The following is a 65,691-nucleotide window of genomic DNA, read 5'->3' on the forward strand; positions in this document are numbered from 1 at the left end:
AGTAATTTAATTCATACAGACACACTTAGAAGTTCCCTGTGCAGTTTTTCCTTGCAGCTGTTTAAATGAAGGTAATTGAAAATCAGAAAGGCAAGCAGGATTAAACAGCTCCTCAGCCATCTAGGTTTGTTCTGTCTCCTTTCCAGATAGTGAATGTCACTGTGTCATCTAAATCCCATTCTTTTGCAAGGATATTTGGCATAGATTTCACTACTTACTCTGACATATAAAGGCAAAATATTTTTTAGTAATGATTCCTTCATCAAACATATTTTTAAAAACACAGCAAACATCTTCAACCAGAGTGAATAAATGTAATTTATCCTTGTTAAGAGATCTCTCAGCTATTCATAATGGGGTTGCATTCTTAAACAGCTTGCTAGCAGGTACTTCTTTCCAGCTGGCAATGAAAAGAGTAACTGGAATTTGATGGAAGGTTCTTTCCATCTGAGTTCTGCCTCTGTTGCCTATTTAGAGTGAATCATATTAATAACTGGTTTCTGGTTATCCTCTTAATTTCCAGAATAAGCAACACCAATTGCTGAAGCAGAAATAACAGAAAAATTGGCTGACCCTCTTTAGCTTCTAATGAAAATGCTTCAGTAAATATGGTGCAGAAGAAAGCATTCCCTTGTAGTGAATTTTGCTGCAAAGGAAATGCTACTGCTTGAGTTGTTTGCAGCATTTCTGTACTCTCAGGTGTCTCAACTCCTGACAAATGAAGTCAAATGAAAAAAAGAAATGGGATTTCTGCAAAAGAATTGAACTAAGAAATACCTGAATTTGAACCTTAAATATTGAATGCTTCTCCCTCAAGAATAGGCTTTGGATGAAACAGACACCAGAGCATGCCATGTACATCTCATAGCAAGAGCATGGTAGGTGATAAAGCCTGCTGACAGTTGCTGCTAATCAGAAGAGCGATTCTACAAAGCAAAGGGGCTGCTATCTGTGGGTTTTAGCATAGGAGTAGGAGCCCAAACTGAGCTTTGCCAGAAACTCACTGTAATCTTTGATAAGATAACCACTTTGTGTTTCTCTATGCTTATTCCTCCCACTTAATTGTAAAACTGGGGTAATATTCCTACATAGGTGTTCAGGCTTAATACCATAAAAGCCTTATTTTTTAATACCATAAAGGCCTGAGATGATGCAATGTAAACTTCTCTGATAGAAGCTTTGATGTCACTACAATCTGCCTCAATTTTAAATCACAAAGACTTAGCATCAGAGAGCTTATGGGGCAGTATCCTAATATTGCTGTATCTTGGAATATCATGCAAGAAAGCTGCTGACTAGTCATTGCTTCTGATTGTTCCATGCTGTTATATACAAGCTGTGCCATTATTTTGAGGGCTATGCTAACTGAAGGCAATAGTTAAGAGAGGCAGAGTAATATCATTCCTTTCATAGATCGTAAAAAAAAAAAAAACCACAAAACCACAAACAAACAACAACAACAACAAAAAAAAACCACAACCAAACTCAAAAAAGCCCACAACCTAGTGCTGTGATTTTATTAACTCCAGATAAATGAGAAGCCATCTTTTTCTTTCTGATCCTACCAGTACCTGCTAAAATCAGAAGAGAAAGAACTGGGCAATAAGATTAATTCTGCTTTCTCTGCCAGATTCCTCAAGCTTGTCCACAGGGGTGCTGGCCTTACTCTTGCAGCAGCACAAAACTTAATAACAACATAGAGATAAGGTGACAATTAATGATAATTTCTTTGATAGGTACAGAAAGAAAACCAAATCCCACTGACTCTATTATCCTTCTCTCGCCATTAGCTGTGCTATATTTTGGGGCAAGTTCAGTGTAGATGTGCTATAATGCTTAGATGAGACACAGAGCAACTTTTAAAGTATATTATCTATGAAAATAAAAAATTCCATACACACATCATGTAAGAAGGGAAACCCAAATACTGACTAGAGACTCTAAACCAAACAGTTCTCAAGCTGTCCAGGCAGCTGGACATCCTTTACCCACAGTTTCTTTCCCAGCAGACCAAAACTGTATTTTGCCATCTGTCAATCTCATATCTGCATCAACACTTTGAAATGGGAAAGAAGATGGGAAAAATCTAATAACCAAACCATTTCCTAGTAAATACCTTGACTTTCCCTCCCTGGGTTGTTCTGCAAGCAATCCAGCTTTCATGCGCTGTTTATCCAGTTTTAAAGAAACTGTTGTTACCTCAATTAGAAAGTACCACAAGTTACTGTGGTTTTAGACTCCGGGAGCACAAGGCCAGCAGGACGAGTTGGGTTTCAAATTCATAACATGATGCATTCATTTTTGGCATACAAAGAGTGAGAGCTTTTGTCTGGTATCTCAAAATTCAGTTAGGTATGTATTATTTATACAGTTACTGAAAATCAGAAGAGAAAGAGACCCTGGGTGATGACATCCTATGTTATCATAAATTGTAGTAAAGACATAAGACTGACATTTCTAGGGAAATAAAAGGTCATCTAGTCCTTTTTTAAATGTATCAATTGCAAAGCTGACAGCCTTATTTATCTTCAGTTTACAATATTCCCACAAGGCTCTCCAAGACGATCAGTAATACTGCTATTCAGAAATAGATTGTCAGTAGGAGACCACTTAATCCAGTAACTGAAGGTTAAATCCTGTCTAGTACTGAACATTTGTTATTGCACCATAAAAATACAATGGCTCCATGTTTCATTGCAGGTCATCACAAGATTAAAATATTGTGCATATTAACTGTGCTTTTCTAAGCCGCCTCTGAAGAACAGATTTGTCCAGAAACATGTAATTTTTTCTGCTAGATTAAATGAGACAGTTAAGTGACCAAGATACCCCAGCAAGAGAAGATGTTGTTGGTAACATCTTATGGTTGTGTCTGACCCTTCAGAAGCAGTTTTTTCCTTGTCTATTTTCCTGCTGATGGGTAGCAATATGAGTGTGAAAATATTTCTTAAGGGCCTCTATTAAAGTCTAATGCATCAAAATAAAAACTAAGTGACAACTGTGATCTTCCCATGATATAAATTTGGGAGAATCTAAGGTCCACAGAATAAACAGCTTGTATAACAGCAGAAGATACATAGTAATAAATACGTTACTCAAAGAAAAACAGTTTTATGCAAGCAGCAGCCATCGTCCTGCACCGACTGCTGAATAAAGGGCTTTATAAAGAGTTCCAGGAAGTTCTTTGGGGATTTTGCAAGCACAGATAGCATGCCCTGAAAGTGAAATTAGTCCATGCCATCTTGTGACAGGCAGGTTGTAACCAACATTGCCAACCCAGAGTAGGAAGAGGGAAAAAGACATTTATGCCACCAACAGATCTTAGCATCAAGAAGCACAGTGTTGTGTATCCCTGTGGTTGAATTAACATTGAAAGATCTTATCCTGAGATATGCTTAAGCTTGAGAACTCAAAGAGCAGAGTGTATTGTCATTTACTGTTGAAGCAGAAGGCACTCAGCAACTGGGATACGTCTCCTTCCAAAATCTTCAACTAGTTCATCATCTGGTAGACCAGTGAAGGCTCTGAGAAAGGATGAGCTTGTTGAAACACATACAGGGAAAGAGTGAACCCTTTACGCTTCCTGCAAGATAATTAAACCCTCAGCAAGACAGAATTTGAAGTTATTCAGTCACACTGAGAACATACAAAGGGAAAATAACCATGTAACGAAAGGTAACACAACCAAACTCCATTGTAAAGGAAGGTGTAGAAACAACTTTCAGGTAATAGATGTGGATAGAAGAGAGTATTTAGGTAGCAAACCTTTTTCAGAAACTTCAGTGCTCTTAGAGAAACTGCTTTCACAGCTTTGTAAAATGAGGAACCTGAATTACACAATTCACAAGGTATTTCCAAATCTGTTGAGATGAGCCAAATCTGCATATACAGAAATGACATTTTGCTGAACGCGCTCTATTGCTACTGTTAGATCTCATACTGCTTTGGGGCAATTTGGCTTTGGGAGACAATTGAAAATAAGAAAGAAGGGAAGGCAAGAATGGTTTAGAAATGCTGAAAAATCAACGTTGCTATTTCTTTGGTAAGAACTAAACCTGACAATTTCATTTTTGTCACGTCTTAACTGAAAGGTTTTATTGAGAAAAGGACCCCCAGTCCTCCATCCAAGCACGCATCCACGCTGCAGTGACTAAAATAATTCATGGAGCTGCAGAGAGTTCCTCCCAGATAATCAACAGAAGTCACTGAATTGAGCAGAAGGCTTATCCTACTTTCCTTACCTTTTGAAATAACTTTATGTCTTGTTTTTTATTTTTACAGGCAGTGATACTTATTCACCAAACAATGTTTGCAAATACATGCTCTAGGGGTGTACTAGATACCACCATAGCAGAGTAGAAATAGAGCCTGCCTCCAACCACAGAGCCTGCAGCATTATACAATATCCCTCAGTCCTCTAAAGTTTCCAAGCATAGAATAATGTGGCTTTTCACACCAAGATGGGCTCTGGAGGGGAAGAAGACCCACAGAGAGCCCTCAGTAAAAGCTATTATAAACCCTTCATCACAAAAGGACATCACATGGACACAGAAGAGAACCAGTTAAACCATAGCTAGAAATATGTTACACAGGACATTTAATGCAGGTGCCACAGAAGGTATGCCGTTGCTTTTCAACCAAATAATTTGTAACGCTTGGATTAAAAGCTAAGATTCTCTCGGGTGGACAGTGACTAGCTGTACTTGAAGCAGACTGGAAATAAAAAACAGGGCCTAAAAGTGTTACCCAGATAAACTGATTTAGTCTAAACAGCAAATACTAAGGACTGAGACTAAAGTATTATTCTCTAATAAAGTAAAGTAAATTAAACTAAAGTAAACTTGAGACTAAAGTAGTATTCTCCTTATAAGAGCTCTTTTGGGGTCAAGCAACTCATGTTGCTACCTTACAGTATTCTAAAGAGGTTTGTCCTCATAGTCAATGGACAGTTTCTGTTGTGTTTTTTTTTGCAGCATCTGAGCTGAGTTTCTGGTCAACAGCAAAGGCACTGATCTGGAAAGTCTCTGAGAGGGTTCACTTCAAGGTCTCTTCTCCTCTGCCTCTATTTCCCATGCTTCCCCTCACCTATGTATTCTACCACACGATTTCCACTTTCACATCTTTTGTTTCATATCCTTGTACTCACCTGCTACACTCTGAAGAACTCAAGCCCAAATATCCGAGAGCACTTAAGAAAATGCAAGAAGGTTTTATTTTATTTTTAAAAAATAAGTATCTTGTGTCCAGCTCTGTAAACTGGTGAGCCCCAGGGCTGTAGAGTAATCTTTTGGCACCGATAAAAAACACATGAGATTTTATCTGATGGCTAATCCACCACTTACTGACCTTTCTGTTTCAGGTTGCAAGTAAGAGAACAAATTCTGGTACCAGAAAAATGATACTCATGCTTTTACAAGTGATTTTTCATTTTCCAAGATGGACACTTATACTAACTATTTAGGGAAAAATAATTATTCCTGATTATATTACAGGGGTACATCAGGCAAGAATTTGAGAATGGGTCTACTTTTTAGTTGAGGAGGACAAGAAGTAGGAATTCCACTCTCCTACCACACTTCCTCTGGAAAATCAAGAGCTGCACTTGGGGACTGTGTACCTAACATTTGGAGAATATGCATTTTGCTGAAAGCTTCAATCCAGTCTAAACTGAATTCGATTTTTCTCCCTACAAAAGCATCTGCATTCAGTGATTGGTAGCAGCATAGTTTTCACTAGGTTTGCTCACTGCTCTAGTCCTAGCCTTGAGACATATACGAGACTTCAGATGCTTCAAGATCTGTTGGGCTTGTACTTTGTGATAAACAAATTCTTGACAGACTGACTGAGATTTTTAGCTCAGAAGGAGGCACTGTGCTCCCCACATACCTCTATCTATCACTTTAGACTACTGCCAGCTTACCATGAATCCTGAATTTTGGGTGCAAGAATAAAATGGTCTAAATTAGTGTTGTGTAACACAGAGAAGGACAAGCAGAAGAATATGAAAGAAAATCGATCAGCAAGAAAATTGGGAAGCAGAATGCTGACAGCAAACCATCTTTTTCAGCCACTATTTAAGGTTTTTAAAGTCTGTGCAAATGATATAAACTTGAATCCTAAGGCTAGAAAGGAGTATGGTGTAGTAATATAAACAAAGAATTCTAACTGATGAGGCCCTAAGGCTTAAAGTCTCAAAGAATGAAGCAATCTTCAAGTGCCGTATTGGTTCACGGCTGTAAGATAGATTTACATCCTTCTGAAAATTAGAACTTCTTCCCTGCTCAGGAGAAAGTGTAGATGCTGCTGAACTTCAGCAGTCACTGAAGATGTGCATTAGTCCTCTTAAAATACTTTTGATCTCAGGTAAAGGCCACTTTGCATTGGGTCTTCCCATCAGAAATGAGCATGAGATAGAATACAGGTTTTCCAGAAGATGTCTCAGCAAAACCAGAACCATCAGTCTTTGGTCAGAGAATGAGGTGATGTTCTGATGGAAGAATCAGCGTGGCTAACAGCCTTTGTTATGGGCTGCTGCAGTTCTAGGGTGAACCTTTGCAGAAAGTGGGTAACATATTCAAAAAGAATTGGAAAGTGCTTAAATTTAAATAAGTACATAGGTGGTGGCTTCCCACTCATAAACAATGTGCGGTTTCCAAGAACTGAAAAACTGCTTACAGCAACAAAATTTAGTTGATATGCTGGTAACCTGTTAAGGTTAAATCTTTCTTCATCTCTGTAAGCATTTAATTTCTTTGGGACTGCTCCAGGCACAACACGTTATTACTATCCAAAGTTAAAAATAGGTGGGTTATGCTTGGACTCATGCATATTGTGGTATGAAACATAAAACTGCAATGGTAAAAAAAAGCTGAAACAGCTGTAATTCACTTCTTGTATAGTCAGTAGACAACATTCATTTTTAATGATGTAAATATAAAACTTATAGGGGAAAATAGTATGTATTAGACTTAAGACACCAATAGATATAGAATTGTAGAATAGTTAGGGCTGGAAAGGACCTTAAGATAATCGAGTTCCAACCACCCTGCCATGGGCAGGGACACCTCACTCTAAACCGTATCACCCAAGGCTCTGTCCAGCCTGGCCTTGAATACCGCCAAGGATGGAGCATTCACAACTTCCCTGGGTAACCCATTCCAGTGTCTCACCACCATAACAGGAAAGAATTTCCTCCTTACATCCAATCTAAACTTCCCCTGTTTAAGTTTTAACCCATTACCCCATGTCCTATCACTACAGTCCCTAATGAAGAGTCCCTGATCCCTGAGGGACACCACTCATTACTGGTCTCCAGCTGGACATTCAGCCACTGACCACAACTCTTTGCGTGCGGCCATCCTGCCAGTTCTTTATCCACTGAGTGGTCCACCTATCAAATTGATGTCTCTCCAATTTAGAGACAAGGATGTTGTGTGGGGCAGTGTCGAACGCTTTACACAAATCCAGGTAGATGACATCAGCGGCTCTACCCCTGTTCACCAGTTCTGTAGACCCATCATAGAAGGCCACCAAATTGTTCAGGCAGGATTTCCCCTTAGTGAAGCCATGCTGGCTGTCATCAAGCACCTCACTGTTTTTCATGTGCCTTAGCATGCCTTCTAGGAGAATCTGCTCCAAGATTTTGCCAGGCACAGAGGTGAGACTGACTGGTCTGTAATTCCCTGGGTCATCCATTTTCCCCTTCTTGAAAATGGGGGTTATATTTCCCTTTTTCCAGTCGTCGGGAACTTCACCTGACTGCCATGATTTTTCAAATATGATGGCCAGTGGCTTAGCAACTTCATTCGCCAGCTCCTTCAGGACCTGCGGATGGATTTCATCAGGACCCATGGACTTGTGCACGTTCACATTATTAAGATGGTCTCGAACCAATTCCTCTCCTACAGTGGGCCCAAGGTCTTCATTCTCACAGTCCCTGCGTCTGCCTTCCAAGACTTGAGTGGGGCGCTCAGAGTCTTTGCCAGAGAAGACCAAGGCAAAAAAGTCATTCAGAACCTCAGCCTTCTCCAAATCCTGCGTAGCTAGTTCACCTGAGAGCTTCCTGAGGGGGCCTACGTTCTACCTAGTCTGTTTTTTATTTAGTATGTACCTGTAGAATCCCTTTCTGTTATCCTTGATATCCCTAGCCAAGTTTAATTCTAACTGGGCCTTAGCTTTGGTTTCCTAACCTGGTCCCTAGCTTCCCGGACAACATCCCTGTATTCTTCCCAGGCCGCCTGTCATTGCTTCCACTCTCTGTAAGACTCTTTTTTCATTTTAATTTTCCTCAGCAGCTCCTTATCTACCCAAGGAGGTCTCCTGGCCCTCCTGCTGCACTTCCTTCTGGTTGGGATGCAATACTCCTGAGCTTGTAGCAGGTGATCCTTGAACACCAACCAACAGTCTTGGGCCCCCCTGCCCTCTAGGGCTATATCCCATGGAACCTTACTAAGGAGGTGCCTGAAGAGGCCAAAGTTTGCTCTCTTGAAGTCCAGGGCACGCTCTTCTCACTGTCCTGAGGATCTCAAATTTGACCATCTCGTGATTGCTGCATCCAGGGGTGCCCTGGAGCACCGCATTTCCAAGCAGCCCTTCCCTATTGGTGAGCATGAGGTCTACATCTGAAACTACTGAAGGCACATAAATTTGATCCAATTTTGTGTGTCATCACTCCCCCTCACTGCAATAAACCCTAAACATAAATATTTCTGAAATTCTCCATTCTTTCTTGAAATAATTCACAATCCCTAACTGTTCAGATTTGCTTTGGAAAGAGCAGGCAAACCATCTTGCATATAGCAAACAAATCTTCAGAAGACAGAAGATAAAGTTAATACAAAGAAAAGGTACTTCTGCTGTAAACAACAACATACAGGACAAAAGGTAAAAGGAAAACAATTCCTTTTGTAAGAAGTTGACCTCTCATTTGAAAAATAGTGGTATGACCGAACAGTATACAATGAGAAGAAGTAGGTCCATACCCCTTATAAGAAAAAAACTCATCACTTTCCTACTGATGTGAATCAGAGGATGGCAAGATACTTGATTACACAAACCACACTGGCAGTATTATCAGAGAGGTGAATAGTCTTGTCAGCATGCAGACAAGTTTGCCATCTGTAATCGTAAAGTGTCACATGCAGGCAAATCATCTCAGGTATGTGGAATATCTTGGGCATAAAATCAGTGCACAAAAAATAAGTGCAGCTGACAGGACCAGCAGACAAAGCAAGCAAGTCAAATCACAAACCAGAGTTTCAGAAATTCTTCTGATGTTCAAAAGCCTTTGAAAAAATTCAAAGAACCAGAAGTTCTAACATTATGCAACAAATCACAGGTCATTTGAAAAGGCACTAAGGTGGTCCTAGGTTGTTAAAAAGGCTATTGTACACTTTGAACTGAGGGTGAATTTGCAAAAAAAAACCAAAACAGAGCTAGAGGTAACCTGAAGCCGATTTGTGGATTTAATACATACATAGGCAGAGAACTCTGCCCTCAACCATTCCAGTAACTGTAGTCAGGATATAACCACTAGTGGCTTAGAGTACAAGTTCCAGATTACACTATGATTCACAAATAATTTAAACAGAAATTGAGAATTTATATTAAAGAAATTATGAACCTACCTTCAACAACTTAAGGCCACTGTACAGAGAAAATGGAGCCAGAATCTTCTTGTTACACAACAAGTTTGCACAGCTACAGGACAAATGGCAACAGTCATAGGATGCAGTATGTTTAAAGCCTATTTGCATATTAGATAAAAAATGAGGCAGTCAAATGAGGGCAGTCCAGCACTGGAACAGTGAGGAGAATAAGGAATTTGTAAAATCTCGATTCTTGGAAATACCGAAAACTTAACTGTACAATTCCCTGAGCAACTGCCCAAAGTTGGCCCTAATCCAACTTTGAGTCAGTATTAAGGCCTCCAGAGGATCCTTTCCACCTACATCACTAAAAATATGTAGAATAATCCCATTCTTTCCCATATCTTGCTTTTCTTTTTTTTTTTCCCCCCCCCACAGGTATCACTGTTCATATATGCTTCAGAGGACCAAGAAATAAGATGCAACTGTGTTTTAACAGCCAGGTACTGAAGAGCCAAACACAAAGTCTAAGAATTACTCCTTTTGTCCTGATCCTTCACTAACAATTCATTAGGATAAACAAGGGGTTATGGGTTTGCTTTAAATTTATTTAAGGCAGACTACTGATTGAGATAAACTAGCCTTAACTAGTGCCTTCTTTCTGCAAACCAAACACTAAGATGCACTGCTAGTTTTGAAGCTTGTCTGCACTTCCTGTAAAAGCAAATCTCCCTAAGAAGCAGCATCTTCAAAATATATACAAGTCTAAAATCAAGTTGACAGAAATAGCTCAACTACAGAAGTACAACAAAGGAGAATGAAAACAACACACAAAATAAATATGCAACAAAACCAAAAATCCTTTATTGTTTTTTAATTTTAACACACTCAGAGTTATCTTACACTAAAAAAACATAAATGTCTTCTAATTTAAACTACAGGTGTATACATTTCAAACAGCAAAGAGTCCAGAGCTGATATTAGCTATATTCTAACACTAAATTAAAAGATAAATTAATCTTTTCTCTTTTTGAGAGAAAGTCAGAGACCCTCACCCCTTTATACTTGATTAAACTTTCCCATCTTCTGCTGTCAATTAATTAAAATGCATGATTCACATGTTTGCATACACGTATTGTCAGTATCCCTGTACCACTCCTGATATTGCACATCAGTATTAGATCTCAAACTTAAGGTTCCATTTTTCCTGCTTTAGAGTTACATTCATATCTAATACAATCCCTCTCCACTGTAGCTGTAATTCTTGAGAAAAGTGACAAAATATATTTTATGGATCATGGTGAGGTATTACCAAAGCAATTTATGTGCAATAAACAAGGAATGTTCCCAGTCCAGCAAGATTCTCTATCTGCTATCAGTGTGACTGCTAACAAGGTAAAACATAGACATGAATTAGAATTAAGCATCCTGATGAAAATGAGGCTATGTAAACGAGCAAGCCTTCTTACAAATGCACTTGGCCGAAATCATAAATGTGTAATTTTGTACCATGCTCTGGCACCCCAGAAATTCTTTTTTCTTCTTTTCTTTTCTTTTTTTTTTAATTGATTTCAAACTTCACAAAACTGAATTAGCTATTTCTGAAACAGGAAAATAGAATGACTACTTTAAATTCCAATAGTAACATTCTGCGTTATTCCTAAGCCAATTTGACTTGTCAGTAAATAGTATATTCTGAATACTTCTTTATTTGTGTTGTACAGCACTTATTATCACTGCATACGTATTTAGTCAGCCTTTTATCTACTGTCAAATAGGACAATTTGTTGCAGTTTGACACCATCTTTACTATGATAGGCTGCTGCAATTGACTTATGTGTATTAAAAGAAGGCAAGCTAGTTTTTCTGAAAATCATGCTGATTTTGAGAAATAGTACAGAGAAAATTTGAAAAAGCTTACTGCAGAATACTTAAGGTCATGTGAGAAACATGCTTTTTCTCTGAGAAAGTTACAAAGTCATATACTTCATACAAATTTACGAAAAAACCCAAAAGTGGCTAAACATTTCAGCAGTAGTTAGAGGTAAATGTGATGCTTGAGAGGAATACCTCTCGAAAAGGTAGTTAACACAAGAAAGAAAATTTTTAATAATGAAATTAATTTTTTTGAAATAAAAGTCACAAAAGTTTATATGTACTTTAAACACCAAAGCTAACTCTATCTTGGCATATTCTCCAAAGAGAAATATGCACTCACTATCAAATATTTCTTCCTCCTTACAAGGGACAGCTTTTTATCACTTAAAGATTAATACTGGGAGAAAAATGCAGCAGCTCAGATGTGTCTTAAAATGCTAGATGAAGTCCAGAAACTGGGGTGAAATTTGCTATGTAGTCTTTCTATACAGGCTTTTTTTAGTGCATTTTTTTCAGCCAAGTACTGGCATCAACTAACTGCAACCAGGTAAATTTGAAGAATCCCCACACAATTACACAAGAAGTTAAACTCATTCTCACTTAAACTCATTAAAATCATTCCCACTTCTATCCAATCTCTATACCAAAGCACAAAAGACTGGAATTCAGATTACTCTGTGGGAACAAAAGTATCAAGGAAGACATTTCTAAGAAGACCACAAAGAGAAAGGCCACAATATATTTTTCAAGACACTTCAGAGAAAACTCTAAGCTATTGAATCATAAGCATATAGTAAGGCACATAATAAGAAATTAAGTAAATACATAGGAATTTAAGTATTAGACATTATAGTGATACAAAAAACTCTTGAGGTTCAATTTTTCTGCTGCAAAGATGACCCTAACAAAAATAACTTCTTAAAAAGTTATCAAACCATCAAAGACCTGAATATTTGCAGTAAGATTGTAAACATTTTATTCTTAAAAGAAATGTAAAAAAGTTCACTGATATCAGGACTATTTTCCCATTTTCTCTAAAGCACTATCATACATCACTTCATAGGAAAAAAGAAATTAATGCCAGGGCTAAGTCAAGCTAGGTGTCTGATAGAACATCTTGAATAAACTTGTCAATTATCTTTTACGCTGCAGTGAGAAGGCACTGCCTGTTCTCTAATAATTTAACCCATATGAACAGCACAGTTTGCTTTTAGAAGAAGTTATCTGTAAATATTTGCCAAACTATGAACACATACCCTGGCGACATATATACTATTTAGAGGACACTCACAGCCAGTGCTTGCTTTTTTCAAGAAACCCGAGCATTATTTCACATTCAAATTAGTGTTTAGTCTGTGTAGTGTAGATTGACTATTATTTTTGTTAGAAGTACTTTTTGTTTGGTATATTGTGAAATTCTCTGAAGTGTTTTGTAAGGCTGATTTTAAACAAAAGCTAAAGGGATGTTCTCAAAATATAACTTTATGTAGGAAACTTGGGGATAAATATTGTTGCTAAAGCACTTTCATAGAGGAATTTTTTCCATGGATGAATATTAAACTTTGATCACATACTGGCAGCTAAATCAGAAAAGATAATCACCTGAAACTTCATGTATGAATGAGCTTTTTCTTTTAAGAGACAGAGCTGGTTAGAGCTGTTTCAGTCTCTACTTGAAGATTTTATTTAATATGTGATGCAGTCTTAAAAGGAAAGTCCACAGAAAAGTCAGATTGTATATTTTGAGAAGGAAATTCGGAGGTGATTCTCTTCTCCAAGGTCATGATTGTGAAGCGCAATGAGAGCATGAAATGCTTCTTCTACAGAGCCTAGCTGGATAAGAGCCATTCTGCATTTTTTCCTGAAGTACAATAAAAACAATTATTAATCCTGAACAAATTTTCACTGCAGTAGCCAACACAGAAAAGTGGCACAAGTATTTTTTCAGCCACATCACATGCACTGAACACACTTGTACAGGGAATCAGAGCTAGTTATGCACATGCTAAAATGAGGAGATGTAGAAATACTGCAGATCAATGGTCTACAGCCATGCCTTTCTTCTGTTACACCATGCTTTGAAAAACAGGGTCAAAATAAGGCTTGAAGACCTCTAAGAAACGCTTGTAATGTCCTTGTATGTGGGATTATTTAGCTGGTATGATCATGCTAAAATAATGCTGCCAAGCAACTTTAATGAATGCTAGAGCAGGTTCATTGTCTTTTTTTTTTATATGACATTTTACATATTCACAGCCTGTATTTCTTTTTAAAGAAAAGAGTATTTACTTTACTTGAACTTACTGTACTTTGAACACATGTGGAATTCATCAAAAGCCTGAATATTTTTCATTTAATTATGCTAACTAACATAGTTTACCATTAAAAATTTTAAGATTTGGATTATCAAAAATCTCCATAGTTGTGCAGCTTTTGGCTATAGATTTAAACACATGGAATTTTGCCTATACTTTATTTATTATTTTATTTGTATATATTTATTTCTCAAAAAGACAGTTATCCCTCTTCCAGGCTGAAAATTTGCTCAGCATTTTTACAAGAGAACTTACTGGATGAATCTGAAGGCTTTCACAGTAGATCCTGTATTTTCAAAAAGGTTTTCCATGTCCTCAACAGTAACAAAAGGCCTATTTAAAATAAAGAAGAAAACAAAACTGAAACAATGCCCCCACAACTTGTAAAAGAATACAGGGTTCTGTAATAGTATCAAAATCTCAGTTCTGGCTTCTAAATTAGATTTGAACAACAAAAACTATCTCCACCAACTCAAGCCATGTTGACTTTAGCTCAAACATCTTGGCTTTGACACTAAGATTTAGCACCACAGTGTGCCACAAACACATTTCAGATACACTCTCCCGCTTCTCATCCTACCACGTCCCTCTCTTAGTTAAATTAAGATTGCATAAAGATCACTTAAGATCTTCACCAATATCTTCAGAAATACGTTTCATCTTGTAACTGCTGCTAATATGCTTCACATATTTTCAATTTTGAAAGCTTTCTATTTTACTCAGAAAGCCATTTCTAAGTGGGTTTGTTTTTTGTTTGGGTTTTTTTTTTTTTGTTATGCGTTGGTTTTTTCTTTTTTCTTTTTTTTTTTTTTAATTTTGACAAAATTCCATAGTTTTCCCTTTTTCCTCCCTGCACAGCTGTTGAACAAAAGATGCTTGTAAAAACTTGTTTGATTCTCACTCCTTACATTGTTGACAACATTCGAGATAGGAGAAAAGGTTGGTCCAGTTTTAAAGAACATACTTCTTAATATTTTTTCTTTATAAAAACTTCCCTTCTGTGTAAGATGTCTGAATTCTGTAGAAACAATTCTTTAAAAAGTGTTAGAATGATTAAAAACTGCATCTACATTAAACAATGATGCCAGTCACAAATCTGATGTAATGTAACTCCAGTACGTTATCTCAAAAAACATGAATTTAATATTCACAAATATTTAACATTTATTTAAATATTTAACTTTATTAAATACTTAACATTTATTAATGTTTATTAAACACAGGACTTAATATTTGTAAAGCAAAAGCATATTCTCAAGCAAATGTATACTGTACTGAAATGCAAAGAAGAGCACTCGGTCAGTTCTATTCTTTGCTAAGAATAAAAAGTGACAGTTAAAGGATTCACTTATTGCTAATTACAGAGCAGAGTGATCCAAATTCTTAGGAAACTGTAAAAGGCCAAGGCAATGTAAAGCTTGTATCAGATTATGTAACTTAAGAACATAACCTAAAAACCATCATTACAAGAGGATCACACATATAGATACTCACGGGATGTTGGAGAGATGCAGGGTGTCAGATGGAGGAGAGATGTTTTGGAAGTTCTTAGAGCCAGACTTCCTAAAGCGATGTAGAGGGCTATCGCTATAGTCCTTTGTCAGACCGTTGCCCTTCTTTCCATCAGGAGGAAGTTGAATTATTTGATGTTTTGAAAGAGTAGCATGGATGACCCTTCCATAAAGCTTCTGTCCATTCAAGTGACCCATAGCTGACCAGTGGAAATACAATTAGAACAAGAATGAAGAGAAAGGAAGAAAAAAGGATTCTTTGCCTTCTATTTAGTGTCACATTTCACATTCTAAATTTAAACTGCAACTTCCATGTTTACCAGGTGGGCTATGTCATAACATTATATTTAAAACAAGTATAAGAATGTAAGATATCCTCCACTTTAAAAGCAACAAAAATGCAAACCAGTATTTCAATAAAGAGCAGTTGATTATCCTTAAATAGCTAGACATAGGGTAAACTACAGTAAAATTGTATGATGCATTAGTAAGATAAGCTACAAGAACCTAGTATAACGTTTTAATTCTATCATTGACTAAATTGTGATCCACAGGATTTATTTATCTTTTTATCCACTATGAGAAAATATTTTTTTTACATGAAGCAAACATTATAACATTAAAAAGGACAAGCTTGTATGTAGTAAATCATCACGATGATGGATTTCATTTGTTCATGCTTTTGTCACTCACAGATGGCAAATTCCTCATCTTTATTGCACTCACTCTAATTCAAAGCATAACTGTGCCTTAAAAGTCAGTACCTAACTGAGCCTGGGTTCCATCTGCCATTTGAACCAATGCGTTGCTTTTCTTCTTAAACATGATCTTCACACGATGTACATCACCATACATACCTGTGAAAATACAGAAAGAAGATTTGTCCACACCATTACTACAAACAGCACAAGGGCAAATCTGGGGTTTTTGACCGACATTATGGTTACAAAGAATAATCACCTCATTAAATGGGTTGGTTAGAATATTAGTATGAAGGAGATATTTAAACTTTGTGTATTATTTTGTGAGGCTCAGAAATGGGGGAAATCCCACAGGATTTTAGTCTCGTGTGTGGAGACCTCAAAGCAGCCTTCCAGTATCTGAAGGGGGGCTATAGGGATGCTGGGGAGGGACCCTTCATTAGGGACTGTAGGGATAGGACAAGGGGAAATGGATTCAAACTTAAACAGGGGAAGTATAGATTTCGTATAAGCAAGAAATTCTTCACTGAAAGGGTGGTGAGGCACTGGAATGGGTTGCCCAGGGAAGCTGTGAATGCCCCATCCCTGGCAGTGTTCAAGACCAGGCTGGATAGAGCCTTGGGTGACATGGTTTAGTGTGAGGTGTCCCTGCCCATGGCAGGCAGGTTGGAATAAGATGATCTTAAGGTCCTTTCCAACCCTAACTATCCTATGGTTCTATGATTCTATAATACAGCATATTTGTATTCAGCTGTTAAATAGTGCAACAGTGTTAAAGTCCTCTTAATAGAGACATATTAAATATTATTATGCCAACAAACATTGTCCTCTCAACTAACGTGTGTGCCAATTCTTTACTCCATTTACTCTGATTCAGTCTTTTTTTAATTTCACTTTGCTTTCCTATTCTTTGTGGTAAACAAATTGGACCACACACTGAAATTCTTCTGATACTGTAAACATTGTGCCATTTTGGTACCTGTTGCGTACAACTACTGCAATTTTAAAACTAGCACATTCTCTTGTGCATTGTCTGAACAAAGATAGAGGAATGGCTCTTGCATTAACAAGCATATATCAGATAAATAAAAAGAATGTTAGCCCTCAAGGTATATTTGACATATCTTACCAAATAGGATGAAGAGTCCATGTGGTGTGATGGCCTGTTTAAATGATAAAATGAGTATATTATTTTTAAACCCATGCAAATAAAGAAATCTATTCCATAAATGCATGTAAACAAAAAGAACGGAAGAGATACTGTACACTAATGCATGAATCTGTCTCTTCAAAAGCCATTCCCTAACTACAGTAAATACAGTGTATAGCATTCTTGTTAATATATATTTGATATGCACATATAAAATATTTAAACATGTTGATAGTACAGCTCATGCATTTTCATCAATAGAGACTCATTTTGTCATGCTGAAGAAGTTAGCAATATTTCAAGTAGCTTTATTATTTGAGCTCATTCTTTCCAAGCTAGCAGTTCACTCCCTGAAAAACAAAAGACACTTGCTAAGCTAGAAACAGAAAAGAGCATTCAAGAACCCTTTTGTATTTTCTAAACAGCAGAAAATACCTTAACAATAAAAGCAGTTGCTTCAAATGTTCAAATGGATACACATACCATGTTTATATATGAACCAGACAGAAACCAGTATTTAAATTGCATTCAACTAGAAGTTGAGAACAGAAAGATAAATATTGAATGAAATAGCTTTCCTTCAGTGACTTTTAATTACATCCTTGTGTTCCAAGTTTTCCAAGCACCAAAGAGAAATTTGCACCCTAATGCAGCCAAATTTGATTCAGCTGAGGCAAAGTTTTGCCAGTACTGAGTACTAAAAATACCTGGGTATCAGAAGCATTACTCACACTCTTTAGTCTTATTCATTCTCAACTCACAACATTTGAAATGTGTACCAAACATATCTAAATTATTTTAAAACATCAGATAGTGCAGTTTAAGTGTAACTCCATACCCTTTTATCATCAGCATTATTACTAAATAAGGAACAATTACTATCAATATAAAATTTAAATGCTTCTAACAGTTTGGGCTTTCTGGCCCAAATATTTTAATTCAGCACAGAGTTTATTCAAAGAAATTGTGTAACCAAAGGAGACTGCAATACTTATACTAAAAAAACTTTCTGGGAGACAAAACCAGTTAATTTCAAAGTCATGAAGGAACGCTGAAATGCACATCGAAACCCTGCAATATGGGAGAAATATAAGTTGAAATGAGGTCAACCAGATTTTCTAAACACAGAAAAAGAAGTGAAGGGCTCAGACAACCACTACTGAAGAGCAAATGTTACACAGTTGCCAAGAAATATATTTACAACAATTTGTATTTCCAACAATATGCACTGTGGTATATTCTTATTTCTTATCTTTTAAGAAGTTGAGCATTATTTAATGCATTTATGTTGTATCATGCATTACAGCACAAGGTTCCATATGACAGCTTCTTGTATATGGTTAGCATTAAGTAAAACAGTCCAAAAAATAGCTCTGACCTTGCTTCACACATCCTTAGTCTTAAAAAACACACTATTTAAAGACTCAGATTGCTTGTGGATTGTGTATCCACAGCAATCATCAGAAACTTACTGATCAGATATATTGACAAAGTTGACTTGTCTTACAGTCCTAATCTGCAGCTGTTCCTTTTGATGTTTACTGTTAAGTTCAGCTCTCAGAACAAAACCAGAAATACAACAATTACTTAAAGATTAAATAAACTGTCAACAGATTTTTGAACTTCAGTAATACAAAAATAACTTCCATTTTGCCAATAACTCCTAATTTTATCCGTTGTTTGGTTAAGCAAGTCTAATGTGTGTGTAAAACAAACAATTGCTGTAGTAGAAGTGCTTATCCATAGTCAAGCAGAATTGTGGTTTTAGTCACGGGTTCTGTGAAGCTTGATTTATTTATTTTTTTTTAAGAGATGTACATTGTTTTTAATAAAGCATAGCGCAATGTGTAGCATTTGAGTAACAGGAGTTACTATATAATTTTCACTATAAAAATAACTATGCAAGCTGTCCTTGGCAATTTTACTGCCAACATATATATATATAAAAATATATATAAAAAATAATAAAATCTGTGTGTATTATGACATGTCAACCTGTGTATTTATTAACTTTTTAAAACGGATTCACAGTGATGTTAATAGCAAAGTGCACCTGTGATCTTCCTCTCCAACCTGGGATAAGCTGCAAAAACTAAAGATCGTGCTTTGGAATACTTTTATCTTCTTTTCTCTTCCCTCCTGTTTCTCTCACTCCTCATGCTTTGTAACAAACAAAAGTCTTTGGACTCTCTAATGACAAAGTAGCTCAAAGAGGAGTCATATTAACAGAGGCACCATTAAGTATGTTGTTTACCCCCTCAAGCATTTCTCACATCTGACCATGGACTTTTCTGTAATTACCAGCTACCCTGCTAACAAAGGTTTTCTAAAGTAAATTGTGTTGGAAAGCTTTTCACTGCTGACTGGATTTTTCAAACATCATCAATTTTGCAAATTATCCCAAACAAGAATAGAGCTGTCCTTTATTTTTTGCATTATCAGCATTGAGATACTCTCTTACTTCTTTAGCTAATGTCAATTTGCAAGGAGAATTCTGGCAGTTGGTACAAGTTGATACTTGCATCAGTTTCACCAAGCAAACTTACTTCAGGGTTGAGGTTGCTGACTAGTAAAACAGAGTTGGCTGGAACAGTAGAAACTGCAGGAAGAGCCACTGGTGCAGGCACTACTGGTGCAGGAACAACCGGAAAGGAATAACCTGAAAGGGTATTACTAGCATGACTTCACATCTCAAAGAAGAAAAGACATTTTAGAAGACAAAAGCAGGTTACATTTGGCAAAAAAAAAAAAAAAAAAAAATCAATACTCAATTAAAAATTCTTCTAAGAAATTTAGTTATTACTAGTATTTGACCAATAAAGCAGAAAGCACCTCCCCTCCAGAAATGAAGAAATATTCAGCTATACCAACAGACACAAAAAAAAAGGGACAAGCCCAAGAAAGAAGAAAAATAATTTAGCACAGAAAAGATCACTGAGCATAGAAGACTATTTATTTCTTCTTCTATAGCCAGAAAAAGGGAGATTTCCTTCTTTAGCTTTGAATGTCACTGAAGTCTTACAATTCTTACTAAAACATATGCTTAGTTTCTTCAACTGCAGGTAATCTTTACCATGGCATTTAATTTCTTTATCATATTTATTAAATGATAAAATACTTCAGTATCCAGTATTTTTATTCAGAGATTAGTTTTGCTGAATAACACGAGAAAGAGAACCAGAGTGACTCAAATGAGCACTGTGTTCCAACTGCAATGTTTGAAAACAATGTTGTGAACCAGTGTATTCAGATAGACCACTAGCCACATCCACATACACTGCATTTTTAGAAAATGGAAGCTTACTTGCAACTGGCGTAAAGGCCATGGCTGGGGCAAACCCAGGAGCCCCAGTATATGACGGGATGATGAAATTTTGGGTGCCTAGAGAGAGCAGACATCGAATTTTAAAATTTTAAAGATTTTAAAATTTTGAGAAAATGGAAGAGACTTCAGCAGTTAAGAATCAGCTTCTAGTGTTCTGATCTCAGTCTGCGATTATGTCTTTTATAAAATGTTTGTGTTAAAAACTCTCATTAAAATCCAAGATTCAATGTTTTACAAAGACAAATTTCAGCCACATTTGAAGGCAAATATTCCACTTAGCCTCAATTTTCCTTTTTAAAATGAGGCCATAGCAAGATGTAATATAGACGAGTTTGAATAGTAAAGCACAGCATAGAATACGATCCATTAAAGTTAAGATACGTTAAGATACCTGTGATGCAATGTTCCATAGTTTCTATTCACACAACGGAAATGTATTCTAAACATTTCCATGAAGTAAGTATACTCAAAAACATTTTGCAATAATGAGATACAGCTGTTCCCTAGATATTTCTAAAACCAGTAGGGGCTAAATAATACAAACGATTACAATGAAACTGAAGGTCTGAATTTTACTAGCTACTGAGATGCATAAAGGTATATTTTGCTTTTTAAGGAGATCTACTTTATCAGGTTATATTATTTCATAAATAACCAGGGGCTTTTAATGATTCTTCTGGCAATCAAAAGCATTGAACAGATTTGGAATATTGACATATGGAGAATGACAGCCTCAAAGATAGCTCAGTGACTTTCACATTAGCATGTGGAGGTGTTACCCAGGCAGCACACTAACTATTATTATAAGACGTAGTTATATACAAACTCAAGTTGTGCTTTCTTTCATATGTTGGCGCACTAGACTTCTTTAAATGGGGTATATATATTTAAGAAATACATCCTATCCTGGCAATATGTCTGTTTTACTACTCAAACCTCCACCATTGACTAAAATAGCTACATTCCCTAGCAGATGGTCATTGACAGGGATGATACAATAGTATAAGAAGTATCTGTTCTGTATTACCAAACCAGCAAATGAAACAGACATCACAGATCAGGTATTCATGAATGCTGCATCACATTACACCTCCTCTTATCTGTAGCAACAAAGTGTCTTTCATACAAACAACTGAATTCATTTATCACACCAAAGGAAGTCATTGTGTTCTTGAGATATACACACTGGTGCATTATATCAACAAGTCCTGGCAATATAGATATTAATCACTTATTCACAATCCAGGAATGGTAATGGAAACATTAATGAAGAAATCGAGAAAGCACTTTTGTTCTGCTAAATAAGACCTGTATGTTGCATGCTGATACCACAAATCAGGCATACAAAAATTGTCAAACAAAGGTAATGCAGAAAGATATGGTATTCTCTGTTGCACTTTTTATGCGTAAAATAATTTCTTTCATGGCTAGCTTCCAAAGCAAGCTAATTCATGTATCTCTGCTTATGCTCACTGGGTTAGGGAACTCTTTAAAAGCAGAACATTCACAAAATCTGCTTATTTATAGTGCAGCATCTTTTCACTACAAGCAAAAGAAAAAAAAAAGAGAAAAAAAATGAAGGAAAAAAATAAGTTTCAAGAGCAGTTTAGTTTTCGGAGTAGGATAACTTCAAGTCTACAGAAAAAAAATGCAAGTATTATTCTGATAGTTACCTGCTTTATCTTCTAGTTCTCCGTCAAAAATGTACCCACTAGTAGCAACACTGGAAGTGTTAAGTGCTAACATGACTCCCAATATCTTTTCCTCATGTCATGCAACTGAGGACTATCAGTTTTGCCTACTGCAAAGTATGTGTGTTGTCACCACTGACTGAAAGGCTAGAAGCATGCTTCTTCCAGTCTAAAGCTGGTTTTTTTAAAAAAGAAAAATATCTATGCAGCTGCTTCACTGACTGCACTACAAACAAATTTTGATGAAGATATCAGAACCTTTTTTATATCAGCACCTCTGCCGTTCTTACTGTTACAGTAAATGTTCAGACTGAAAACAGGACTACTAGCAATGACAAGGCTGGAAGAGTGAGGGGGAAGAAAATGGAGATGTTCATGTGTTACTCCCCAAAAGCATGCATACAGTGTTATCTCTGCTCTATAAACAAGTTGGTCCTTAATCTACTCTAAGTTTACTTTCCCCTTTTATTGATATTTCAAATTGTGCAAGTCTAATTAATGAAAACATCAGATCTATAACAGCATTTTTCCGTGATAATCTATGGCAAATCCTCAAAAACATTATAAAGATGGTTGCACATTACGTCAAGATCCAAGGCCTGCCTTCAAGGGAACCAGCAAAAACAATCCAGAAAGTAGTGGGTGCGACTCACTTTCTTACTCTAATCTACCAAAGCCAGCTATCCGAAAAACCCAAGCCAAACCCAGTATCTGCCCTAGCTATCACAGAAAACTAAAGGAAAAATGGGAATTCTTCCCTAGCCCTTCCCCAACCTATTAAACATGCTGAGACAGTTAGCTGTGTCTTAGTGCTAATGGTTGTCATTAGAGAGAAAGAAAAATAGCTAAAATCACTCAAATTGCATTGTGAGTACTTCTGACAGATCATCATATTAATCTGTTTGGTGATCTGCATTATTACGGAAACTGATTAAATGAGGATACCTGAGCTATTTATGCCAAAAAGACTTCTCCAGTGTAGCTTCAAGCAGACATTGTATCCTCTACATCATGGAAATGACTTCTAAAATTCACAAAAATTTCTAAAAATTTATCTTTTAGAAAGTGACAACAAAACATACATATGTATATATATATAGGTGTAGTATTTCAAAGTTTCTTGTAGTTTTGTTACAGGAGGCAGTTATCCTAAAATAACAACAAAGAGATAACACTCTTCAAACACTCATTTTCAAGCAGTTTTAGGCAAATAGTGTCAACTTTGAATGACTGCCACTGGCCATTCTGATATGCAACATTTATTATACTACCTGTACCAATGATATAGTCTCACAGCATTTTACAAATGCAGCTTTTCCACACCACTTTGAATTTTCCCAAGTGCATTCCTCATGTTATAGCTTCAGATATTCACGTATCTTGAGTTGTACTTTCTGCTTTCCATACAAACTATTTGACCCAACAAACCAAAGTAAACAAAATGTACCTTTCTATGAACTTGATGTGAATCTAGAGCATAAGTACAACATGAAAAGCATAGCAACCTTATTGTGCATCACTAAAAATTAAGGTTTCTTACCATAGGCAGGAGCCATGGATAGCTCCAGAGGATGCTGGCCTTCATCAAAAGGAAGATCAAGGCGAGTGAAATCTCTACTTTTCTCAGTGTTGTACTTCACCTCAAGGCTACCTAACCTGGAGAACTCAATATGCAGGGTGCAGCACGTAGGGTAGATATTATGGCCATCCAGATTCTGAAGAAAAATAGCACTGTAAGTTTGTTTTCACTCCACACTTCTACCCATACAGAAAGGCATCTTGTTTCTGAGGTGCTGCTTTTACACACCAAGTATACAGCTATGCTGCCACCATCCTTACCTGAACATCCTGTGTAGAGTACTAGTGCAGTCCACTAATTTGTATTACGTCGCCTTGCGCCGATGGACAAAACAGCTTTAAACATGACTTGTCTTTCTTGCTGTGCTTCTAATCTTACTTGTCTCCCACTCAACACATGGTATCAGATGCTAGTAGCAATACTAATTTGGAGCTTTTATTGCATGGAATTGTCCCTTACATAAGCTGGTAAAGGACCAAGAGCGCAAGTCTTAGGAGGAGTGCCTGTGGAAACTGAAGTTACTTAACCTGAAGAAGGCTCAGGGTGGGATCTTATCACTCTCTATAACTACCTGAAAGGAGAATGGAGCAAGGTGGTGGTTGGTCTCTGCTCCCAAGTGATATGACAAGAGGAATAAGCCTCAAGTTGCACTAGGGAAGGTTTAGATTGGATATAAGGAAAAATTTCTTCACCAAAAGGGTTGTCAAGCACTGGAGAAGGCTGCCCAGGGAAGTGGTTGAGTCATCATCCCTGGAGGTATTTAAAAGACCTGGAGACATGGCTTAGTGGTGAACTTGGCAGTGTTTAGTTTACCGTGGGACTCAGTGACTTCAAGGGTCTTTTCCAACCTAAATGGTTCTATAAAATCTGTCTCTTTAAGAGTAGCTGCTGCTCAGAAAGATCACTAAAGTAGTGTTTTCTGCTTAAACCAGTCACAAAAGAATCATGATGGATGGTGGGGGGTAAAACACAGTCAAAAGATACTGGCTTGCTATAATTATTTAACGTAATCTAGACTGGAATTATAATTTCTGTGAAATCTTTAATAAAATATATATTATTATTAATACTGTTCTTTAAGAAAGGATGGTATTGTTAACAAACTGGCTGTAATCCCACTTACCTTTAGTAATTTCCAATATACACTTATTCACTAAAACACATAGTGAATTTACTTACTGGACTAACTTGCAAACAGCAATAGATAAATATTCTGTGCCTTTGATTTTGAAGCTGAGAATAAAAAGTCAACTTCAGTAACAGAAGTAGGGTAAAAGTTCCATTCAGTCTAGCCTAACTCACTCTAAAAAACACCTACTGCTAAATACCACTTAACACTTAGCAGAATCTGTTCCTCTACATACCTTATATGGCAACTTTCAAATTGATTTTATTTATTTACTAATATTGAAGTGGCCACACAGATTAAAGAGAAATACAAAGTGTCTCATGCCCAGCTATCCCTAATGTTCCCCATTTCCCTGGGAGGGTAGGAAGGTGACCAGCAAAATAATCAAGTTGAACACACTATACTTACCATTTTGGCATAATATGCATTCATTGGATCAGCATACTGGAGCAAAGCTTGGAACTGATTGTTCCTAGTGAAGATAACAATCCTCAAGACAGATCCAAACCTGGAAAAAATCTTGAGAAAGAAAAAATGAGCTTTCAGAAACAATGAATAACTCATACACACTAAAATCTAGCATTTGATATATCACAGAGATTGCTGATAGTCATTTCTTTTGTGAGAGTTGAGGAGAAACTGAATGAACTTAGAGTTTTTTCATATAAAAAAAAAATTAAAGAGGCTATAAAAGACAATGAAAAAGAATGAAATTTCCTTAAAGATATAGCAATGGCTGTTCAACAGTGAAAGAGTGGGGAAGGCCAGCCCAAACAGGCATTTGTCCAATGCCTGCAGAGAAACTGTGGATAATCAAAGTTGAGGTTTGAGAAATGGACTTTCGATGGGAACTTCAATCTGCTTTTCAAGGCATCCACCTTTACATTCTGTATTTCAAACAAGTTCTGCAAATTTGGTGACCAAAAATATATTTGAAATAGTTGATGTGTCTACAAATTAATTACGCACAACCAAACCAGAAGACAAAGAAGGAAAGAAGCAAGACAAAGACCAGGTTTGGGTCCAATCCCTCTGATTTACAATAGAATGGCATTTAATTTATTGCAAATGCAAGCACTGCAGAAAAAAAAAAAAAGCAGAAGTCTGAAATTAATATACATACACTCAAAATGAGAGTGTGAACTACATAAGGGTGTCTGTACAGAAGCAGAGCCACAAAGGACGAGGACAAAAGTATACCTAGGGCACAATATGTAAGTGCAGAAAAACTATGTCTAAATCAACAGTGGAAGAGGAAAGGTAAGTTTGGAAAGTACTAACAATTTTAGAGCAAATTGTCAGAATCAATACAAGTCAGGAAAGCAGAACTCTTCCACCCCCTCCCCCATCCCCAGAAAATACTAAGCCTGGAACAGGAAGAAAAGGGCAGGAAGGATGACCCTAGGAATTTTAGCCCTACCAGCCTGACCTCAGTGCTGGGGAAGGTCATGGAGCAGATGATCCTAGTGAGATCAAAAAATGCATACAGGAAAATGGAGGGATGAGGCCCAGCCAGCATGGGTTCATGAAGGGCAACTCCTGCTTGACCAACCTGATCTTCTACGATAAGGTGACCCACCTGGCTGATGAGGGAAGGGTGTAGACATTGTCTATTTGGACTTAAGCATTTGACACTGTCTCCCATAGCATTCTCTTGGAGAAACTGCCTGCTCATGGCCTGGATAGGCAGATTCTTTGCTGGGTTGGAAACTGGTTGGATGGCTGAGTCCAAAAAGTGGAGGTAAATGGCATCACATCTAGTTGGCAGCTGGTCCCTAATGGTGTCCCTCAGGGCTCAGTGTTAGGGCCAGTGTTGTTTAATGTCTTCACTGATGATCTGGATGAGGGATTGAGTGCATGCTCAGTAAATCTGCAGATGACACCAAGTTAGTTGGCTGGGAGTGCTGATCTGCTGGATGATAGAAAGGCTCTGCAGAGGCATCAGGACAGGCTGGATTGATGGGCTGTGGCCAGTAGTATGTGGCTGAACAAGGCAAAGTGCTGGGTCCTGCATTTGGGCCAAAACAACCCATGCTACACTCCAGGCTTGGGAAGAGTGGCTGGAAAGCTGCTAATGGAAAAGGACCTGGGGGTGCTGACTGATGTTCACTGAATCAGCTTATGCCCAGGCAGCCAAGAAGGCCAGAAGCATCCTGGCCCACATCAGCAATAATGTGGCCAGCAGGACCAGGGCAGTGATCATTCCTCTGTACTGGGCACTGGTGAGGCCGCACCTCGAATCCTGTGTTCAGTGTATTTAGGTTCATGATTTCACAGCTACAGACCACCTCTGTGCCAGGCTTTCAGAGGTAAAGTAAATGGCGTTCTAACAGCTGCTGAACAATTGAAAGTATTTGTCCAAGCAACTATACTTGTATGTTACATTACTTGCCTCAAATTATAAAATTGAATATAAAAGTTTAAAATATAATGAAAACTACAAAAGCTACTCAACAGATAGAATGCGGGTCCACAAGTTCATAACAATCATTATTTTACTAGCTCATCATGTGTGCATAAATTAGAAGTTACACCTCAAGTTTGTGGCTGCTTCCACAGAAACCAAGCAGCTAAACGAAATGAAAGAAAACATGTAAAGCTGTAAACAGAAGCCCTGTTTACTATGATCCTTTTTTTGTGCAAAACTGATTCAAGCCTAGATCCCCATACTGTAATAAATAATTTTAAAATTACAGTCCTCAGTCAAACAATTAAGGATGCACAGCTACTTAAAGAAAGAAAAAAAGTTAATTAATTTACAATAGCAACAATGGAACAGATTTTAATTTTTTTTTTTTTTGTTTTTAGCGATCTCATTACCTGATACAACACTTCTATAGTGACAGGGTAGTGAAGATTTTCAACAATGATTCGAAGAACCGAACCTTGATAAGGGCCATGCCCACCTTCAACAGCATAAGTAGTTGGACCAGCCTGGATTCCATGCTCCATAGCATTCTCAGCTTCCAGTGCAGCTTGGGCTGTCTGAAATCATGTCACAGCAGACACCACAGTTACACACATACAAATTATCAGTTTCTAAACAAAGTTCTCATACAAAGACAAGTATGTATAATGCATTTAAAATGCAGCTTTGAAAAAAAATAATTCCTTTTATCTATTACCAGTTCAAATTCCCTAATAATAGGAAAATCTTCTTCCTTCCCTTCCCTTGCCCTAAAAGAAGTCAGATCATAGTTTCACATAATTATGACTCTTTTTTAGTTAAACTGTTCCTACTTTGTAATGCCATATAGACACAATTTTGCTTTGATTCAGTAAGCTTTTGTTACTCTAGAGATTTTCCAGCAAATCAGTATAATGACAATACTGTAACAGATTAACAGCGTACCAAAAACTATTATCTCGGCTTTACTAGGATTGCATTCTCTTCAGGAACTAAGTTTTGCTGGGGATAAGCTTAAAGGTGCACAGCCTGCTCTTCCTTCAGAGCCAAACTATCAACACAAAAATCACCCTGAAACCTCACTCATCGAACTGCCTCACTGGAACTTTCAAAGCCTCTAGGCTGGTTTTTGATGGGCTTTCCTCGGAAAGGTCTTCAGATTACCTCTGAGAGAACTATGGATAGGTGTTCCTTCCCAAATGTAGTGCTGTGACTTTATGGCATGTCTCAGTAACACTATTTCCTTGGAAGATGGACTAAACATGGCACACAATACATATGTTAGCTAGTTTCAGAAACCCCTGCAAAATAATCTGTACTTTAGGCCTGAGCCTAGACACTAAGTCAGTAATGTAGTGTTCAGCCACTCTGCTAGTGCCTCCAAAATTTAAATAAAACTCAAAAGGGGGGGGATTTAAACCACCACCCCCAATGTTCAATTCATATTCTTACAAAATCGATTTTTAGTACTTCAAAAATGCAAGAAAGAAATTAATCGTATTGTTTGGAATGAAGTTACACATAAAACTGATATTTTATCAGTGAAAACACCCATTTTATATTGGATCTAGAGTTTTACTTAGAATAAACAATCAACATTAAGTTTAGTCATGTGATCTTTTTTAAATTTGAACAATTTAAAGACTATGATTTTCCTGAGTTTGGCAAGGTCTTGGAACAGTGACAACACCATGAATCTTTCAAAAACAAGTTACATGACCCGTCACAATAACACTGTATCTGACAAAGTGAAAAGCTTCAAAAGAGCAGGTTTTGGAGCAGAAAGTGATTCATCGTGTATCAGCTGGGTTTGTTCTTCCTTGTGTTCTTCAGATAGCATCTACAGACCACATAATTAGCAATTAACGTTAGGAAAACACAAATATAGGTTTTTGTGGTATTCCTGCTACTATAGTGTGGACATGGAGAAAAAAAATCAAGACTAATTATTCAGAGAAAAGATTTACTGGAGAAGACACAATATTTTCTTCATGTTCTGAAGCTACTGAAAGCTGTTACCTGTTAAAAGTCAGGAATGGTAAAAGTTCTTTCAAACATAAAGTAATCAAGTATTTCTAAGTAGTGTAGAATACAATAGCAGGTTCACCTACAGAAGGCTGCTTAGAACTGTTTCCCACCAGGTTTTAAACGTATTTGAGGATGGAGAGTACACAATGTCTCAGAGCAACCCATTCCAATGTTTGACCACTATGAGAGTAAGAAAGTTTCTTAAGTGGATTTTTCTGTATTTGAAATAATGAACATTGCCTCTTGTCCTGTCACTAGGTACCACTGGAAAGTGCCTCCATTTGCAGACATTGGTAAGATATGCCAAAGCCTTCTCCAGGCTGAACAGTCTTCACCTTCATGGCCTTTTGCTGGATTAGCTTCACTATGTCCAAGTTTCCCCTGTACTGAGGAGCCCAGGACTGGACACAGAATTTGAGATGTGTCTCATCAGCGTTGAATAGAGGGAAGGTTACCACCTTCAACCTGGCAGCAACACTCCACCTTCTGCAGCTTTGGATGCTGCTGCTGGCCACCTTTTCTTCAACAGCATGTGTGTTGTCCACCAGGAACCTCAGGTCCTTCTCTGCCATGTTGCTTTCCAGCTGGCTGACCACAGTGTACAGCAGTACCTGAGGTTACTCCTCAGGTGCAGAAGTTGGCATTTCCCTTTGTTGAACTTAGTGAGGTTTCTCCTGTCATTTGACTTCTCCAGCTTTTCAAGGTTCTTTCTGAATGAGAGCACAGCCATCTGGGATGTCAGCTAGCCCTCTCAGTTCCGTGTTGTCAGCAAACTTGCTAAGGATATTCCCCATGTCATCATCCAGGATATTAACAAAGATATTAAACAGTACTGAACACAGGATCAACCCCTAGGGTACTCCATTAGTGACCAGTCGCCTGCTGGACTTCATGCCACTGGCCACCACCATTTTAGCCTTTCAGAACACTTCACAGTCTACTTACCTAAACTGTATTTAATCTGTCTGTCTACTGGGATGTTATCGGAAATAATGCGTAGAGTCTTGCCATAGTCCATTAAACAACATCCACTCCTCTCCTCTCATCCTCCAAACCAGTCATCTCACTGTAGAAGCCTATCACATTGTTGAGGCATTACTTCCTTCTCAAAAACCCTTGCTGACTTTTCCCAACCACCTTCTTGTTCTTAGACTGTATGAAAAAGGTTTCCAGGATTAGTTCCTCCATTCCCCTTCCAGGCACCTAGGTAAGGCTGATCAGCCAATGTTTCCCTGGATCCTCCTTGTCCTTCTTTAAGATAGGAAAGAGATTTGTTTTCTTCCAGGCCTCAGGAGCCTTCTACAATTGCCATGACCTTTCCAAGACTGTAAGAGTGGCTTTGCAATGACAGCAGCCAGCTCCCTCAGTACTCATAAGTGCATCTCACCAGGGCCACAGACTTTTGTTTAGTCAGTTTGCTTAAATGTTCCCTAGCAAGATTCTTTTCTACTTCCTTCATGAAGACCTTCAGAATGTCGTCAGTGGCTTGTTATTCTGAAGGGCAAGTTTTAACCACTAAAGTCTTAGAAGAAAGCATTCAGTACTTCAGCCTTTTTCATTTACTTTGTAAGCAGGGCTCCTTCCCCCATTCAGCAGCAGGCTCCCCATTCCCTAAATCTTCCACCTGCTGCTGATTCACTTTGAGGGGCCATTCTTGCTGCATTCACAGTCCTCCTGGAGCCAACTCCATGTATCTTAGAATTTTCTAACCACATTCCTGCATATTCAGATAATGCTCTCTATATTACTCCTCCAGAGGACAATATAATGTCCTCTGTATTGTATGGACAGATACAATCACCTGTCCATGATTCTATCTGCCTCTTTTTTACGTCTGAGTTCAGTCAGGAGCTACTTGTTCATACAAGCAGTCTTCCTGCCACCTTCACTTGATTTTCTCCACATCAGGATGAATGATGCTTGAGCTTAAGCTCCTTCACAGTAATTTCACAGACAGAGAACTCCCTATCGGAAAAAAGTTACTACTTGGATAACAAGAGACGGAAATACTATCTATTAGAATTTGACTGTTGGTGTAGTGGAAAGTGTTCCATTTATTTACTAAAGTTGCGGTTTAACACTGATAGGCAGCTAAGTACCACACAGCTGCCTGGTTACTTCACCCCAGCAGTGTGGGGGAGAGAATAAAAAGGGTAGAACTGAGAAAATTAATGGACTGACATAAGGACAATTCAATAGGTAAAGCAAAAGCTGCATGTGCAAGCAAGGCAAAATAAGGGATTCTTTTACTAACCACCGGCAGGCAGGTGTTTAGACATTTCCTGCAAAGTAGGATATCACGTGTAACATTTACTTGGTAAGAAAAACATTGTAACTCCAAAATTCCCAACTTCCTCCTCCTTTCCCCAGCTTTCATTGCTGAGCACAATGTCATATGGTACAGAATATTCCTTGGGTCAGCTGGGGTCAGCTGTGGGGGCTGACCCAACTTCTTGTGCATTTGCTGGCAGGGCAGTGTGAAAAGCAGAAAAGGCCTTGATATTATGTAAGCATCACAAGCTACTATGAAGTAAATTAACTATCCTAGCCGAAACCAGTATACAACTCATACGCGATTCTATACTGGTAAATGGAAATACTATACTTACAGCCTGATACAATGAACTGTTAGTCTTAAGTTCTCTGTGCTTGGAATATTGAATATAAACAGGCTGGCTGTGGAGATGAGGTACAGAATAATTACAGTGGTTCACCACGGCAGCAGCAGCTTCTTCAGAATCCATTTCCAATAATGCCTGCAACCAATACATTGCGCTTTTCAGTGTTGTGTTGTTTACAGGAGAGAACAAAGCATCAAAGTACCATATTCCCAATTCTACTCTCACTAGAAAATGATCATGTGAATGCACAGTATTGATTTGTTCAGCATTAAAATACATGTTTAAGGGGATATTTGATCTGTGGGTTTTCTTAAAAGGTTTTACATTGTAAGTACAGTAAAGTAAGTACTTGTCATTAAAGACAAGTATGACATATGGGAAGCAATGCAGCTAAAAATACCACACTGCTAATGAATTTATTAGATTCCTGAATGCAAGCACTACTACCTAAGTAGCAGATACACATATTGATTGATAAAGTAGGAACAAGACACTAAACATCAGTTTGTGCATATTAATCCAGCTCACTGCTGCAGACAGTTTTTTTATTAGTGCCTATTAATTTAGCATTTCAGTGTTTATTCATAATGTGAACTACCCTACTGTATCTAAGAGGAAAAAAACAAAATAAAAAACCCTAGGCAATTTATTTCAGATTAAAAAGTTAACATGCATGTTAGTTATTTAATCAGGTGGGTTATTTCAAGACTTATGTTGACTTCAATAGTAACAGCATAGTTCCTTATCATCTATATATACTTAACACAAGGTGGATATAATATTTAGCAATATTACTAACAAGTTACTAGATCATTATTTAATCCAAGTGTATTAAAAATTAATATAAGTATCAGTACATTTTTTCAACTTTGAAAATTGTTAGAATCTTGAGCTATCAATGAAATGTCTAGATATTGTTGCAATCATTGCAGCCAAATGCAGTATCAAAAGGGTCATAACATGAACTACATCCCCAGTCTTGCTGTTATAATAGAAACACTGAAAATTACATACCTGACATTTTTCTTTTAGCCTCAAGAAGTTTGTTACTTTGCCAAAAGGGATAGCTAATGAAATGACTTCTGCTTCAGTAGCATCACTTGGAATTTGACGAATATGAAGGACACGTGAAGGGGAGCATGGTGGTCTGTCTGCTTTGAATTTCTTCTTGTCATTCTCAGTATCTAAAATATTTTAGGCAGGGGAATGGACAAGCAAACAAGGCAAACTTATTACACAACATTAAGTACCAAAACCTAAAAAAAGATTAACTGCTGTGTCAGCATTGACGTTAGCTCACTTATAGCTCTCTGAATCCTAAGAAAGTTCATGTATAACCAAAGGACAGTTTAAGAAGACTCCTATTATTTGTTCCAAACCTCCACTACAAGTGGAGTGTGTGTTTTGCTTTGGTTTAGTTTTGGTTGTTTTCTTGGGGGCTCAGGGGAGGTTTTGGGGTTTGTTTTTTGGTGGTTTTTTTTCAAGTCTTACAGGTAGAGAGGCTAGTAACTTCTTCCCAAATGCCCATCTAACATATTTACAAAATGTTAATTACATGGAAGAGGGGAAAGTAGTAATTGGGAGGTTTTGTGGGGTTTTTTTTAAGTTATTACTAACTGATATTCCTGCATGGTGTCGATTCAGCTGTTACCTCAATTACTATTTTTTTATTATTATTTAAAAAAGCCTGCTGTCCCACATGATTGTGAATTTTAAAAAGTCTCTGGAAAGGATAGACAGCAGTAAGGCATGAAATCCATGCAGATTCTAAACTTTTCCACTTTAGCAAAATGCTTTTTTTCTTTTTTTTTTCTTTTTTTTTTTTTTAACATATGTCTGTTTGCATCCTCTAAGAGGTAAGTGACCATTGGTTACATTTCAAGGAGATGACTTGCAGTCCTTGAGAGCACTTTTAAGAAAACACCACATGTAGAACAGGCATATAGCTCTAAATGCTATCACAATGGAGTAATAACTTAAAAGTAGTAAAAATGAAATTCATTAGCCAAGCTACAGATCCCAGTAAGATACTGTCCTACAGTAAGCTATAGAGGCTTATGACACTTGATGAAAAAAAAATTCTAAACTGATTTAAAGACAGTCTATTTGATGGAAATTGTACTCAGGTCTAACTGCATACTACTTAAAGGAAGACACATTGTTTGCTTTTTTTTTTTCACTTATGTGCCACAAACAGCTTCACTCCATCAAGACAGCCTTTACACCCCATGTGCTACATTTAGCCTTCCAAGGAGTATCAGAAAAGATTAAGAAAAAATACCTGTTTTGGCTTAGCAAGTAATTTCATATTTTGCTGTAGGTTTTGAGTACAGTCTAAGGCTGAGAAACAGTTCACACAAGTAATTCTGTATAAGGACCTTTAGAGAGGACATTTTTACTAGTCTCAACCATGCCACACTCAGAAGCCAAGTTAAGTAATTCCCCCACCTGGCAAACAGAAAAGTCTGATATGCATTTATTTTTCCAGCAAGAAATTATAAATGGCATCATGTGCATTCTGAAAAATATAAACGTGTGGCATTCTTGTTGGGGCTGAGACTTTAAGACAAACAAACCCATATTAAACTCATATCAGTACCAAGATACAACAGGGTATAATACCATTAAAGCCCTACAACCCATATAACCTATCCTGTCTTATTAAATCTACTTTTCAGGTTCAAAAGGACAAGATATCCTTGACTTTACTATGTTGAGGACTCCTTGACCAAAGAAAGCAGGAAATTAAACCTAACAGGAACTTTGCCTTTAGTTTAAGGTGAAAGGCTCTTGCAGAAGCAGTATTTTCTGGGTTCTGACTCATTATCAGAAGCAATGAGATGGAGCTGAGTGGCAAGCTCAACATTTTCTCTTTACATCTTCACTGAGAGTTACAGGAGTTTTCAGATCAGGCAGTCAGCCAAAAAGGACAACTGACTTCAGAGCTCCTCAGTATTTTCATTAGGTTGGCTAGACTCCAATAGGTTGCTGGAGTCAGGTTACAATTCAGGCTTGGCGAGGATGCTCATGGTGACCACAAAGAACACACACACACACCCCCTCTTCCTACCCTCACCCCCCAAAGAAAATAAAACTAAATAATTTACAGAGAAAAATACACACTGTTCATGAACTGTGATAGAAATCTTTTCTTATGTATACCCGCAGCTTGAGTAGGATTGCTCATGGTAGAAGGCCTGTTACTGACACCCGAAGGAAGAAGCTCGTCAGGTCCACACTAAAAAACAAAATGCAAGATTACTAGTAAAAGTTGTTATAGAGAAAGAGCTTGACATAAAAGTGCAAAAAATCCTGTAATTTATTCTTCCTCAAAATGTCCTCTTTCTATACACATTATCAACCAATGCTGTGAACTCACTTTTCAGGAAAATGTACCAACCACACAAATTTTCTTTCTCTCTCAAGAAGTTAGGAAGTTCAGCTGTGTTACACTTCTTACTTCTGTTAATATTTACTATACTACAGTTGACATTTTAAAAGAATAGCAAACACGAAAAGAAATGAGCTGGCTGCCAGCTCTGCGTCCGCAGTACAACGCTGCTTCTAGATGTAAGTAAACACACAACCACACACATAAAGTCAGCATTTGTGACTGGACACAGTGGACCTTGAGGAAAACTAATTGAAGACATGTTTAAATATACCTATGGCACTTTTGTTAAAACATAATTTTTGTCCTAAGAACTTGATGGTGGATCATATCTTTTTTTAAAAATACTGAAAATCTTAAGTGTATGCTTTAGGAATGCTGACAATTTGAGGCGCTAACAGAAAATAGCTCGAGAAATACAAGTTCTTCATTCAAAAATCAGTGCCTAGATGCCAGTTGAATCTTTTTACTCTTTAAGACTGCTACTGTATGGCCAGCTGAGCATCTAAAAGTCCTCCAAAATGCCAAGAAGAAACGAAATAACACAACACCTCTAAAAGGCAGTTAAGGTTCCTGAAACTTTCACCACACTCTTCTGTAAGAGCATTTTCATTAAAAAACTGAGATTAAGGTCCCCTGTAGGTAGGACCTTAGTCCTTCCACCTAGGACTTTGGTGGAAGTAGAAGTTCCCATCATCCTTGCCCCAGTATTCCCACCAGCTCATGATCATGAGCTGTTTATCCTGCACCAGTTCTGGTCCCTAAGAGATTTTATAAGAGATGACTCAGTCCTCCAACCTGGCAGCACTCTATGCTGAGTTATGTCAGCTAATCAGCTAAAAGAGGGGTTGAAAAGTGCCAGAATCCGGTGTGAAGAAAGGGGTAGAGATACTTGAAGGAAACAGGACTAAGAAAGCATCCTTTAGCAGCAGCAAGCCATCATTTTGCCTTGTATTGGCTATGGAACTACCCCTCACAGAAGACTGGTTTATCAGTTGTCTGTGCTTAAGGGAGCCAGTTTAGTTCTTTTCATTCATAACCATGTGTTCAGGCTGCTACCCCAGTGTAGGGAAGGTCATTAACAACAGAAGGCTGTGACCAGTTTAGGGTGGTAAAAAACCTTTCCAGCCATATTTAGCTGCTCATAAAGCAGCACAGGTGTTAGTGTAGGATAGAGGAAAGCATGACAGTGTTCATTCCTCTCTGGCAGCAGCATAGACAGTATTTGTGGTTACTATTGCTACATAAAAAGAAATAAAGAATATAAACAATATGCTTTAAAGAATTTCCAATTCTCATTCTTTTCAGTTGCCACCAGTTAAATCCATTTGCAGTAAAAATATAGGCTAATATAAAGAGCAGCCTATTAAGCTGAGCAAAGAGTACACCATACATTATACATACCAAGAAATGCTTCTTTGGATGGTCACATTTTAAACCGATCTCTTTAAAGTTTGTCAATTAAATGGTTACCACAACAACAACAACAACAAAACCCAACCAAAACCACAACAGACTTCTTAAGGAAAAAAAAAAGAAAATCCAACCTCTCCTGTTTTTAAAACTTGTCTTAATTGATTCAACTCAGGATTCAAATAAGTATCTTAGTACAGAAACCAGAATCTACTACTTTGAAGAGCTATGTAGTTAATGTTTTCGCAGAAGGAAGTAAAATGTGCAAGATTTTTACAAATTAGTCTAAGTTGTCTAGGTACTAGTCTACAAATGAGAAAAATACATAAATTAGGAACTGTTACACACACGTATGTCATGAAATTTATAATTTACAAAGAAAAAATTTGTTTTCAACTTAAATTTCACTGCCAGCATCAGTAATTTACAGCACTGATCGCTTTGTAGGTTTGGAACATGAAAATGCACCTGATAGATTTGATACTGATTTCTGGCCAAAATTCTTGGAGGATACCACAGAAAATATTAACTAACTGCAAGGATTTACAATAGAACACCTTGATGAGCAGACGTATCTCAAAAACAAATTGCAAAGAGCAGAACTTATTATCACAGATACTACAGAAAGTCTATAAATCAACCATAATCTGAAAGACAATTTAGCTTTCTCAGATCAAGTTCTAGCATATTCCAAAAGAAAATGTATGTAACCTTCTCAAGAAGTATTAATCTCTTTTAGGCCACCCCACTACTATAGTTTCATTCAGTAATAATACTGCTTGTGGAAATTATAAACAGTTGCTTAGAAAGCATAATTTGATTTTGGACATTTCTTTAAAGACAGGTAAAATTTATAGTGCTCAGTAACCACTCCAGTAAGGGCCCTCTACAAAGTGTAGCACTCAATGATAGGTTAATTAAATTAATAATTCTTCTGTATCTACCATGGTCAATTTCCCTGAATAAATAAGGCATATTACACAATTTCAGACTACAGCAACAGATGCCTTTTCTGAAACTACTTAAGCTCTTCTGTGATTTTAAATTTCTGATAGTAATACCTGTTAGTGATTCTGCAATTCAAGTTAAAAAGTACTGCGTAAAAAAAATACTGCACTCATAGCAAATACATGTAACAAATATCTGAAAGTCAACAACTCTAGGTTTCCAAAGTCTTTTCAAGTCATGTACAGTTTGGTATTCATCAGAACATGTCCATTTGTCAGAACTATGGCAAGTATTTATTCAGCATTATTTCTGGAAACCCTCAAATCCTATGAACTGCCTTTTCATTTTTAAAAAGGCTGCATGTAATTAAGACCATCTTTTTCACCCAACTTCTAACTGCAGTGTTTTCCTCCTCTCTTCCTTGATAGTCACAAATTCTTCAGTACAGTTTAACTAATTACCAACAAGTTTCCTTGATACTATCCCATGTTCAATCTAAAATACATTGTTTTCCTAGAATATAGCTAATCGCCTTTCTAGACTATTACTTCTAAGTCAACAAAAGAAAATGATCATGGGGTTTTTTTACTGTGACATAGCTAGAACAACAAAACAGGGGGCCCAATATTATGGGAAAATAATTCTTTCAAAACCACCCTTCTTCCTGCATATAAATCAAAGTTTTGTGTATTTTTCTACGAGATTCTACATGGCAACAAACTAATTACTGTTCCAAAAAAGACACACTCTGAAACATCACAATATCAAGCTAAAGCAGTGAAAAATTGTTAAATGTAAATTAACTGTTCTAATGCATACCTTATTAATTTTTATAGTACATGATTGTAGAAAAAGAATAAATCTAAGGGTCAAAAGAGTGAAAATTTCCATTACCTTCTACTTCTGCAGTAAGCTCTACAAATACTTGTTATATTCTTTTATTTTTTTCTTCCACAAACCATGTTTGCAGAGATGCAACTCCTACTTCCAAAATGAGGATTTAATGCAGAATGCAATGCCCCTCATGACAAAATAAAAAGATTTCAAAGAAAGTGTAGGTAAAATAAGGGTAACATCAAAACAATATATTTGTATTAAAAATGTATTAAAAATAAAGTGACCTTACAAAGAAAAAGTTCCATTTCAATAAGCTGAAACATAAGGAAATTATAGGCAATTATCACAGTCAGGCTAAGCCTCTTTTCCTCTGCTGCAAAGATCCCTCGCAAACACATTGGCTTGGGCAGGCTGATTGTCAGTCATTTCAGAACCACATTGTTCTCTCACAGATAGCTGCTTTCCCGCAGGCTTGAATGGTTAGTAGCTCTGTTACCAACATTGCTTGCTATATTCCGTTATCAACTACTGAAGCTCCCTGCTATGCTGGTAACAAGACACTGTACACTTTCAGTCATGCAACAGTAATTACAAAGTGAAAAGAAAAGAATTAATCAAATTTTAGCCTTGTTGATTTCATTAATGAAAAGATTGTTCTTTTTAGAACAACAATTAGAAAAGCTGCAGTAGTATATACTGTCACATGAATTAAATCATCTTTCCTAATTGTGATTAGGAAAAAGTTTCTATGAAAAGTTTCTATGACACAAAAATAACTTGAATAAATTCCTGAGGCAGATGCCATACTGAAGTGGGAAATACAATAAAGACTCCAAAACAGCCTAATATGCTACATTGAGTATTTAGAAGAATTTAAAATCCAACAATTTCAAGAAGTGCATAAAAATTAATTCTAGCAACTGTCCAGTCATCCCATCTTAACTTTTGCAATGTAGATGATGGACTCATGGAATCACATCACCTTTTTTTTTATAAAACAGCTGGAAAAAATGGTCAATAATAAAATTGATTACACACATTTGTGATATTGTCTTTACACCTATTCCTCTTTTTAGCAATATAAACTGTTATTTAAGATTGATGCAGCAGTTTAAATATAAAAAACAAACAAAAAATTATTTTTAAAACTACATAAATGCTAACTGCATTAGAGACATCTTAAAAATGCAAGGAGACAAAGAAGAATCCAACTGTTCTTGCATACTTTCAGGTTATCCATAAAGGCAAGCATCCATAACACCAACTTCCATATCCACAGCAGGCTGGCAAAGCAGGTCACCATCTCCCCATTTTTACATATTTGCCTTGCCACAATAGAACAGATGTTCTAGAAATAGAAAGTCTAACCACTACATAAAAGTGTAATTCTAGTCCAAAGCCAACTCCCTGTCTTTGGATGCAACATACAAGGCATAAAACTTCAGCAGACTTTGACTAAAAGTCGATTAGGCAGTATCAAACTTAAAACAAGTACTCTAATTCTATACATAAGGAGTAGGTAAAGAAATGTAGCTCTGACAATAAAAGCCCTGAAGTCATATTTTAAGCATTTTCAACATTTTGCATGCAGTCAGTTCCATTATTGCCCCTTAATACTCATGTTTACCCCTCATTATAGTAGCAGAAACCAGAAATCCAGGTACTTGTTATTTGAAGAATTCAGGTTATATTTAACTGAACATTTTTTCTACTATAAACAGTATTCACCAACTACAATAACAGAAAAAGTGAAAACATAAATTCCAAAAGGACCTCAGCCCCATGCCCTAAATATAACCTAGGCATTTCCCTTCTCTACTTTCCACACATTCTAAGAATTTTATTCTTCCATTTTATTCTTCCATTCTTCCTAAAATAAAAAGGCAACTAAATTTAAGTCAGGTATAAATACCAGGAGTTTTCATTAAGCAACATGGCCAGGAGGAATGCAAGAGTCTTTTTGTCTGTATAACCAAGAAGTGTTTAAAATTTGAAATATTTGGTCACTTTATCAGTATTCCAATTCCTATATAAACTGAAAATATGAGATGAAAATACGAGAATGTTTATATTAGGTCAGTCCAAAAAAAAAAAAAAAAAAAAAAATGAAATCTAATACCTCTGACCAGTGATGCCCAGGAAACACTAAGAAGAAAAGAAGCATACAGGATTATTTTCTGAAAATATTCTCCCAGAACCACACAAACATACATGCACACAAACACAAGTCAACTGAAATAGAAAAGGCCACATGATACATATTCAAAAGCAAGATCAAACATCAGAGATATGAATATACTAAACAGTCCAGTAACTGTGTTAGTATTGTGTATCCCTGACAGTGATGATTTGTACCACACAATGAAAATCAACATCTAAGTAAAGGAAGAAGTAGAAATTACATTTGTCCTTAAAATACTTTTATCCTGTGCACAGGTGAATTGTTTTAATCAAACTTCCCTTTAGGGGGACACTAATACCAGTAATCAAGTAACATATGCCTACAACAAAATTCACTGCAGAATTCACTGACTTCCAGAATGCGGTCCCAAATTTCATAGCAGTTAGCCTGCAGAATAAGGTTATATTAATGTACAAACTAAGCTCCAAGTAACAAACTTTTATGCTTCTGGAACATGCATTCCTTATGCGTTCCTTATTGGTTCTGACCTTGTGAAACACGTTGCAGGACCAGAGGAAAAGGGGATAAACAAAAGGTCAGAAAATGTTTACAGACAAGATTTTATCTACTTACAAGATAGAATCATAGAATGGTTTGGGTTGGAAGGGACCTTAAAGATATCCAGTTCCAAGCCCCCGCCACAAGGCAAGGACACCTTCCACTAGACCAGGTTGCTCAAAGCCCCATCCAACCTGGCCTTGAACGCTTCCAGGAATGGTGCAGCCATGACTTCACTGGGCAACTTGTGCAGGACTAGAAATACAGTTTCTGTGTGTCAAATAGCAATGTGGACACCGCCGTCTTCATACTGACATGATTAATAAGATTGTGGCAATGGTTCCACCAATAGTGTAAAAAGAAACTAATTTTAGATGTTCACTTAGATGTTGATTTTCTTTGTGTGGTACAAGTCATCATTGCGAAGGAAACAAATTTTCTCATCACCCTCACAGTGAAGAGTTTATTCCTTATATCTAATCTAAATCTCCCCTCTGTCCGTTTAAAGCTGTTCCTCCTCGTCCTATCACTGAATGCCCTTGTAAAATGCTTTGGTTATATCCTCTGAGTCAGGGGCTGAGGGTTTGCCATTTAAAAATGGTCCTTCCCACAGTATTGTCATTATTCTCATAAGGGCAATGGCACACCAAAAGGGCAATGGCAACCATCCAAACATCAGTACACAGGTATAACCTGAGCCACTTCCTCTGTAACATTACATCAGTGGACAGTCTTGTGGCTAGGACTTCCAAGAATTGATCTGATCATCCTTCAGCTTCATGCATTTCTACCACCTACTGAACAGGACTCCAAAGAGCACATTTCACCTTGAACCACCAATAATGTGACAAGAACCACCTCTGCAGAAGGCATAAAGCTTGTCATATACCAGTTTTCTGAGCATGGGGTAGTACCCTGCATTATTATTGGATGATGATATATGGGCCATTTTATCAGTACTTGTATAAGGCCTGGATGTCCCTGTTCAGCCATCTGATCCCACTGGGTAAGCAGGGCTGTCCATCAGTGCAGGTAGAACTTACTAGATGATGGGTTGAAGGCATTTTTCCTTTCAGTGTCCAGTACCGGAAACCAAAGGGCAAGCAGCAGTCACGACTCCATTCTCCACCACTACAGATGCTGCCCAGACTCACACATAGATGGTTCATTCTTCTTTTTCTGTTAGGGTATAGTTTTCTGAGGTGGGCAGCAGCCTTGGCTTCGGAATCCAAGGAACACCTCTGTCTCTCTGCCACAGTGTGCTTTCTGCCATGAACTCGGCTGGTTTGACTGGTCTCCTGCTAGTTGTGTATAGTAGATGTACATGTAGTTCGATAAGAAAATGAACATGAGCCAGCAGTGTGCACCCGCAGCCCAGAAAGCCAACAGTATCCTGGGCTGCATCAAAAGGAGCGTGACCAGCAGGTCAAAGGAGGTGATCCTGCCTCTCTACTCTGCTCTTTTACATTATCGGTAGAACCATTGCCACAATCTTATAAATCATGTGAGTATGAAGACAGTGGTGTCCACATCGCTATTTGATACACAGAAACTGTATTTCTAGTCCTGCAAGCTCCTCCACTTCATTCCTCTTTGATTGCAAGTCTCATATTCAGTCAAATTTCAGTTATCCTTGTTATCCACCAATTGGGCAGTGATTCCCTAAACTAGGATGCCATCAGCATACTCCATGTGATCTGGGTCACTGTACTCCTCCAAACCATTTGCGTTAAGTCTGTGACAGATGCTGGAACTATGCTTCCATCCCCACAGTAGGTGGTCCCAGGTCTGTTGTGCTCCCCTCCAGGAAAGGCAAACTGCAGTTTACAATCAGGGTCCACAGCAATCAATAAAAACACACTAACTGTGCCAATGGTCAAATACCAGGCAGCACTTTTTTTTTTTCTTTGAGTTATATTGTAGTTCTAGCATAATGATATTGCAGCACTCAAGGGTGCTGCTGCCTTATTCAGATCTCTATAATCCATGGTTAAATCCAAATCCCTGTTGGGACTGCACTGTCCAGAGATGGCTACTAAGGGTGAACAGGTGCAAGTAACTATTCACTGATATTCTACTTCTACAATAAGATAATTCATGGGACAGCCCAATTATCTTATGCAACACACCAACATACCTGTTAGGTTTATATTCTTGTCTGTGCACTGCATTGCAGCTGGCTCTAATGGAGTCCTGCTACCTACCCTACTCCTGCAGTTACAGACAACTAACACAGCAAAGTGGTGCTCTCCCTCACATCCACAGCTGCTACACCAAATGCCCACAGATGTCTGTAGGAGTTCTCAGTATCTCTATTCCTTAAAATGGCAAAGCCCAAGACGAAAGGGACACCAGATCCCATCTACATTGTCATGGTTTAAGCCCAGCCGTAAATCAGAACCACGCAGACTCTCTCTTGCTTGGGGGGGGGCCCCCCCCCCCTCGGAGGGATAGGGAGGAAATTCGAAAGAATGTAACTCCCATGAGTTGAGATAAGAGCAGTCCAGTAACCACTACTGCTGCCACCAATAATAATAGTGATAAGGGAAATAACAAAGGAAGAGAATACAACTGCTCACCACCCACTGACCAATACCCAGCTCAACCGAGCAGTGATCTAACTGGGTAACTGCCCCAGTTTATATAGTGGGCATGACATGCTGTGGTATGGAATACCTCTTTAGTTAGTTTTGGTCAGGTGTCCTGACTCTGCTTCCTCCCGGCTTCCCCGCCTCCCTGCCAGAGGATGAGGCTCAGAAAGTCCTTGGCCAGACTAGACATTACTAAGCAGCAACTAAAAACATCGGTGTTATCAGCGCTGTTCCAAGGCTGAAAGTCAAAAACACAGCACTGCACCAGCTACTAAGAAGCAGAAAAAATGACTGCTGAACCCAGGACACACATGTTGTGGTGCTTCCAGTTTCTTTTAGTAAGACCGAGTTTGGCTTCTACCACACAGACCTTCCAGTGGCCCCTGGTGACTCTTGATGATGAATTGTACCTTTCCACTCAGTGTAAAAGGGAACAAGGTGCATTAAACCTCTGTGTCCACTAAGGCTTGGTGTTTTCTTGGTGCATGTGTGCCAGACCACCAGTCAGTAAATTCCATTATTGCATGTAACATCACCATCCTCAGCTGGCTGTGGGCAGAACCTCACCAAAGCCACTTCTTGGACAGAGGTGTAGGAGAAATCTTATGCTGGCAGGACTGATAGTGTGAGGCCTTCCTCAGCCTGTTGTGGCTTAACAGCTTTGTGTCAGAATGACAAGGACCAGCTCCCCCACAAAGAATGAGGAGCCAGGAGCAGAGAACAGTAATTGAAGCCAGCAAATCAGTGCCTATCCCATGGTATACAGGTGAGATAAGAAGAGCAAGTGCCAGGTTCCACTGAGAGTCCACATCCTTCAGCAAGTCCATAGTGGCAAGGCAAGTTCACAGTCAAGCTGGGAAGTCAAAATCAGGTGCAGTAAGAGTAAGCAGCACTAGATACAGTCCAGTGCGCAAGGCAGGACCCAGGACAAGGTGCAAGTCATTCTGTGGGTCAGGGTCTGGATGAACAAGGTTCTCAGCTAGCCATAAGCACGGCTGTGATGGAGCTGCAGACAGGCATGCATACAACATAGCCTGGGCAGTGACTGAAGGCCTAGGCCTGAAACAGAGCCCATGGACAGCAGGTGTGGGTGGAGGCCCCAGGGTCATTAAGATCTCTCAGTGCACTTAGAGGCCTGACAATGTCTTTCTTGCTTCTTGGATTCATGTTCCCAAGGTGGCCAACTCCTTGATTATCCACAGTTCTGTCATTGTATATAGACCCCAGCCACTATGCCCAGTTATACACCTTTAAACTACTGGTACACACATCTCAGCATTTAATCATCAAGTTGTTTGGTTTTCCTCTACTCGTTTATAATCAGTCTTTAAATCACCATTTAAGGGTCATGTGGTTTTAGTTTCTCATATTTTTAATGGGTTTTGTGACTTTTCAATCCTTCTCCCAGTCTAGCAGAATCTGCATAGAGAAACAACCTCTTCACATGGATGCCAGAGAAGAAAAAAGATACTACTACTCAGAGCACAGCCATACAGCCTTGACTCCTATTTCCTCAAACTGCTCCTTAAGGAGCAGACACTGCTCCTCCTTCTCCACAGTCCAGGAACCACAGATGCCCCAGCCAGCGTAAAGAAGATTTGCTATATCCACTATATACTGGGAGTTGCTGAAGGACAACAGAAAAGAGGGGGAAAACAAAAGCTTTAATTCTAGTTGTTACTGGTTTACATATTTCAAGATGATCTTATCTACACTATTAAAACACTGTATCAAGTAGGAGCTAGTGTTATCCTACATCTAATATTGACACATCATACTGAATAGCAGCCAGTGTTACACATGTGAGTTGACATACACTACATACACTATTAAGCACACCTTACACAATACTGGATATGATTCCTGCCATACCACTAGGTCCTCTCCCAGAGCACCATCTCAGCAGCTGTAAGTGGTCATGGCACCATGGAGACCTTTGGACAGCAGGACACTGTACAATTGTCTTTTCATAATCCAAAACCTCCTTAAAATCCTGCATCTGACACCAGCTTTTTATTAATGGCATGGTTTAGGTCAGGACAGACTGACATTGACATTAATTGGTATGCAATAACTGGATTTATGTGAAGGAATGTGGGGAATTTTTTGCTTCTGCAAAAAAGTGATTAATAATGCAAGAAACAGCAGAGTCTTACAGAAAAGTGGTTTTGCCTATTTCCCATGCTTCCTTGCTGAAAGGAGCAGCAGGTGTCAGAAGATTAAGGTGCTGAGTGTGCCAGTTCCAGACATACAAGCCTGATTACGGATGTCCTGGACGTCCTCAATGGTCAGGCCTCCCAAAAGATAAGAGAACAGTACTTCTTTACTGGTTGGTGGACCTCTTTGTTACTTGTGGACTGGTGTGCAGAGTCACTAGGCAAATATTCCTATGTAAATTCAGTTTGGCCTGAACCACACTGCCTTTTTTTTTTTTTTTGCTATCATCTGCCCAATTGTTCTTAAGCTAACAAAAATCCAGCCCTTAAAAACCATGTAGAAACATAAGGGAGGCTCAACTGTGGGCATCTAACATCACCTTAATTACTCAAGTGATACCAGCTCAGTAGGCCAAGACGTATGTCACTGTGGCTCATTAACAAGTGATCAAGAGAAACTAAGTAGTTCAGATGCTAAAACACTAGCAAAACCACATGAAGAATTTTCACCTACTCATCTTAAAACTCCTATATAGATTGTTACAAAAAAAACCACACATTTCAATGACTTGAGACTACTTAATAAATCAACTGAGATATTTCTTTGATAATTTCAACATTTAAATGTGTATTAAACAGGAAATAAAACATTAATAAAATAAGGCATTGTCATTTTTCAAGGATTCCAAACCATCAGTGACTACTCTCCCTTGAACAGAATTTGTAGAAGTTAAATTTTGTTTAGCATTCTAAATCTATGGATGACTTTTTAACATGCTCAATATTACAATAAAAGATAAATTGATTACTAGATGCATTAAAATGATAGTTTGTCAAATTGGAAGCCAGAAATGCACCCCCAGGAAAGACACTTCACATCCCTCTCTCACAATGATTATATAGAATAAATCACAGAATAGTTAGGGTTGGTGTCATGATTTAAACCCAGCCGTAAATCAGATCACGCAGTCTCCCTCTCACTTCCCCCCCCATCCCTCCCCAGCCCCGCTCCCTGAGGGTTGGGGAGTAGAATCGAAAAATGTAACTCCCACGGGTTGAGAACAGTCCGGTAACTCAGGTATAGCACAAACCACTGCTGCTACCACCAATAATAGTAATGGTAAGGGAAAAAACAAGGGAAGAGAATACAACCGCTCACCACCCACTGACTGACACCCTGCCCAACCGAGCAGTGATCCAGCCTTTTCGGGTAACTGCCCCAGTTTTACATCCTGGGCATGACATGCTGTGGTATGGAATACCTCTTTGGCTAGTTTGGGTCAGGTGTCCTGTCTCTGCTTTCTCCTGGCTTCTCCTCCTCCTTGGCAGAGCACGAGACTCAGAAAATCCTTGGTCAGAGTAAACATGACTTAGGGACAACTGAAAACATAGATGTTACCAGCACTGTTTCTAGGCCTAAAGTAAAAAACACAGCACTGCACCAGCTACTAACAAAGAGAAAAATGACTGCTACTGCTGAACGCAGGACAGTTGGAAAGGACCTTAATATCATCTAGTTCCAACCCCCCTGCCATGAGCACTTGTTGCAGAGACAACTCACACTGAACAGTATCACCCAAGGCTCTGTCCAACCTGGCCTTGAACACTGCCAGGGATGGAGCATTCAAAACTTCCCTGGGCAACCCATTCCACTGCCTCACCACCCTAACAGTAAAGAACTTCCTCCTTATATCCAATCTAAACATCCCCTGTTTAAGTTGTAACCCATTACCCCTTGTCCTATCACTACAGTCCCTAATGAAGAGTTCCTCTCTGGCATCCTTATAGGCCCCCTTCAGATGCTGGAAGGCTGCTATGAGGTCTCCATGCAGCCTTCTCTTCTCCAGGCTAAACAGTCCCAACTTTCTCAGCCTATCTTCATACGGGAGGTGCTCCAATCCCCTGATCATCCTTGTGGCCCTCCTCTGGACTTGTTCCAACAGTTTCATGTCCTTTTTATGTTGAGAACGCCAGAACTATAGAATAGCAACTAAAGTAACACTAGTTTAAAAGTTAATTTCTCAAATCTATTGAGGGGTGTTCCCATTTAGAGATAGTAACACCTTTGTTTCTGCAGCAAAACAAAAAGGTTTCTGGCTTGTACACTAGCAGAACTGCTAAACAAGCATCACCAATATCAAAGATGTTTGTCTCTTCCTAAACATATTAGGATCTCTGAATAAACGTAGTTAAATATAAGGTCCAGCTATTGCTTCACTAAGTGTACAAACATGAGTGAGCAAGAGAAGTGAAAATTACAAAATACTCCATTTCTGCATCAAAGACATTTACACTCTAATGAGGACATGGTATAGAACTGCATTGGAGGTACCAGTCTAACAGTTTGCTGTTCACTTAAACTAACAATAACATGATACTTCACAGACTTTGATCATTACATTTCTTTTATTACTAAAGGAAAAAAAATCAGTAATGCTAAGTCTGCATCCAGATATGCAAAAATCTTTACACTTCTAGCTGTCACACTTGGAACTGACTACTTGAGTATTTAAAATAAGATACACCATTACCTAGTGAATCACATCTGCAGTTTGATGCAGAAAGTCCAAAAGAGAGATCATGACCAGACTCTGCAGGTCAGAATACTGTAACATTGTATGCTTTGTATTTATGCTTGATACAGGGAAAGAACTTTCCAATAGTATTTTGGTTTGGGGATTTTTGTTTTTTGTTGGGGGGGGGGGCATTTTTTTTTACTGATCATTTAAATATAAACTTTACCAGCAATAAAGATTAACATTTCCTAGTTAAACCCTTAAATACATGAGAAAGTTACTTCAATATATTCCTTTTGAATATATTTTTTCAAAAAAATCAATATGACTCTCAAAAAAAGCTTTCCTAAAAATTTCAACCTAATTCTTAATAAGGAATTGAATGTGTGAGCATATCTGTAAATAAACTATACAGAATGAAGTCCTGTACAGTGAGAAGATACCTTGCCTTAAGCTTAACGGTTTTTGCTCGAAGTCACAAATGTATCGGTATGATGTCATGTTGTATATAGTTTTGCACCATTTTATGCATTATAATGCACAGAAGATGCTTACATGACACAACCATCCAATAAGCCACCTCTTTTGAATATGGCCAGAAGAAAATTTATGTAGTCTTATAAAGTACAAGTTCAAAGTACTTATAAAGTACAAAAGTCTCATAACTGGACAATCTGGTTTATCATTTTTTATTATTAAAAGTTAAAAAATGAGAAAGAAATGCAGTCAGATGAACAGACAAAACCCTGAGGCTTATGACTACCAATAAGGTTTCAGAAAAACAAAAATAAAACCCACCCCAAAACAGTGAAGGTTATCATAAAAGTAGCAATGAGTGTATGTGAAAAGCTACAAAGAGATTGATATCTTTAAACACACTGCTAAGAGATCTGTAAACAAAGTATAAAAAAAAAAGAAGAGAAAACGGAAGATGTTAGCAAATTATCACAAAAGTATATAGGTTAAAGAAAGAAAAACGTTGCTACAAAAGTAAAAATGTGATGAGATACGGATTTTTTCTTTTTTCTTGAAAATTAAATAGTTTAACAATGCACAATACATTTTAAAAAGAAAACAACTGGCAGGACCACAATAGCAATCAACAAAAATGTCTGCAGAATTTCTATTTAGAACATAGTTTTACTGTTAATTTTAACTGTAGTTCCTTCTGAAAACATAAAGATGCATAAACAGGATTCTGGTGTCAATCAGCAGCTCTAACTTGGATTATGAAAGATATCTACTTTTGTAACTTTTGTAACTATGATTTCCATTGTTCTGCAGAATTAAATATACGTAACTTAGTTTAAGCAAATAATATCTGGGGAGAAAAATTTTTGCTTTCTATGCATCTAAAAGCCACCATGATTTCATAGGAAACTAACAAAGAGATTTGACTCTCAACCGATCAATCATTCATTTTAAAAGCATGAAACTACTTTTTCTAACTCACAAATTTTCAGAGCCTTAAAAATTGCCAATATATATATATATATATATAAATAAATTCCTGTTCTTAAATTAACAATGACACTCTAAAGACACGTTTTGGATTGCTTGTCTTTTGAGTATTTAATTTACAGCTTCACATTTAAAGCTTTTTTCAGAGCAATGAAAGCTAGAAATTTCTTACTATTTAAAAGGAAGATTCATGTTCTCAAACAATTACATAACTCTAGGACTAAAAGCTCTAAGAATTGCACACTTGAAGTCAAGTGGCTACAAAGTAATGGAAGTCTGAATGATCACATGCATCACATATATTAAGTATGATTTGAATAAGATTTGTCCTAAAAGATGAAAGATACGCATCAACAACAGTGTATAATACTTCTATTCACAAGCTCAATTTTCAGTTACTACTTAATGTTTTCTAGGACAGTAGGGGTGCATGCAGGAAAAATATGGTCACACCTACAGCACACAGTTCTTGTCCTTCCTCCCCACTTCCTTAGCAATGTTTCTTATTGGTTTCTCCCTGCATGACACTCTTTCATGCAACAGTTTCTGTTCCTCAGCCCAATTCTGCTTCATCTATTGGAACATTTAATAATACACTGGTTCTGTAAGAATCATCCTTTAATCTTCAGTATTAATACACTAATTATATAAATGAGGTCAAAGCCATAATCTCAGACTGTCTGGAGATTTGGGAGACAGCACAGCATTCATATAACCCTGTTTCAGTTTCCATTCTCCCGCATATCTAGAAAGCCTACATCTTTTGTTTAAAGTGTTTTGCCAAGTGCAATGTCCTACACCTGGGTCGAAGCAATCCCAGGCACAGCTACAGGTTGGGCAGAGAAGAGATTCAGAGTAGCCCTGCAGAGAAGGACTTGGGGGTGTTTCTCAGTGAGAAATTGAGCATGAGCCGGCAGCATCTGCTTACAGCCCAGAAAGCCAACCGTACCCTGGGCTGCATCAAAAGGAGCGTGACCAGCAGGTCGAAGGAGGTGATCTTGCCCTTTTATTCTGCTCTCGTGAGACCTCACTTGGAGTATTGTGTACAGGTCTGGTGTCCTCAACATAAAAAGGACATGGATCTGTTGGCACAAGTCCAGAGGAGGGCCACAAGAATGATGAGGGGACTGGAGCACCTCCCTTATGAAGATCAGCTGAGAAAGTTGGGGCTGTTCAGTCTGGAGAAGAGAAGGCTGCATGGAGACCTCATAGGAGCCTTCCAGTATCTGAAGGGGGCCTATAGGGATGATGGAGGTGGACTCTTCATTAGGGACTGTAGTGACAAGACAAAGGGGTTACAGGTTCAAACTTAAACAGGGGAAGTTTGGATATAAGGAGGAAGTTCTTTACTGTAAGGGTGGTGAGGCACTGGAATAGGTTGCCCAAGGAAGTTGTGAATGCTCCATCCCTGGCGGTGTTCAAGGCCAGGCTGGACAGAGCCTTGGGTGATATGGTTTAGTGTGAGGTGTCTCTGCACATGGCAAGGGGGGTTGGAACTAGATGATCCTTTCCAACCCTAACTATTCTATGATTCTATGAGTGAATGCTCCATTTTTTCAATATACACAGACAAGCTCTTCTCTTCTATTCCCTCTCCTAAGTATCACCAGTCACACCAAATGAACTTTTCCCTTCAGCTTTACTTCACAATAATACACCCTCTAGCAGTCTCTGTTTCTTCCAGTTCTCAGTAGAATGCACAAGTTATCTGGCAAAATTATTATTTCCTCCAGTCAAAGTATACTGTGAACTGATTTAACAGTAATAGTAAAATCATTTTACTGTTAAGCATGACTTCTTTAGTTTTAACCCTACCCTTTTGCTTATACAGATACAACCAGCTACAGGAGAAATACGATTCCGAGAAGAAAACCTATGTAGCAAATACAGCTCCTGAATTCTATTAATACTTTAAACATGCATCCTGTTAATATTCTCTGTATTTTATAAAGTATTGGTAACTGTATGAGTTACCATCTTTGGGCAGTCTACAGTTTTAAATGAGACTGCTTTGGCTAAAGATCAAGTTACTAACACTTATTAGTCTACAACACAGTTTTAATCAAGTCTTTGGAGTGCATATTTTTCAGAACTCTGGATCTTGCTGAGACCTGTCTTTTTTCTGGCCATGTGTTATGAGTCCCTCTCCCTATCTTTTAAGGTACATACTGAAACAGTAATTAGTGCCATATATACATCCTATAAACAGCTCCTCCCAGAGAACATTGCTCACAACACATTAGGCCTTGCTTGTCACATGCATGCAATAAAATGTTGATTTTGCACACAAAACAGGTGAACTCTGTGGCTCACAAAAATGAAAAATGCCTGAACAATCATTATCTGTTCCTTGATGATTCTTCGTCACAGACAGTATTTATGTTATTATTGTACAGTCCTCAGCCCTACCAAGGCCAACCGTTACAGAGCAAAAACAAGCAACAGAAAGCAGAGACAGTAAGGGAACATAGCACAGAATGAATGATCTTTACATTAACAACCAAGTACCATTACTGTATATATATATATATATACAAATATACACACATACATTTGAAACTTATTACGTGATAGTGAGACAAAAATTGCCATTAGTAGCACCATTAGCACACCAATTTCCCTACATAAACTATGTTATGGGATGCTGCAGAGAAGACCTAGCAATGAAAAGTTATTTTCAAGCTGTTACATTATTAAAGCACTCCATTTTACTTCAAAACAGCTTTTTTCTTTTTTTAGAAAAGAGCCATTGTACATGCACAAGATCTATTTCAACAAATTGAAAGGCATACATAAACTAGTGGACAGAATAGTAGTTTACAGAATAAAATAAAATTACATACAAACAAAGTCTTCTTCAGTGACAGACTTAGGTAACACTTCCAAGCCAATTAAGACAACTCAGTTTCTGAAGCAACAGATCACTGCTTTTCATTTTTGAGGGAAAAAAATAATCTAGAAATGCATAAAATTATAGATACTAATTTATTTTGTTTATCAGGAAGTGATGTTGATACTCATTGACCTTTCCTTTAAATATCACTTTAGTTCATGCATTAAGTTGTTCTATAAGACTGGAAAATATGTGTAGTTTTGCCACCTGTACTTTCAGTCACACTTTGGCACCCCACACATATAAATACTTGGTTGTCTGATGGAGAAATATCAAGGAGAGCAGAGTAGGTATTATAAATTAAAACTCTCAAACAGCTCAAGAGACTGTGGATGTCTACAATTTGTACTCATCTTCAGAAACTGACAAGCTTTATAAGGCGAGCAAGCTTTTCTATACCTTTGCGAAGTGTTATTACACAGAAACATGTTTGCTAGCACTGACAGAAACCAAATGAAAAACAGATCATCTAGGTTTGAGTTCAAGAATTTTCCCCCACAGAAACTGAGTTTTGCCCTACAGCTTCCACCACATCGAAGGTCACATAATGTGCACAGAATAACTTTACAGAAGTTCATTACAGATTTCAAACTGGCTGTGTTTTGGGAAAGGGCAGGTAACCAAAACAAGGGGGATGGAACGACACAAAGCTAGAGTAATTTTTCTGTAACATAAGATCAAAACAAATAGCTTGTCTCCATAACATGAAGCAAGAAGCAGAAATCAGAGACTAGAAAATAGAAACAGGTGAACTGACAAATAAAAAAAAAAAAGTATGAAAATGAATGCACTATACTGGGTAGTAAAGTGAGAAAATGAACAAAAAAAACCCCACAGAAATGGAACAGGAGAAGAGATCCTAATCAAGCCATGCACAGCTAGATAGGAAAAGAAGGCCTAACAAAACCAAGAAGGATGACTTGTAATTTATGGATTAAACTAAGTCACCTAGAAACATAAGTCAGTAAAATACTCAGATGTTACAGATACTATACGTCTTTAATTTGCAGTGATCTTTGGGGTCACTGTGGCAATATGCATTTATTTCATGCTGACTGCTGAACAGAATTATAACTGTTTCCAGCCTAGAAAATGTTACGGTTAAAAGGGTGAAGGCATATAGAATAATGGCATCATTCAGGCTGAAAAAGACCTTTAAGATAGAGAAATCTCTGCCTCTAAGGGTTGTGCACAGTTTGCACATTCAAATGCAGCCCCTGAAGTTATGTTAGGACTCTGGACAAGTGCAAAAATGTGCTTGAATCCTCTATTCAAAAATATCTATGGTCTTTTCCAAGTATTGCAGTCTAGAAATTTCCTAGTAAGCAAGAACCAAAAGTTGGAGCAATACTCTTAACCAAATCACTGCAAAGTACATTGGAACAGATCTGCAATGACCTGCTTTTCATAACACCTGGGAGGTATTTCACATCCTTCTCGTGTGCCACTGAACATGTAGCTACTATGCCACCTAAAGACAGGAAAAGGGTTACCAGTCCCCAATTTCATTGGGTCTCATCCCAAACCAGAAGACAGAGATTCTATCTCTGCCTATTCCCAAACAGGGTTTGGATCTTTCTTATTCCCATGATTAATGCAACCATACTCCCAAAGATTGTAATGTTTTGTTTAAATGGTAAGATCCTACTAGGGCATACTGACCCCACCATACACTTGGCATGTGTATCATGTATCCTTGCATGCATACTTTCACAGAGTGTACATACAGAAACATTGTTTTGACTCCTTTGCTTCTGGTATTTGCTATTGAGACAGAATGATCAGTCTTCTCCCGGACTTTAAATGCTATTATAATACCCCATATCATTTAATGAATAAGAATGGCAGCAATTTAAATTACTTGTAGTACAGTGTGATTAAGAAAGTTCATTGCAAAGATAATGGTTATGGAATCAAATAAGCGTTCACACCATTGGCTTTCAGGAAATTTTGGATGTGGTTTCCCAGTCAGTTGGAGTGACCAGAGGCAATCATGCCATTCCCTACCTTTGTATTTTCACAGCTTTCCCTGCAGCGATGAAGAACTGCAGGGCAGCATGGTAGCAGAATAATGTACTACGCAGTCCACACATGACAATTACTACACCACAAGGGGGTGCAGAAAGGCACTACTGAGGTTGGTGCTGCAATTCTGGCAACAGTCCTGAGTCTGAAAAACTTTAGCACAGGGAAACAGCACGAGCAGGAAAGAGTGGTATCAACAGCAACAGCCAAAATACTTTTTCCTTTTCACCTACCCACTCTGCAACACTGTGTCCAGAACACTGCCTCCTACTCGAGCATAAGTCACATTTACAGACCTGAAAAGATATGCTGTGTTATCACATCCTGAAATGAAAGGGGAGGGGGGGAGGGGGGGGATGATAAATAAATAAATCAAAGGCAATTCCATGCAACTCTTAATGACTGCAAAAGAAAAGAATTGATAATTGTACCTTGAAACAGCAGCTGTAGGCACACTTTTATTATATAACCAACTCCCATCCTCATGTTTTGACACCATATTATTTAATCAGGATATCCTTTAAAAGAAAGTCAACCTAAACACACTTGCGCGTACCACCTACTACCTCCAGAATGCTTCAATTAGCATAGGATTAGTTCAGCATAAAACTTAATAAATACTTCCTGGTAGAACCCAGCATACTTAATTGCTTATCTCCCCCACCAGGTACCAAATCAAATAAATAGTAGCTCGACAAGTGGCAAGGAAACTACAAGATTGATTCATATTTTGCTATTCTCATGTGTCCAATTGTGACAGGTGATTTCTGTTTCAGATTATATCAGATAATAACAGTAAACAAGTTTGTTCAGTGAACTGCAAACTCATAAGGAGAAACAATTCAATTCACACTAGGTCTACATTAGATATTTTTCAGAAGCACTTAACTCAAGGTGGATTAGAAACAGGGACTAAAGCAACTACAGAATACTTTTATTCTATGTAGAATATAAACCCAAAAAGGCTTGCAAGCCAGAAACCTAAGGATAACAATGTGCAGGTGGTTGACACTCTCTAAGAGCTTGAATATCATCTTCCAAAACGCAGAAACACTGTTAAACCTGAAGATTTAATCTGGTACTGGACTGGGATGAATTTAACCTGCAATTATAAATTCTGCTGCTGTGTTTACTGATGTTTTTGATTTTTCCCCCTTACTAGCCAACAAGGAAGCTACTAACCTCAGTTTATATATACATATAAATATATATATACATACACATATCTGGGCTGCCTTCAATAGTCAACAAAATAGTATCGTTCATACCGTTAGTAACTTCTTCAAATTTAATATGTGAACTTGAATCCCATTTTCCACCAAATGCAATAATCTTAAATAAGGAGCCAAATTCTTTGCCACAAAGCAGTGGATTTTTTACAGCTTTCTAGAAAATCTTCCTGATCCAAATAAAAACTCTTTCTCTGTGTTTATGTATTGTTGTCTTCTCTACATATAAGGTTTGGACCTAAATCAGCCTCAACATCCCACAGAAATAAATTAAGGCCTGTATTTTATTTCTGTATTAATGTAAATGAAGTGAATGAAGTATAAGTTTAGTTCTTTCACTCTTTTGAAGGCCATTTAACAAAAAAAAAAAAAAAAGGAAAGAAAAAATAAAGTCACAAGCTGGTTTACAAAAAGTTTTAGGTAGGGCAATCACAGTTTTAACAGCCTGCATCTTCAACTAACAGTTTGAAATCTCCGAAAGAACATCTTTTACCAAAAAAAACCCTCAAATCACCAAAAACCACAGCTTCCTGAACTGTCACAGTCAACATATAACAATTCTGAGCTTACTCAAACCTGCAGTTATCATCAGACACCTGTATTATTTCCAGAACACCTAAAAAGCTCTGCTTCAGAAAATTTCTTAAAAAACTCTACTCAGTTGATTCACCTTTACTGTGCCCTTTGTCTTTGCCTTACTCTCTGACAAGCAAGTTTATTAGGAAGGTGCGATTTTGCAATGTTATGTACATTTTAAGTACTACATACATTTGCTCATACTATTTCTACTTGAAACATAAGTAATATCAGCTTTAGTATTAGCATCTCAGGGCAGTACACTGCGTAACGCATACCTCTTTTTCCATTCTCTCTCAACTGAAATAACAAATCCTTTATAAAATTTAAAGAAGTTTGCATAAGAAACTCATCATACTAGTTGAAAGATCAGTTTAGACACCAATTCCACAACCTGAGAGGAAAAAAATTATTCTCAAAGGAATTAAAATAAAATTACAAGTAACTCATAAGCGCAGCTAACAGATTAAAACAGATTCGCACTCCAGTGAGAACTTTCTTAATTTTCTTCTGAAATTTTCCAAAAAGTAGTTTCAAAGCAAATGTGAAAAAAAAATGCTAGTACATTTTTTAATAAAGTTCTCCAAAAAGATATTTCCTATTACTATTAGCTTTTTCTCATTAACCAGCATTTACACAAGATTGGTTTTGTCAACCCGCTTCCCTATCAAGGCTTCCACTGCAGCAATGTGAAAATATGCTAGAAAAGTTTGAGCGGTACTGCTTTGATCTGTGAGAGGAAAAAAAAAAAAAAAAAGAAAACAAAAAAAAAAGGAGAGAATAAAAAGTTGTCCTAACTTCTGTTTCCAAATTCCTAGATTGCAAGAGCGCTTAAGATTTTACAGGTCACTGAGGGCCAGGACGCACTCCAACTTAATACCTACATATTTACATTAAATTAGAAGTACTGTCTTCAGTGATCATTTCCATTTTCATGTATGTGTACTGTTATGATGAAAAAATAAAAGAAACAGTAGCACACTCTACTGACATTAGGCATAGACAGTTTCCTGTGTCCGCCGAATTTCTCACTGTGGTCAAACTTCCCGAGCTTTGGATTTTGAAATATCAATAGGCAAAGGAAGAATAAACTAGCAATCATGTTTGCTCTTAAAAACTAGTGAAGGAAATTAGCAGCACACATAATGAACTTTATTATTACTTTCAAGTTAAGAAAATTTATGAAGACATATGAGAGAAGTTAGTGCACATCATGCTACTGCAGCAGTGGGACTCAGACTTGCCAGAAATACTCTCACCTTCTGAGGACGACATACCGTATAAACTTTTATCACTGTAACAACTTACGTGTACTTAAGGCCTTCAGCACAGTCTATAAAAATGCATTTAGGACTACACGAATAACCATTCTGATTATTGATTAACCTTGCGGAATGGATGTCAATCAGTTCCCTTCCACATATGCACCTCTATTAGGTACCAACTGCAGACAGCAGCACCGCCGAGTTTTCTTCTGCTACATTAAAGTACTTGAGGCATAAACCTTTAAAGCTACCACATGGAACTGCAATCTCCAAAAGCTCATCACGGCGCCCGCTCACCGTCACGAGAGCAGCGCGCCAGTGAGCTTTTCAGTACGCTAAGAGAGATAACACTACAATAAGGCTAAAAGCCCGACAGCGAGCAGCAGCACCTGAGCGGGGGGCACCACCTCGGCGGGCAGCCCGGCGGCGGCATGGGGGAGCGGGCGGACCGAGCCCCGCGGCTCAGCGCCCGCAGCATCCCGAGCCGCAGCTGCGCTCCGCTTCCAGCGCGGCACCGGACGCCGGCCTCGCTACCTGAGAGAAGCCAGCCGCGAGCAGCAGCGCGGAGGAAACACGCCCCCAACTCCGCTAGGAAAGAAATAAAAGAGAACGAGGAGATGCGAAACAGAAAAAAAAAAGAGAGAAGAAAGTGGAAAGAAAGGAACCCAAACGTGCTGAATACCAGAGTTCTCAGCGAAGGCTCCCAGCCTCTCAGCACGGTCCAGCCACAGCCGCTGACTTCCTCCGTCCACAGGTACCTGGTGGAACGGCCCGCGACCATATCCCCATCCCGAGCCCGGCCCCTCCGAAACCCGGCCCCCCTTCCGACACCCACCTTTCCCCTCGCTGCACTACCTCCACCGGGGGCGGGGGGTAACCTCCCTCACCCCCTTCTCCCCACCCCCGGCGCGGCCAGCCCGCTGCTCCGGGGAGGAAGGAGCGGGGCCGGTCCGGTCCCCCTCCCCAGGAGACACCAGGTGAAGCCTTCCGGGGGGTCGCGGACACCTGCCTGCCTCTCGGTGCTGCCGCGGCTCCGGTGGCGGCTGCAGGTACTAACCCATCCATGGCCCGGGCAACGGGGTGGGGCCGCGGGGCCGCCGGGGTGGGCGGGGCGACAGGCGTGATGCGCGGATGACAGCGAGAGGGCCCCGCCCCGGCCCGCCCCGGCCCGCCCCACCTCTCCCCGCCCCCCCCCGCCGCCAGCAGTTGCGCATGCGTACTGGGGGCCGGCGGAGTGAGGGAAGCTGTGAACATGCGGCCGGGTCGGCTTACTTCAGCTCTTCCGCCCTCATGCTCCCTCCTTCCAGCGGCGCATGCGCGGTACGGAGGCGCTGAGGTGGCCCGGAGCTGGCTTAGCGGCGTTCGGCTGCAGCCTGTTTGGGCCGCTGACGGGGGAAAGCTGTTTCGGGTGAGCCAGCCCTGAGCTGGGTGCTGGCGGGTCGTGTGCTTCAGCGTATGGCATTAAAGAAACATGTAGCCTCAGTCAAATGGATGAGCCACAAGACAAGTCTTGCCGTTATCGAAGTCCTGTGAGCCTCAGGGCTTGCAGTACGCTTAAGTGAGAAACAGAGACCTGTCACAGTTTTGGGGATAAAACACTTTTTATATTGTGTCTCTGTAGAAATACGAGATCCAGAGATTTCTTATATCGCTTCTGACATGAATCATCTAAGAACATGGAAGGGGAAACAGCTTCACTGCAAATGGCTTGAATATTCTGTGTGAGATGCCAGTGCTTCACATGATGTGGAAGTTACAAGTGTGATGAAGATGGGTAGTGTGTACAAGTGGGGTTTAGAGGGAGACAGTGGATAGAGAGAGGCCCCATTAGTCCCTCCATTAAACCCCTGCCACGAACAGGAAGGATTAACGTATACAAGAGGTGTCTTTGTGTTAAGTGTGGCAGATTGTAACAGTTGCTTATTTGCACAAAATCTGAAAGTAAAAGCTAAAAGGAAGTGAAGACAAGATAATATTTGAAGCAGAGCAAATCCATCTGCTTTCAAAATTTTTTAGAAAGTTTGTGCCCTTATGTGAAATCTTAAGACATAAAGTGGAAGACGGCTTGCATTTTTATTTGTTCATTGCCTAGCACAATCACAGTACATGACAGCATCCTTTAGAGGAAACAGTGGGATTTGTTACGTAGTTACGTCTCCTGGAGTTCACTCAGTGCAAGACTTGGCCTGACACACAGGCTTTTGATGATTATAGTTCCCAATCCTCTCTCCCTTCATGTAATGAGAGTATGTTTAGCAAGTGAGCTGCAAGCACTTCCTGACAGATGATTCCCATCATCTGTGTCCTGTGACCTGCTGGAAGGTATTTGCTTTGATTGTGACAGGGCAACTTTTGTGTCCTGCTGTAGGAAATGAGTGGAGTGACTGGAGAAGAAGCTGTTAGGTAGCAGTTTAGAATCATAGAATCATACAGTGGTTTGTGTTGTTTGAAGAGACCTGAAAGATGACCTTGTTCCAAAGTCCCATATTTGCCAAGTACTTGGCCCAATCCCTGCCTTCATCAAGGAGCACATACAAAAATGAGCACTTTAGGGTTCATGGAATATACACATCAAAATGGGGTGCTGGGCTTGATCAGAGGCTCTGAACTGAGAGTCCTGTTACCTAAAAATAGAATGATACATTTTCAGCTGAAGGTTGTGAATTCTATAGTTGCAAGACACTGCCGTCTATCATCCTTTTCTCCCTTTTTTTCACCCCCAAACATGGTAGCATACCAGCCCATCTCTGCTATTACAGCTGCCAGTGTGGCTAGCCCCTGTCCTGTATTCGGGAACTAGCCTGACCTTAAAAAATACTTTTTTTTTTTTTTTTTTCTCACAAACAAGATAGTTTTAAAACCAGGTTGGACCTCTAGTTCAGGTCAAAAAGTGTCTTTCTATGTTAGATTTCTAGTTTGGGTCTGTTAGGGCAAAGCAAGAAAAGCATCTTGTAGAAAGCATTTTGTAGAAAGGGGGAACTTTCATTTCCCTGGTGTACCTCGAAGTTTTAGTGGTTTTATAGCACGACTTCATATGTTGTTCATACTCAGCCTGAATTCTTATATCTGGGAAAAGTTGCAGTCTTAAGCGAAAATTGTGAGAAAGTTGTAGTTTCCTGTGGTTTCCACCTTAAACCAGGTTTCGGTTTTATGGTTATCATCACTTGCAAAAGAAATGAAGTTATGAGTGTACTGTGTGATTTAATCAGCCTATTTCCAAAAGTAAGTTACTGAAAACAATCAATTTTGTTAATAATATAGGAGTGTTTAAAAGTTTGCCTTTCTGTTTCACTATGAAATACAGGAGCATGACAGATCACCATGATCAAAACCACTCATCCAGCATATTGACAGCTGGGGCTAGATTCATTTGAAAAAATAAATTTTAGTCATAATAGGACAGATGATATTTCAATAAGTTATGATGAGAAAAGTAGGAGAGAATATATATATGATTATATGTTTTATATATATTCTAATATATGTGTTAATATGGTACTAGAATATACATATACACATACAAGAATATAATAAATATTTCCAGTATATTAGAATATGTTATATATTGATTACATTTCACAAAAATTTAAAAATTAAAAAGGTAAGAATTTCTGAATCCTTTGAAAGGTCATTTCTTTAAAGGTCAAATTGTTAAAATTGCCTTACAATTTCATCCCTTGGTACACATGTTTCTTGTTACAAGTTAAATATACAATGTAATTTAAAAACACCATGAGGGTTCTCCTGTAATTGGTCTGTATACTGTAAAAATAGAAATAAGTGTGTCTCTCCATAATCTAGATTGTGATGGCATTGAAGAATGCTTTTAATATAATTTCCAACTGCAGTTCACAAAGCCAATTGAAAATTTGATAGATTGTTATAATAGAAAAAGGAAATAAATCCTTTGTGATAGGGCCTGTGAGCCAGTTGTTCACACATGCAGGGAGCAACAGAAAGGAAGAAATATTTAAACATTCCCTTCCTGGGAGGGCAGGAACAAAGCAGAGTGAAAGAGATAAAGAGATAAAGATAATGTAAGGGAAAATATTTCTGGGAGGCAATCCTGGGGTTTGGGAGTTCAATTCCTACTTTCCCTGTAGTGTCTTTAGTGTTGGGCCTTGGGTTTTTTCCTTTGGTTTAGGGTTTTGTGTGTGTGTGTGTTTTTGTTAGTTTTGTTATGGGGGTAATTGTTTTGGTTTTGGTTTTATTGATCCACTTCCTTTACTCATTCTTTTATTTTATGCTTACTTCCCTGGTTGGTTTATCTGTTCCCTTTTCTCCTGTTTCAGTTTCTTTAGATTGCATTCTTCCTGATCCATGTCAAATTTGTTTTTCTTGCAACTTTAGGGAAGTTGGTGGAATTGTGCTGTCCATAAACTGTGTGTGACTGATTCTGTTGAATGGATGTGCTATGTTTCAGCTGCCTCTTTTATAAGGCATATAAGCTGAATGATGGTGGTGTTTGCTTTAAAGAGGTATATGGTGTCTTTTAATTAAGTAGAACTTCAAGCAAGAGCAGAGGTCGTATGTACAGATCCAATTATAGGATCAGGGCCTGGTTGCACAATAATTAGCCTACTCAGCATACAGATATGATTAGACCGAAACAATCAGTCAGTGTGCTCTGTTCTAAGCAACCGTGTTTATCTGTCTTCAGCAGCGCAGCATTTTACTAGGAATGAGTTTTCTTTGAAGTTATTCTAGGTATAACTAACAGCTACCAGATTTTTCTCATTCATATCTTACTAATATTCTTATTTTCCTTGTTACTAATACTTTCATAAACTATAATCAAGCAAACAAAACAAAACCTCAAAATCCCCAGAGTGTCCTATTTTTCTGTTTTGTAATTTTGTTCTACCAGATTTATCGCACAAAGCCATTTATGGTATTTTGCTGATCCATTTATCACAAAATAAAACTTTTTATAGATTCTCAACACTGAAAATGCTTTGTCTTTTTTTATCCACTCAGTCTTTAATGCTTGCATAAAATCAGTATGTAACCTTCAAGTCATGTATTTCCCATGGGCTGTAACAAGGAACGCAACATTACGGTGTATGCTGGTTTGATAGGGAAAAAAGATGCAGAACCCTCAGTTACAGACTTCTCTGTTTCTTCACTGGGTCTGATGTGGCATGACTACCTACCATTCTGTGCTTTAGTTTACACATCCATAAGACAGAAATTGTACTGACTGTGAAACTCAGGGAAATTTATTTGTCTGAGAAAAAACGTGTTCAATCTTTTCAGTGAGCTAGTTAGCACCACCTTTGCTTTTTTTTTATCAGGTTAACAAGTAAACAAAATACTACTTTCTTTTCTCCAGCATCTACTGTTTAAGTCATTCTAAACGACACATGTAATTACTTCAAATTATCAGCTTTCATGGCTATCTTCCAAATTGTATGGTTATCATAGTAAATCAATAGTTTAGACACCTTTGTTGCATTTGCTTTTTATTTTTGCCACCCAGATATATCAAGTAATTGCTATATGAGTGCTAACTCATTGGTACAAGCTCATTAGCATATGGTTTTAAGATTTTTATATATATATACATTAATTAGTAATTGGCATCTAAAATGTCTTTTAAATTGCTTTTTATTTAATTGAGAAATATCCTCTTCTCCATTTTATTTAGCTCCTAGTTACTCAGAAATTTGATACATTATTGTCTTCCATGGAATTCTCCCACATGTTATGTGTACACAGTCAGATGTGTTATGCTTCTGGTAATACAATACAATAGAACTTCTAGTATGATTTTTTTTTTTTTTTTTTTTTTTTTTTTAGTTTCCTGCAAAAAGCAATAGATCTTTCTTACAAGGTTGTCACTGACTAGGGCATTTGGTTTTGCCCTGACTTGATTAACACAAGGCTTTCACTAGCAACTGTAGCTCAAGGAGTAACAGTCCTAACGAAACCTGACAATTCACTGCAACATTCCAGCTCTTCAACTATTCTGGCCCAGCTACTTGTAAAGTCATTTCATAAACTGGATTAGGAAAAGTAACCTTTTCTTCCTCCACCTTTTTGTGGGGATCAAACCAGTTGTCCAAAGTGGGGGTAGTGAACTCCAGTAGTGGGGCAGAGCATACATCTGGAGAGAGCAGCAGTGGACTTCCACCATTCAACCCTTCTCTGATTTACCATGCAAAGATACAGCTGCCAGCTCCATTTCAGGTATGGCCTCTGCACTAGATTGCCCACTGTGCTATGGCTCAGAGCTGCAAGTTGCAGCTTTGACTCTGCTGGTCGCTTCTGGAAATAAAATGAGCAAGGCATTTTCTCTGAGCAAACCAATTCCCTTGCATGAATCACTCGAAGTGACAAGTAGATACCATGATTTACCATTCCCTGTCTTTCACAAAGGGGCCTGATGCATTGCAGAAATGGTGCAGAATCTTAGCAGAATTTTACTGACAGTGCAGAAAAGTGAGAAGTTGTTTTGCTAGGCTACTGAAAGCTGTGCATTCCAGAATGCTAAATTTAATTCAGACTGAAATGGCTGCGTGGCCATGGTTCAAGAGCAGTTATATCTTTTTTTGTTTTCCTGAGAAGTAAATGTGTCAAAATACATGATAATAGGTCACTACTATCAAATTTAGTTATAGCTGCTTCGCTCTAAAGTCAGAAATATCCTCACATACGGAAAATGTTCTTGTAATTAGGACTTGGCTACCATTCAAGGTTATGGTTTGTCTCCTGATTTCACTGCAGAATCATTTTAAGACCACAGTAGACCTAAACAGCATTTGTTGACAAATGGCAGCAAATTAATATTTGTCTGTCTCAGGGAATTGCCAAGAGAACGAACTAATGATCAGTGATGGAAATGGCATACATAACCTGTTAACTGTAGCCTTAAGTGGAGTGCATTGCACTAATTTAGTCTAGGGCTGCCAAGATCTAGGAATTCTTTGCAGACATCCAAGTCATGGAGGGTGGCAAAAACCCATGGGAGGACAGTAAAAGTCTTTGTCAGATTTTGGATATAAAGAGTGTTAGGGGTAGTGTGTGATACTCAGGAACGGCAGAAATTGAAATACACTTTTTCATGCCTGTTGATACCAAAGTTTAATTTGTTACCAGAGTTTAAAGTTAACTTTGAAGCAAAATCCAGCAAACTTGGGATGTAAACTTATGCTCCAAAATCAGTATTTGTGCATTTAGATAGGAATGCCAGAATGTCTAAAGTTGTGACCATAACCCCCCCCCCCCCCCCCCCCAGTAAATAAATTCTGGTTTAAAAGTTGATTTTGGGCATTGGGCAGTTCAGAGGAAACTAAGAATGACAACTAAAATCCAGGTTTAAGCTCAGAGTTAGCCATTTGAATCACAGGGCAGAGGTTAAGGCATCAAAGGACAAACACAGAATAAGAGCAGGACTTGGTTTTTCACCTCCATAGATAATAATTTTTCATTGCTGGTAAGAGAGTATTAAACACTTCCTGTTGTGTCTGACTGTTTTGAGACTCTTCTGTGAGAAAAACAGAACATAATTCACTACTATCTATCCAGTAAGTATGGCAACAAAGACCTAATTCTTAGTCCCTTTTTTGCTCTTCTCCCAGGATCCAATCAGTATGAATTCTTGAAGGTGTATGAACACATCAGTAATACATCAGTAATCTAGTGGCTGTTTTGGGGGTATGTGGCATGTTCTCAACCTAATTCATAATACATGCCTGGAAATGGCCAGTGAATATTATCCATTGATTCTCATTGCATGTTAGTTATGCTGAAGTGAGTTATTCACCACCACCATTTAAAGTTACCAGA

The 65,691-nt window shown here is 38.2% G+C and overlaps 1 protein-coding gene across 1 annotated transcript; it reads right to left on the reverse strand.

The window, feature by feature from the left end:
- Window positions 1–13,125: 13,125 nt before the first annotated feature.
- PTBP3 (polypyrimidine tract binding protein 3) lies at window positions 13,126–57,913 on the reverse strand. Its single transcript, XM_061361265.1, has 17 exons — window positions 57,898–57,913; window positions 57,275–57,368; window positions 45,277–45,409; window positions 41,131–41,181; window positions 35,046–35,160; window positions 32,937–33,106; window positions 31,911–32,057; window positions 27,687–27,851; window positions 25,275–25,385; window positions 23,699–23,873; window positions 20,447–20,524; window positions 19,689–19,801; window positions 17,122–17,155; window positions 16,056–16,148; window positions 15,275–15,491; window positions 14,036–14,113; window positions 13,126–13,326 (listed from the first exon to the last, which is right to left on the reverse strand). The coding sequence occupies exons 1-17, from the start codon at window positions 57,911–57,913 to the stop codon at window positions 13,194–13,196; spliced, it is 1,923 nt and encodes a 640-aa protein (XP_061217249.1). The 3' UTR covers window positions 13,126–13,193.
- Window positions 57,914–65,691: the final 7,778 nt, after the last annotated feature.

The sequence above is a fragment of the Neopsephotus bourkii genome, unplaced genomic scaffold (genome assembly GCF_033783945.1).
Source record: "Neopsephotus bourkii isolate Nb327-2 ecotype Australia unplaced genomic scaffold, CSIRO-AGI_Nbou_v1 NB_1057, whole genome shotgun sequence".
Classification (NCBI taxonomy): Eukaryota; Metazoa; Chordata; class Aves; order Psittaciformes; family Psittacidae; genus Neopsephotus; species Neopsephotus bourkii.

Coding starts and splice junctions, on each gene's coding strand:
- PTBP3 (XM_061361265.1), bottom strand. Junction 45,410..57,274: donor GTTGACAAAACCAATCTTGT/GTAAATGCTGGT, acceptor GTTGTCCTTCAG/CAACTCCCAGTATATAGTGG. Junction 41,182..45,276: donor AGGAAATAGGAGTCAAGGCT/GTATGGCTGTGC, acceptor GTGTTTCACAAG/GTCAGAACCAATAAGGAACG.